Source organism: Pleurodeles waltl, chromosome 1_1 (genome assembly GCF_031143425.1).
Source record: "Pleurodeles waltl isolate 20211129_DDA chromosome 1_1, aPleWal1.hap1.20221129, whole genome shotgun sequence".
NCBI classification, from domain to species: Eukaryota; Metazoa; Chordata; class Amphibia; order Caudata; family Salamandridae; genus Pleurodeles; species Pleurodeles waltl.
The window spans coordinates 263,082,994-263,155,082 of NC_090436.1; positions in this window are offsets into that span (position 1 = coordinate 263,082,994).

Here is a 72,089-nt window from a genome sequence, read left to right on the forward strand (position 1 = left end):
AGTCTACTATGTTTTTAGACGAGTACAGGCTCCTAAGGAGGGGCGACCAGACTGAATGGGGGTGCAACTACCCCAAAGAGCAGTGGCCAAAAATCAACAGCAAAGAACAGAGGAAAACCAAGAGGTTGGGGAGGAGCTGGCAGAGGAGACAGTAAATCCACCAGAGGAAGCAGAAGAAGTGGAACGAAATTGCAGGGGTGCATGGGAAACAACACAGGAAGACCTGCTGTGGAAGTATGATGGATATGAAACTGGTAAACAAGACTATCATAAATCTATCTGATAAAACTCTGACTGACACTGGTAAACAAGAATATCATAGATCTATCTGATAGAACTCTGACTGACACTGTGCAGCAGTGGTTGGATCAATGTATAGCAATTAAAATTACTTTACATAAAAAAAAACATAGAAATTCACTGAAAAACAAACAATAGTTACAGGGGTGTTATAGTTAGGAAATAGAACTAAAAAAACATAGAAATTCACTTAAAAAAACAAAGGTTACAGGGACGTTATAGTTAGGCTCACATTTTAAATGTAAAATAAAACATAGAAATTCACCTGTTATTGTTAGAGTTATCTCACGTAACTATAACTCGTGCCCTAAGGTAACCATGCACAGTTTTTACTTCAAAAATGTTACTGCAAATATTACATTGATATTATCAATGTTATTATCAAAGATGTCGAGAGTCCCGTAGTTGGGGGATAATTAGCAGTGCATGGCAAGGGATTGAGTTATAGTTTGCGGCTAGGCCCTGCGGCCAAACCCTATAACCACCCAACCCCCCGCTACATACGGTGACATGGGTTGGTCACAGGGCCTGTCTCTCTGGGTGTGAGAATAGATGTCAGAGGGTGTCTCTGGGTGTGAGAGTGGGTGTGAGAGTGTCTCTGTGAGTGGGTGTGTGAGTGTCTGTGTGCGTCTGTGAGTGGGTGAGTGAGAGTCTTAGAGCGTCTGTGAGTGAGTGTATGAGTCTATGAGTAGGTCTGTGAGTGGGAGGATGAGTGTCTAAGTGGGTCTGTGAATGGGTATGTGAGGGTCTGAGTAGGTCTGTGAGTCAGTGCGTGAGTGTCTGAGTGGGTCTGTGAGTGTCTGAGTGGTCTGTGAGTGAGTGGGTGTCTGTGTAGGTCTGTCAGTAGATGCTGCAGTGTTTGAGTGTGTCTGTGAGTGGATGCATCAGTGTCTAAGTGGGTCTGTGAGTGAGTGAGTAAATGTCTGAGTGGGTTTGTGAGTGGTTGCGTGAGGGTCTGAGTGGGTCTGTCAGTGAGTGTGTGAAGGTCTGAGTGATTCTGTGAGTGGGTCTGTAACTGTCTGAGTGTGACTGTGAGTGGGTGTGTGAGGATCTGAATGGGCCTGTCAGTGGGTGTGCAAGGTTCTGAATTGGACTGTGCATGGGTGTGCAAGTGTCTGAGTGGGTCTGTGACTGGGTGTATGAGTTTCTGAGAGGGTCTGAAAATGGGTGTATGACTCACTGAGTGGGTCTGGGAGTGGGTGAATGAGTGTCTGAGTGCTTCTATGAGTGAATGAATTACTGTTTGAATTAATCTGAGATTTTTTTTTTAGAAAGTTTCACCGATATTTGAAAATTTGTCACAATGTTACACGGGGATTGCCCTGAGCGCCGCAATGTATTTGTGAATATCATACAGCGTGGGGTAAGGGTACCTCCACCCTGATCCCTCATTCCTCTTTTAGTTTTATTTTTTAGCCCCAAGGGACCTTGCCCCGTTACCTAAAATAGCGACTGCTACTTTCTGGTCAGATTGCAGCCAGCCAATCACAGTATTCCTGTTGGTGCATGCATTTGCAAATTCGCCGTGATCACCAAGAAATCGTCTCATGGACCTGCAGCTCTAGGTACACACATTTATTTCCCCTTTAATACCTGAAACACTACTGAACAGATTTACACCAACTATGCAAAAGCATAATTTGCATACTGAAACCTAACTTTCTGACAAATTTGGTGTAATTCCATTCAGCTGTTCGGGCTGTGGTCGTGTTCAAGACTCCTACTGCAATTAGTATGGGAAATGCTGCCATTCAGTAGTTTCAGAGATATTAAAGGGAAAATAAATGTAGATGTCTCAAGGCCGCAGAGCATTCGCGATTATTTGGGGAAATATCTTGTGAAAATTCCCACATTTTTATGAATGCACACTCAAAAAGAAGAGCTGTAATTTGCTGACCTCAACCTGACTAGAAAGTTGCAGCCACCATTTTATTTCAAGGGACACAGTCCCTGGGGGTGAAAATCCTAATTGGAAGTGGCACAAGAGGTCAGGGTGAAGGTACCCTGAGCCAAGTGGTGTGATATAGGTGTGTTTTGGGGGCAAATGAAGAATTTAAAATAATTTTGCATCACCATGCAAGATATTCATGAAAATTCACGCATTTTCACGAATTTAGCAAATTATTCGCAAAAAATTCATAATTATGGGAAAATATTAAAGAAAAAACACAGACTCATTCATACTTTAATTCATGCACTCATACATGCACTCAGAGACTCAAGTTCCCACTTACACACCCATGCAGACACTCATGCACCCACTCAGACCCACTCATAGACACACACACACCCGCTTTCAGACCCACGCAGGCACCCACTCACAGATCCACTGACAAAGACAGGCCCTGTGACCAACCTGTGCTGCGCACAGCCAAAGGCCATGTATGGCACAGGCTTAAGTGGTTATAAGGGCTTGGCTGCAAGGCCTGGCTGCAGGCCAGGCCTTGCGACCAACCCCTACCATGCACGGCCAAATGCCGTGCACGGCAGGGGTCGGAATAGCATATAATAATTCAAATTACTTTACGTTAAAAAAATAATAGAAATTCACTGAAAAAATCAAAGGTTACAAGGACGTTATAGTTAGGTTCTGAATTTACTTGTACAAAACAATAGAAATTCAGCAGTTATAGTAAGAGTTCTTTCAAGTAACTCTAACTCGAGCACTAAGGTAACTATAACTCGCTCCTTCACCATGCACAGCTAATTACTACACATATTATGTCACTGATAAGATCTTGTAAGGCATCTTTGATATTATCACTGCAAAATTCAGAACCTAACTATAACATCCCTGTAATCTTTGTTTTTTTCAGTGAATATATATATATATATATATATATATATATATATATATATATATATATATATATATATAAAAAATTGAAATGCACATTTAAATAATTTTGTAAAATTGTAATGCACATTTAAATAATTTTGTGCTTGGCCATGAAGAAACCGCTGCTTGAGACCTCAAGAGAGTTTGGGACGGAGATTTGCTCCCTACTTTCTCCCTGGATGTGGATTTTCTCTTGCACCATTGGGGTAAGACATCCCCCGCTGCCCCTGCGGTACGTTGGGGCCCCGAGGGCGCTCCTGCGTGAGTCCAGATAGAGGGACCCTCCATGGACTGTGCAAGGGGCCCCTCAAGTTTCGTTACGCCATTGTCTTGCACATGCCAGAAATAAATCATTGACTGTATACCAGCACTTTGCACGCATTCATGAGAGAGTGATCATCTATTTCTGTGGATTAAACCGTGCATATATATTTTGTGGACTTTATTATAAACAGCTATTGGTAATGTACTGGCATTTATAGTTGGCATTTATTTATCGGGTGTTATGAGACAAGACATTGAACACGAAGTTGGGTTTTTACATATTGTAAATACATATTTTTACATTTCATACATTTCCATGTTTAGGCACAAGATGATTGAACGAATTGTTGAGAATCACACAATGTATTGTCAAGTAGTGATGTCAGGATTGGAACCAGGTCTCCAAGATCAAAAATCATAATTGGAACTAAAGCACAAATCCTGATTCTCTAGTTCTTTAGGTAGTGTTTAAGTGTAATTCTCATATTTGCTATGGTGGAGAGGCATCTCTGGTATACGGTTCATTTGTGGGCATGCATAATGATCTTGCAATGTTAGAATGAACTGCCTCTCTTATTTGGAAAAAGGATTAAGATTTTCCCTTCGATCATTATTGTTTTTCTGGTTCATATTTCAAATATTTGTGAGTGGTTTGGCTCCAGCAATTTGACTTTGCTGCTGTAGTACTTGTTTTTCTTTTTGGTTGTGCGGTTTCTAATTATATGTTGATAATTGTTTTGTAAATGGCCAGACTCTGGTTTTCAGGGGCTTGCTGCTTGGAGTTGTCGATTTTTGATAATAAATCCAATTCCATTTCGGATTTTTTTGCACTCGGTCTGACTGGTACTTCATGGGCATGTCTCCCGGTTTGCAGACTGTTTTGCATTTCTTTCAGGCGTGCAGCCATTCTGGCATTGTGCAATTTGTTTTAGTCAAACGATTCTTTGACATGCACATGTAAATCCTCCACCTCTCATTCAAACATTTGTTTTTCCCTGGTGTTCAGCTTTTGCTGCATCTGTGTTTATTTTATGATCAGAGCTTCGGGGCATGTTTTTCCTAGGTTGAAGCCGATTGTGTCTACGCTGATGCCTGCCATGTGTTACTCTAGACCCGTGGAGTTGATTCCTGGAGCGGCCAGTACACTTGACATCACAATGTTATTTAGAGACGGTCCCTGAACTATTCAAGAATTGGAAGAGCGTATCCATAGTAACTGACTGGGCCTTTCGAAAATGTCCGAATGAAAATATTTCAGTACATTGTATCTAAATGATTTCTATGCAAGCACGTGACACACGACACAGGACTTTTACACCAAGGGCTTCCAAGTAATTTAGGAGCATACAGACAAATCGATTTCTTGGCAATTCTGTAAATTTAACTACTCAAACAGGTCCCCATTCTAGGCCTGAGAGCGCGAGCCTAATACGCAGAGTACTACTGTAGAACCACAATCCAAAATGCGGCGGTTTAAAACAGTCTCCACTAATCACCCCGAAGTGCCATGCTCACTGTGATTATTATCAGCTAATTTCCTTGTGCAAGATGGTACAATACTTTCACAATCCAGAATCCAAAAGTGAACTCTCAGCATCAGTGTTCTTATCATTCTAAACACACCCAGGCACAGATCACAGATGTTTAGGCCCATATTTATACTTTTTGACGCTAAACTGCGCTAACGCAGTTTAGCGTCAAAAAATTTAGCGCCGTCTAACGCCATTCTGAAGCGCCATGCGGGCGCCGTATTTATGGAATGGCGTTAGCCGGCGCAAGCAGACCGGCGCTGCCTGGTTTGCGTGGAAAAAAACCACGTAGACCAGGCAGCGCCGGCGTTGGTAAAAAATGACGTTAGGGCGTCTTAAAATGGGGCAAGTCAGGTTGAGGCAAAAAAATCGCCTCAACCCGATTTGCGCCATTTTTTTACGACGCCCAGACGCCATTTCATGACTCCTGTCTTAGTAAAGACAGGAGTCATGCCCCCTTGCCCAATGGCCATGCCCAGGGGACTTGTGTCCCCTGGGCATGGCCATTGGGCATAGTGGCATGTAGGGGGGCACAAATAAGGCCCCCCTATGCCACCCAAAAAAAAGTAAAAAAATATAAAAAATAATACTTACCTGAACTTACCTGAATGTCCCTGGGGTGGGTCCCTCCATCCTTGGGTGTCCTCCTGGGGTGGGCAGGGGTGGCAGGGGGGGTCCCTGGGGGCAGGGGAGGGCACCTGTGGGCTCATTTTGAGCCCACAGGCCCCTTAACGCCTACCCTGACCCAGGCGTTAAATAGTGGCGCAAATGCGGGGTTTTTTGACCCGCCAACTCCCGGGCGTGATTTTTGCCCGGGAGTATAAATACGACGCATTTGCGTCGCCGTCATTTTTTTAGACGGGAACGCCTTCCTTGCATCTCATTAACGCAAGGAAGGCGTTCACGCAAAAAAATGACGCTATTTGCCAATACTTTGGCGCTAGACGCGTCTAACGCCAAAGTATAAATATGGCGTTAGATTTGCGCCGAATTTGCGTCGAAAAAAACGACGCAAATTCGGCGCAAACGGAGTATAAATACGGGCCTTAGTGTATACATAGTATAGTGGTCTGACGTGGCCGCAAGTTTTATTTACACACTGCGAAAGAAAGCGCCACAAACAAACAAATTAATTCACAATATGTTTATGGTAATATTGACGTCTTTCTTAAAAAAGGAGATGGATTGAATTAGTAAATTGGCACTAAGGACCTGATTTAGATCTCGACGGACCGGTTACTCCGTCACAACGGTGACGGATATTGCCTCCACCGAAATATAAATTACGTAGGATACAATAGGATTTAGATTTAGGCGGACGGGCTATCCATTGCTGGTGTGACGGAGTACATTGTCTGTCAAAATCTAAATCAAGGCCTAACTCCTTGATCACAAGTGGGCCATGAAAACTGATACCCTTCTTGCACAAAATTCAGAATTCTTTTCAATGCATGTAATTACTGAGTGCCATAAACTCTGCAACCCTGCATTTTCCCCATGTTACTTTCGGTAGGTCAATCCAGTAGTCAGTATTTACCTCAGCAAGAGGGTTTTGGTGTGGTAAACACAGAGGCCCAGATTTAAGAGGACCTAGCACCATCTAGCAACACATTAGCATCTAAGAGATTTCTTTGTGTCATTTTCCCCAGCGTTTTTAACGCCTGCTCATAGAGGAACAGTACATCAATTGCGTCCACAATTCTGATGCTATTGTCCCCTACCCTGCGCCATGGTGTGTCGTACTTTACATACAGTGGACACATGATGGCAGTAGGGGGGCACTAAGGGGCGCAAGTCAAGTGGCACTGCACTGGGTGCAGCAGCAGTTTTCTTAAATCTGTCCCAGAGTTTTGCATGTTATGCCCATTTTCTGAGTTTGAACTTGAAACAAGAGATATTTACCAGTCCTGATGTTAGACCTGGCATCTTTGGTATGATTTCCCCTGTCTGTTTGCCTCTGCCTCCTGTATTTGTGACTATGTGATGGATTTCAGTTCTGCTGGTTTTAGTCTGGGCACTTTATAAGTGCTAAAGTGCAAGTGTTCCCTGTGTAAATTGTGATTATGATTGGTTATCCATGATTGGCATATTTGATTTACTAGTAAGTCCCTAGTATAATGCACCATATGTGTCCAGGGCCTGTAACTCAAATGCTACTAGTGGGCCTGTAGCACTGGTTGTGCCACCACCATGAGTAGCCCTGTAAACATGTCTCAGACCTCTCATTGCAGTGTCTGTGTGTGCAGTTTTAAACTGCCTATCGACCTGACAATTGCACCCAATTGCCAGGCCCAAACCTTCCCTTTTAGTACACGTAAGGCACCTGTAAGGTAGGCCTAAGGTAGCCCCGTGGGCAAGGTGCAGTTTACTTAAAAAGTAGGACATGTACTGGCATGTTTACATGTCCTGAAAGTGAAATACTGCTAAATTTGGTTTTCACTATGGCAAGGCCTATCTCTCCCATAGGTTAACATGGAGATTGTCGTGAAATATCTTTTAAGCGTAATTTTCCATAGGGAGCAGAAAGAGGTATGGAGTTTTGGGGTCTCTGAACTCACCATTTAAAAATATATCTTTTAGTGAAGGTGGTTTTTAACTTGTGTGTTTGAAAATGACTTTTAGAAAGTGTGCATTGTCTTGCTTAACCATTCTGTGCCTCTGCCTGGCTGTGGAATACACGTCTGGGTCAGGATGACAGTTGGACTGTTTGTGAATTTACTCTAGAGAGTAACACAAAGGGAGCTGAGGTGTGCCCTGCATATTCTGATGGGTCTTCCTGGGATAGATTGGTGGGAAGAGCTGACACTTGCACTTGAATAGGGCTGTACCTGTCCTTGCACAATGCAGTGTCCAACCCTCTAGAGTGTGTCTGGGACCAGGGAAGGAAAGGCAAGGTCTTGCACAGTACAGAGTATTTTGCCTACTTCAAGCGCAGAAATAAGTATAAGTATTGGACCCAAAACTCCAGACTTTTAGAACACTTCTGGATCAAGAGGAGACTCTGCGCAGAAGGAGAGCTTAAGAACTGCAGGAAGGAGTACTGCCCCTTTGCTGTGTGTGCTTTGCTGGATTGGCCTGTAGCTGCTGCTTCTGCTTTGGAGAGGACAAAGACCGGACTTTGCTGTGTATCCTTCTTGTGAAGTTTCTCCAAGGGCTTGGACTGAGCTTGCCTCCTGTTAAGAAGTCTCAGGAACATCTAAGACTTCACCTGCTAGCCCCTGGGTTCTTTTGCTGAGGACCACGACTTGCTAAGAGGTGCCAACTCCAGTTGCTGGTCCATTGGGAGTGAAATCTGGCATAAAACAAGAAGAGCCAGGCAGACCGACTCTGGACGACTCCAGAACTGGCACCGCTTCACAACTCCATGCTGCTGCCTGCACCCAAAGCCATGGTCCCCGCTGAATTGTGACATTTGTGACTGACACCACAAGCCCGATGGCAACGCAGCATATATGTAGTCCCACAACCTCGTGAGTCCCAAGTGCTGTGCATTGACATATGTGACACCCGACTCCGCTGAGATGCCTGTGGCCCCGTGGTGTGACTGCAACCCTGAGAAGTCACCTTATCGCGTCTTTACCTGCTGAACTCATCAACCCCACTGGATCATAAGGTACTGATACCTCATCACTGACGCTGCCTCACCTCCATTCCCTCCATAAGGAACCAACTCCTCACCTCCCCTAGAAAGCAGTAAGGAACCAACGCCTCACCTCCTGAGTAGCAGCATAGAACCGATGCCACACCAGAGCCAGCGACACCACACCTCCCTGACTCCTGGCCACGTCTTTGACTCTGCCTAATTTCTGAAGTACTGTGCCTGGGGTCGGAGCAACTCTGTGACTGGAGCCACTTTCCCTCATGAGCGGCGCTGAATGGTTGGGAATGACTCCATCATGATGCTGTAATAGCACCAGTTGGAATTTAGTGTGTTTCTAAGCACTTGATTAGGATTTGATCTTTTAAAGCTACTATCTTTGCTTGTATATGTTGAATTTTTGATGTTTTGGTCTTGTTTTACTTAGATAAATATTGGCTATTTATTTCAAACTGGTGTGGTGTCCATTTGTAGTATTTTTACTGTGTTACTGTGTGTGGGTACAAATACTTACCACATTATCTCTGAGATAAGCCTGACTGCTCGTGGCAAGATAGCAAGGAGGGTGGGCAGGGGTTATCTTAGGTGTGTGGCTCCCTTAACCTGACTAGAGTGAGTGTCCCTACTTGGATAGGGTGTAAACTGACAAACAGAGAACCCATTTCTAAAACCTGATAAATGCCTAACTCTGAGGTGTCAGTATTTATGGGATGTGCTAATAGCCCTACCACACCACTTGTAATTTGGTATTAAGACACATAAAGATATACTAGATTGACAAAAGCAAAGAGAATGGTTCATTTAGTGTAAGGGGACTTAATTCCAGAGGGGCTGAACTGAGAGTAGTTGTTTTTTAGCAGAACATGTGACCAATACCAAGTAATAGCTTGTACGAGGAGAAGGAGTGATGGTCCATTGTCTTGTCATATAAGATCTTGCATAGAAGGATGCCAAAGACAGCAAGGATGCAAAATAAAGATATATTTTAAGCGTTTAGAAAATTATTGCCACATTTTCACTTGACAATATGGTAAACTATAGTAATCTATTCTTTTTTTCAAAAAAGGAGAAGGAAATTTTGCCATGTATGTTAAAAAATAATTACTTAGCAAGTAAATAATATAGGGAAATAAATTCATACTTACACATGAATTCAAAGCTATGTATTTTCTATTGTGTAATTTTCATGCACAGATAAAGATTGGAAGATTGACATGTTACAATTGTACGTGAATAAGCGCCAACAGATTATGATGCACGTCCTGGCACCACAGGCCATATTTACTACTTTTGCACTCAACTACAGGGCAGCAAGCAACGTTACTGTGCTGCACTGTGTGAAACCAGTGCAAAAGTGAGAGTCTACTGAGATATAGCACACTTCTGCTCCCTCAAAGGTCTGGTGCACTGTGTGCTGCCTAGCACCAATGCAGGCACCATTTTGACATGCTGCAAGAGTGCCTGTGTTACAGGCAGTATTGATTTTGTGCAAGTTGTCCCACTTGCTGCACAAAAACAGTCCAAAGAAGCATTTTTCTCTTGCTATGCATAATGCATTCTGCATCACGCACAGACGAAAAACTGATTTTTATCCTTGCCATGTCATTGTCTGGCAGTTAAAACAATTGGATGCAATCCCAGGTTTATAAAACTTAGCAAATCTGGAATTGGTTAAATCCAAGGGTGATTGCACAGGAATGTTAATGCTCCAACCATGGCACGTCTACCAGCTTAAAATGTAATGTAACACGGTGCAAGCCAAAAGAGGCTGGGTTGTGTTAATTTCTTCACAGAGCCGCAAAAAGCTGTCTTTGTAAATCTTACCGCAAGGACAGTTCAAGGTCTTATTGAACCTGCGAACGTAGGTGACGAGGGAGAAATGCTTTAACCCACAAAGGTGTGACAGTGCAACGTTGTGCACTTGGGAGGTTTATTATGCCTGGCTCTGTGTAACTTGAGCCACTACCTTTTATCAAATGCATAGATAGTTATTATAATGGCCAGTACCCAGAAGCCCTTCACTAGTGACTGTGCGACCAGTGCATGTGAAGCACATTATATGAGGGCAGAGCTTTCTCTTTCATCTGGTGACACCGAAGTTGGTTAGAAGTGTCTAGTGAGCTATTTAAGCAGCATGTTTGGTACAGGTAAGTGGTTTGTACCTTTACCTTCTTTTTCTGGTGGTACAGTGCTGGATAATACATAACATTTGAAGATAGGCAATCAATACAGAAAGAGGTAGTATACATACATCCTCTTTCAGTGATTGCTTTAGATCTCCTTCGCTCAAAAGGTCCAGCCTTGCTGGAGGGAAGGTAGTGGAAGAGAGAATTTGAAGATTTGTTATAGAAACTCTGGCTTCCTGGCAACAGAAGTATTAGGATATATCCCCAGAATTAATTGAGGAGGATGCTGTCTCTAGGTAGTCTGACTCAAGTGGTTCTGATGATGGTATGCTTCCTGGTCAACAAGTGAAAAAATACATTGTCAAGTGTTAATACATGACACCTTGCCCCATATAAGAGAAAATATGGGTTTTCTTGTGTTGACGTTCCTGGTACTTCTGAAAAGATATTGCTTTGCCAGTTCCAAAGAGCACCTAGGTTGAGCCCCTATTTATTATTGGGTGGCTAATGCCATGAGGGACTGGGAAGATCAGGCAAGATTAATAGTTCATTTTCATCCATTGGAAGAAATTGAGTCAAAGCTTTCGTACTCAGTTTCAGTTAAGTCTTTTGTGGTGAGCCTACTGGGAAAAAGAGTTATGGCAGATGAAAGCAATCTCAGAGACTTAGGACCATATTTATACTCTGTTTGCGCTCAATGAGCGTAATTTGTTTACGTGAATTCAGCGCAAACTTAACTCCATATTTATACTTTGGAGCTAAACACGTCTAGTGCCAAAGTTATGCAGTTAACATGATTTTCCGAATGTGAAAACCTACCTTGCGTCAATGAGATGCAAGGTAGGCATTCCCATCCAGAAAATGACAGTATGGCCTCACAGCCATATTTATTTCCCCGTGCTAAAATCTAGCACAGAGTGATGGGGGCCTTAAACAATGGCGCTAAGCCCGCTTAGCGCCATTGTTTAACGCCTGGGTCAGGGCAGGTGTTAGGGGACCTGTAGGCCTTTTTCCATGGTCAGAAACCATGGAAAGAGCCTACAGGTGCCCTTCCCTGACCCAAGGGACACCCTCACCCACCCCCCCCCCCACACCAGGAAGACACCTAAGGATGGGGGGACCCCATCCCAGGTAGGTAGAGGTGAGTATTTTTTTTTTTAAGTGCCATGGGGGGCCCCCCTACATGGCACTGTGCCCAATGGCCATTCCCAGACATAAGTCCCCTGCATGGCCACAGGGCTAGGGGGCATGACTCCTGTCTTAACTGAGACAGGAGTCATGTCCATCAGTTTATAACGTAAAAAATGATGCTAGTATGGGCAGAGGTATTTTTTTTGCCTCTGCCCGTACTAGCATCATCCTCTGAGGCTAAACCCCCTGCTCCCTCTACGCCTCCCACACCCGACTAGCGTCCTTTTCTATGACGCTAGCCGGGCCTTACCGCCGGCTAGCGCCATACCATAAATATGATGCCCGGTGTCTTGGTATGGCGCTAGCCGGTTGTAAACTTTTTGACGCTGAACTGCCTTTGTGCAGTTCAGCGTCAAAAAGTATAAATATTGGCCTTAGTTGACAGAAACGTTCACTCACCTCTGAAAAAGATCTGTTTACACTCTCACCTAACTGTAAGAGCTGATTTTCTTGTAGGGCATTCCTTTCTATCACTCATTTTAGCTTTTAAGATACAATTCAAGCCGATGGAAAGAGAAAAGGAATGATAAGCTTTAGTGGAAGGGCTGAAATATCAGCTCGAGGTTCTAGATGTTTCTTTTGATTCAGTAAGCGCCTCAGCCCTAGGTAGTGAATTTTGTGCTGCTGCTCAGAATAATAACGATTTTGGATGACTGGAAGATTCTACTGCAACACAAAGTGACGTGTGTAGCACAGCTTCTCTTCTTTAGTGTGTTTTTCGTATTTGCATGCAATATAGGCGGGATTGCAAGTAATGTGCTAACTGAACACTGCCTTTCCATTTAGATGCTGTGTGTGAGATGTGAAAGTGAAAGGTCCAAGAAGCAGGCAGCAAGCCAACCTCTTGTTTTCCTTTTGCAGCTAATAAAAGTGAGCTTGGATTGGTATATTTTTGCTAAGATAAGAAGGAAATTCCTATTCTCTGGTGCACATATTATTTGCAGACTAACGAGATAGGTATGAAAGAGATGACACTGAGTGTTCCTTTGTATAGGTAGAAGGAAATACATTAGAAGTAAACTACTGCATACACGTTTGAGTAACTTGTATTGTTCAAATATCTCACAGGAGCTAAGTATGGATTAACCCTTTCTCACTTCATTGATCACCATGCCTATGAAAGGTATATAACATATTGTTACAGCCACAGGGAGAGAAATGATGGCTGGCTGCTGGAGAGGGTGCTGAACCATGGAGTTCTGACTTTAAAACTGAACGTACTATAAGGTATGCAGGGAAGTATAGCTCAACTGGACATATTAGCATAGTGATGTATAACTAAAAGTTAGTCAACCGTTACATTAAAAGTCTGGTTATAACAAATTTAGGTAAAACTAATAGTATAGTGATGTTTGAAGAACAATGACTGTGGAATATTTGACCTTTGCCCAAATTTGCATATCTTTTGCTCTGCTGCTTATGATATTTACAGTCATTCTAATATACATGTTCTGAAGACAAATAGTGTATACTACTCAAATAGTGAAATAAACTATTGTGTTTTTTCTGATTTCAAGGGCAAAGTGCGGGCCTTTAGAAAAAATGAACAAGAGATTCTTTGGGGTGTTTGTTTGACTCTAAACATTACCCTCTACTCAAACACACGTCAGTGGGGATGCCTGAAAATGATTCATTCAACTCTTCCTTAGAGAGAGAGGTAGTCTCCTTTGGATGCCTGGGTGTGGAAGATAGTATGACGAAGCTACAAGTTTGAGTTTCTTATTCTTCCTTCAGATTAGGAAACAATATCTACTCACCTCAAGAAATAGGCAACAAAGCAGTTTATCTGCTCCACTGGAATATCAAGCAATGATTCGACTACTGTTGTCACATTTTCGTGGCCATTAGCAGTCAATTTCATGGACCTTGAAGTCAGTAGTCTCATTGACACTAGAATATGATCCGATCAACCATGTAGTGCTGACTTTATCCAGCATTTCTCTCCAAAGGCCTTACAATGCATCTGTGCCCCCTGCTGGAGTTAACAACAGATGTCAACTCTAAGGACTGGGGAGCTATTCTTCTGTCTCAGACACGTCTCACTCTGTGGTCTCTTTTGAAGAGTCACAAATCATCCAATTAGAGGGAATTGTCAGAAGTGCATTGCACACTTCAACATTTTCAATCTCAAGGCAACAATACCCTGGGGAGGTCAGACAATACAGTGATTGTGGCTTATAAAATTAATCTAGGAGGGACTTGTTCCAGGTCCTTGTATTGCTGAGGCAATCTAATCTGGAACATGATATGAAAGGCATCAGTCACTGTCATCCTCACATATCAAGGGGTAGAACAATGCTCAGGTAGAACAAATAAACAGACTGCTTCACATCATTCTTTGGCTCCAGCAAATTTCAGAAGATTTGCAGGAGTTCTGGCACCCCATTTATGGATCTCTTTGAGTCAAAAGAGGAAGTGGCTAGGAAGGTAGCTGCTCTAAAAGCATTTTCCCTCCTTTGCTTTGATTCCAAAAGTCCTTTCCAAGATTCAAGAGAATGAGTATGTCCTTATGATGGTGTCTTTTCGGCCTCAGAGAATGTCATTTCCTCTTCTGCAATCTCTGGAGCTTCATCATCATCCTCAGGTACTTCCTCAGACACATCCCAGCTTAATTCTTCACACTTTCCTTTTCCAAACAGGCTATCTCTATTGGGGTAGTGATTAAGACAAAATGTTTGCAGTATAAAGACATCCCTCTTGATTTAGCATAGGAAGTTCAGAATGCTTAGAGGCCTTCTACAATGAAAGCATATGACAGGCACTGGGCTTTTAAAAAATAATGTTCATCCCAATCTATCTCTCCAATTGATTGTCTTCCCTGTTCTATTTCACCATTCTTTCAGAATATGTTTGAACTTCATCTTTCTCTTAATAACATAACTATCTAGTAGCTGTTCTCAAAGTGTTTTGTCAACAGTAGGGAGGTTTAAAGGGGAGTTGTTAGTAAGCAGACTGCTTAAGTATTGTTCTTTTCCCATGCCTTTAGCTTAGGGACGTTACGAGTTTTTCAAATTCGTATGTGTTTAAACCATTGCCTTAGGTGGATTTCACGTTCTTGACCCTAACAGTAGTTTGGTTGCTATTACATCAGCTCAAAGAATTGGAGAGTTGTTTGACTTTGTATGCCATCCTCGTTTGAGAATTATTGATGGTGGAGTTTTTTAAGACCAAATCCAGCCTTCTTACATTTCATAGGCCTCAAGAAGAACCATTGCCAGCCTTCTCCTTCTTCTGAGGAGGAAAAAATGCTTCCTTTTTGGATGGCGAAAAAGCTTCGGTAATCCAACTTGACATGTCCAGGTCCTTTAGGAAATCAAATTATGTGTCCATCACATTTGGGTTCCCTGGTCAAGGTAAATTAGTTTCTACTATGAACGTAAGCAAATAGATTAATTCTGCTATTTCATTGGCTTACTTGTTACAAGATGTTCCATTCCCTGAAAGCATTCATGGCCATCCAAGGAGAAGCATGGTCTGTCTCTTGGGCAGAGATTCAAGGCTCTTCTCATAAAGAGATATGAAGAGCTGGTACTTGGGCTCTCATCATACTCTTATTAATCATTATTGCCTGCAAGTTTTACTGTCCTATGGTAAAATGTTGGTTCAGGCATGGGAAGTTCTCTCAAACCTTGATGTGATTTTTCAATTTTATTATTGTGAATGTGAAAGTAATGTTTATGAATGTATTTTCAGTTGTTTGATTGTTTATTAGTCACCAATTCATGCATCAAATCATGGTGCTGCATTCATGGCTCCTGCTTTATTCTATTTTACTGTTAAAGATCTCCTAGTCTGGACATATCTCATTAATAAATAACTGGGATGAGAGACATTGAGGTAATGTCCTGAATACTTAGTGTAATCTTCCTTAATTATAGCTGTACTCATCCTTTTACCTTGTACACTTTCACCATCTACTCCATCAACAGTTGTTTGTTAGTGGCAGGAGGGTGCTTGGAATGCCAACCCTGTTGTGGCACCCTGAAAAGGTGGATGAGCCTTTCCTTGGCCACATTGTATAGAGTTTTCCTGTATCTAGAGGTGAAATTCATCTAATTAAGTTGTATCTTCTATGAGTTTGAGTAGGACTAAGAATAAAGTAGATTACTGGTAATTAATCATATACATTAAATCTGCACAGCTGTGGTCCTAATTTGTGGATTTGTTTTCTTTTACATTAATAAACTGGTATTATTCAGCCTGTGTTCAAATACCGTTTCAGGAGGTAAAACGTCATAGCAGGAGACTTCAGGACCATGCTTCAATGCGTTATCCTTAGCTGACCACCCATCTGTCTCTTGTAAAAAGAAAGTAAATATTATGAAATACTAACGCATTCTAAACCACTAAATATTAAAACAAGTGGACAACCAAACATCCCTAAAATTAATGTAACTATTGTTCTAACCTCTTAGGTGCAAGCGTCAGCCACTGGCAGACGCCATCACTACCTTACTGGTGCGGGTCATGACCAGTGGCTGACACCAGGGAGGGGGTTAAAAAATCCTCCAATGCGTCGGCTGGAGGATTTTTTTTCATTAAAAGAACCCCAGGAGACACAGAAGATCTTCCGTGTCTCCCCCTGCACCCGCCCCTTACAGCCGCTCCCTGCTCCGGTGGGGAAAACAGGCCCAAACGGGCCTTCCCGACATTCGGGAAGGCCTCGTTTAAAAGGAGAGATTCTCCCCTTTCAAACAAGGCTTTTCTGAACGGGTTTCCTGGCCCACGATCAGGCCGCCCCTCCCCCCTACACCACCCTGGCAATTTTTGTTTTGAAAGGTAGGTTTACCCCTGAGGGGGGGTGCGATTGTGCCCTGTCAGGGGTTTAAAAAATGAAGAAAAAAAAAAAAAAACGAAATGAAATTTACACAGGGGGCAATATTTTTTTTTAACAGCTGTATGGTTTCCCTGGGGGACACTATGGCCCCCAAGGAAACCATACAGCTGTTAAAAAAAAAATATATTTATATATATATATATACATATATATATATATATGGATAGATCTATATATAGCTATATCTATCTATGTAGATAGATATATCTATATATAAATATATATCAACACTGAACTTGCGGTTGCCGGTGTGCTGCCTAATCGCTGGTGGTGCAAGGTAAAGTGCTACCGCCATTGCGCTTTAAACATAAACACTTCATTTCTCTCTCTCCAGAGAAACGCCTGCACTCGAACTGGGATGAAATGTGATTTATTCAATCATGCAGCAATATGCCATAGTGATACCCATCAAATCTTTTCACAAAATTATCTTCAATTCAGAACGCGTTTCGGCTGCTTGCACAGCCTTTGTCAACTGAAAAACGCCGTGCTTAATATATATTATTTGCACGTGAGTTAATTACAACCAAAATGGTAAAAATACTGCTCCAAGCCATTGCTTCCAGTTTCACTTCGTTTTTTTGTTCATCATTAGCAATTCTTTTTATATCAATTACTTATCTCTGAAGCTGGCCCAAATATACTCTCCGTGCTGCGATAATATTTAAAATAAATCAGCTGGCTTTAAAACTTTATATATAGTCTTGCGAACATCAATTCAATTCAATTCTATGGCACTCAATCAATTCCGGTTTAAATGCCTTTTCTTGCTGCTTGAACAAAATGTTTTGTCCCTCGTTCCAGTATTTTTACCATTTTGGTTGTAATTAACTCACGTGCAAATAATATATATTAAGCACGGCGTTTTTCAGTTGACAAAGGCTGTGCAAGCAGCCGAAACGCGTTCTGAATTGAAGATAATTTTGTGAAAAGATTTGATGGGTATCACTATGGCATATTGCTGCATGATTGAATAAATCACATTTCATCCCAGTTCGAGTGCAGGCATTTCTCTGGAGAGAGAGAAATGAAGTGTTTATATAAATATACATGTATATATATATAGATATGTCTATAGATAGCTCTCTTTCTCTCTCTCTCTCTACATATATATATATATGTAAATATTTATATATAACAATCACTTTTGTCAACGTGTGTGTGGTTTCCCTGGGGGCTGCGATCGGCCCCCAGGAAAACCACACCCACATTTAAAAGTGATCTCTTTACACACACACACACACACATACACACATATATATTTGTATATATATATATATATATATATATATATATTCTCGCCACCAGTTCTCTTGCAGTTGCAGCTTGCGTCTTCAGCTTTGAAGACGCAAGCTGCAACTGCAAGAGCACATACTTCAACTGATGCGTTTCAACTTTAGGCAGTAATAAAAAAGTCAAGTAACTCTTGGGATTATGTTTCTGCTGGAAAAGGATCTGACTTTTGTCTAGTCGAAGTTTTGATGCCATAAAGTAGCGCAGAAGGTTTATATGCCTACTGCAAGGATCAAAACAGTTTTATATGTGAATAGCTGAGTGGATTAGTAAAGCCAGCCATTACCAGCGATATAATACAAATGAAATGTATGTGCGAAGGGGGCTATGGAGAGATGAAATGCACTTCTGCTGGGTGGTAGTGAGGGAATCGGAGGAGGAGGTAATGGGAGTGGAAGAACCAATAATGATTGTTGGACTGTGCGTTAGAGGCGCTAAAGACTGTGACGATTGGTATGTGACAAGGTGAAGTAATAGTGTCTTTTTTGTTTTTTGAGTGTCTTGAGAGAACATGCTGATTGAGGGAAGAAGCGAAGGTAAGGTGACCTCTACTGTTGCAGGAATCACACACACACCAGTAATTTTGTGACTGTCTACGTAGGCTTGTGTAAGAGCGACAGTTTAGTCAGTAGCAGAGATGGCATCTCTTTGGATGACTGCTGCTCAAGCCCTAACTCAGGTTATAGAGGACAGCTCTGATGTAGGATCAGAGACTAAGGCCCATATTTATACTTTTTGACGCAAAACTGCGGCAACGCAGTTTTGCGTCAAAAAAATTAGCGCCGGCTAACGCCATTCTGAAGCACCATGCGGGCGCCGTATTTATTGAATGACGTTAGCCGGCGTTAGCCGCCGGCGCTGTCTGGTGTGCGTTAAAAAAAAACACGTACACCAGGCAGCGCCGGCGTAGGGGGAAAATGGCGTATGGGCGTCCACAAATGGTGCAAGTCAGGCTGAGGCAAAAAAATCGCCTCAACCTGATTTGCGCCATTTTTTTTTCACTCCCAACCCCCATTGAAATGACTCCTGTCTTAGCAAAGACAGGAGTCATGCCCCCTTGCCCAATGGCCATGCCCAGGGGACTTCTGTCCCCTGGGCATGGTCATTGGGCATAGTGGCATTAAGGGGGGCACAAATCAGGCCCCCCTATGCCACAAAAAAATGTAAAAAAATACTTACCTGAACTTACCTTAATGTCCCTGGGATGAGTCCCTCCTGCCTTGGGTGTCCTCCTGGGGTGGGCATGGGTGACAGGGGGTGTCCCTGGGGGCATGGGGGGGCACCTCTGGGCTCATTCTGAGCCCACAGGTCCCTTAACGCCTGCCCTGACCCAGGCGTTAAAATCCGGCGCTAATGCAGGTTTTTTAGACCCGCCCACTCCCGGGCGTGATTTTTGCCCGGGAGTATAAATCCCACGCATATGCATCGGAGTCATTTTTTAAGACGGGAATGCCTACCTTGCATATCATTAACGCAAGGAAGGTGTTCACGCAAAAAAATGACGCTAATTCCATGAACTTTGGCGCTAGACGCGTCTAACGCCAAAGTATAAATATGGAGTTCGTTTTGCGTCGAATTTGCGTCGAAAAAAACGACGCAAATTCGGCGCAAACGGAGTATAAATATGCCCCTAAGACAGCAGATACTGAGACAACATCTGAGAGATATGACAATGGCACAGACTCTGGGAGTGATTTTTCTGTCGGAGGAGTCCCATTCGATAAATCCTCTTCCAGTGATTATGAGGGAGTTGATGAGGACAGTCCTACTGTCCCATTGCAAGTAGAGTCTGTGCAGCGGGAAAATAGCAGGTTAGCCCAACCCATGGAGCAGGTGCATGCCACGGCAAGCACAGAGAGAGTGCTCTCTTGGGAGCTCCCCAATTTAGTTCAGCCCCAAATTCCACCGCCCAAATCGTATTGTGGCGACATCAAAATTAACTATCACAAAACAACCTGTTTTTTTAAGGCAGGAACCCGCGTTTTTGGTTCTGGACTCAGTGGCTGTTAGAAATGGGGTCTTTGGTTGGTAGTCAGGTTACCCCCTGTCCAAGCTAGGACCCTAACTCTAGTCAGGGTAAAAGAGAATCACCCTCAGTTAACCCCAACTGACCCCCTTGGTAGCTTCAAACGAGCAGTAGGCTTAACTTCAGAGTGCTAGGTGTAAAGTATTTGTACCAACACACACACTAACTCAATGAAAACACTACAAAATGATACAAAACATGTTTAGAAAAATAGGATATATTTATCTAAACAAAACAAGAGCAAAATGACAAAAATCCACATTACACAAGTCAAGTTATTAATAAGCATGCTAATAGAGTCTTCATGTAATTTTAAACACAACGCTAACGCTGTTAGAGTGAAAATGTACCTTGGGTACATCAAAAATAACCCTGCACGGGTGAGTTTGTGTCAAAAAGGGCTTGCGATGAGTTGATTTCACTCACGAGCGAGATCTTGCGACGTTTCTCCTTTAGTCAGGTTGCGGTGCATTGTTTCTTCTCTCCGCAGGAGAGCGATGCATCAATCCGCTCAGCACTCTCGGGGCAGGGCAGGCCTTGCATCATTGTTACACGCTCAGCGGTGTTTGTGTCAGAAATTCAGCTGCACGATGGTCCGAAAACCACGCAGTGCGGGTTGCGATCTCAGCAGCCTCCATCAGCGATGCTGTACGTTGTTTCTTCAGCCACGGGTGTCGATGTTTCGGTCACGTTGCAGGTGAGCGCCGATTTTCATCAGCGAAACCAGCAGTGCGTCGATTTTTCAGCCGCAGATCGGAGTCGCATCGTTTTTTTCCCCCCACGGCAGTCTGTGCATGGATTTCTCACTCTTGGGCTGCCACCTTCTCTTCTCAGGGCCCCAGGAACTGGATGGGCACCACTTGGCAGAGTAGGAGTCTCTCCAGAGACTCCAGATGCTGGCAGGGAGAAGTCTTTGCTGTCCCTGAGACCTCAAACAACAGGAGGCAAGCGCTTCAAGAAGGAAGGCAACACAAAGTCCAGTCTTTGTCCTCTAGCACAGGCAGAAGCAGCAACTGCAGGATAGCTCCACAAAGCATAGTCACAGGCAGGGCAGCTCTTCTTCCTCAGCTCTTCACCAGGCAGAGGTTCCTCTTGGTTTCCAGAAGTGTTCTAAAGTCTGTGGTTTTGGGTGCCCTTCTTATACCCATTTTGCCCTTTGAAGTAGGTTTGCTTCAAGGGAAAGTCTCTCTTGATTGTGAAATCCTGCCATGCCCAGGCCAGGCCCCAGACACACACCAGGGGGTTGGAGACTGCATTATGTGAGGGCTGGCACAGCTTTTTCAGGTGAGAGTGACCTCTCCTCCCCTCCCTCCTAGCACAGATGGCTCATCAGGAAATGCAGACTACACCCCTGCTCCCTTTGTGTCACTGTCTAGTGAAAGGTGCAACCAGCCCAACTGTCAAACTGACCCAGACAGGGAATCCACAAACAGGCAGAGTCACAGAAATGGTTTAAGCAAGAAAATGCTCACTTTCTAAAAGTGGCATTTTCAAACACACAATCTTAAAATCAACTTTACTAAAAGATGTATTTTTAAATTGTGAGCTCAGAGACCCCACACTCCACATATCTATCCGCTCCCAAAGGGAATCTGCACTTTAATCAGATTTAAAGCTAGCCCCCATGTTAACCTAAGAGAGGGACAGGCCTTGCAACAGTGAAAAACGATTTTAGCAGTATTTCACTGTCAGGACATATAAAACACATGACTATGGGGGTCATTCCGACCCTGGCGGGCGGCGGGTGCCGCCCGCCGGGCGGAGACCGCCAAAAGACCGCACCGCGGTCAAATGACCGCGGCGGTCATTCTGACTTTCCCACTGGGCCGGCGGGCGACCGCCAAAAGGCCGCCCGCCGGCCCAGCGGGAAAGACTCAGCAACGATGAAGCCGGCTCCGAATGGAGCTGGCGGAGTTGCTGGGGTGCGACGGGTGCAGTGGCACCCGTCGCGATTTTCAGTGTCTGCAAAGCAGACACTGAAAATCATTATGGGGCCCTGTTAGGGGGCCCCTGCACTGCCCATGCCAGTGGCATGGGCAGAGCAGGGGCCCCCAGGGGCCCCACGACACCCGTTCCCGCCATCCTGTTCCTGGCGGTAACAACCGCCAGGAACAGGGTGGCGGGAAGGGGGTCGGAATCCCCATGGCGGCGCTGCAAGCAGCGCCTCCATGGAGGATTCCCTGGGCCAGGGGAAAACCGGCGGGAAACAGCCGGTTCCCCTTCTCTGACCGCGGCTTCAGAATGGCCCAGGAAGCACCGCCAGCCTGTTGGCGGTGCTTCCGCGGTCGTTGGCGCCAGGGTCAGAATGACCCCCTATATGTCCTACCTTAACCATACGCTGCACCCTGCCCTTGGGGCTACCTAGGGCCTACCTTAGCCTTAGGGGTGCCTTACATGTAAGAAAAGGGAAGGTTTAGGCTTGGCAAGTGGGTACGCTTGCCAAGTCGAATTTACAGTTTAAAACTGCACATACAGACACTGCAATGGTAAGTCTGAGACATGATTACAGAGCTACTTAGGTGGGTGGCACAACCAGTGCTGCAGGCCCACTAGTAGCATTTGATTTACAGGCCCTGGGCACTTCTAGTGCACTGCACTAGGGACTTACTAGTAAATCAAATATGCCAATCATGTATGAACCAATTACATACACATTTTGCATAGGAGCACTTGCACTTTAGCACTGGTTAGCAGTGCTAAAGTGCACAGAGTAACAAAAACAGCAAAATCAGAGTCCAGCACACGTCAACAACCTGGGAAACAGGCAAAAAGTTAAGGGAGACCACACCAAGGATGAAAAGTCTAACAGCGGCCATATAGGGAAACCTAGCAAACCCAGAAATTTCTGGAAACTAGACATCCAGGGAAGTCCACAGAGGTGTGACTTGTGTGGATTCCCCAAACTTTTCTTACCCAGAATACCCTGCAAAGCTGAAATGTTAAATAAAAACTCAATTTTTTCTTGCATTTCTGTCACAAACTACAGGAATATGCTGGGATCCACAAACTTCCTACCACCCAGTGTTTCTCTACCTGTCCTGATAAAAACGCTACCCCACTTAAGTGCCTGTACCTAGAGCCTGCGTCAGGAATAGATCACCCCAGGGTCAACAGTTGCCCTCATGTAAGGACCAACATTGACCATTGTGTGATCTATTCCTGACAAAGGCATTAGGCCTACCCACACAACTGAGGTACCATTTTTATCGGGAGACTTGGGGGAATGCTGGGTGGAAGGAAATTTGTGGCTCCTCTCAGATTCCAGATCTTTGCAGCACCGAAATATGAGGGAAAAGTGTTTTGTTTGCCAAATTTTGAGCTTTGCAAAGGATTCTGTGTAACAGAACTTGGTGAGAGCACCACAAGTTACCCCATACTGGGTTCCCCTAGGTGTCTAGTTTTAAAAAATGCACAAGTTTGGTGGGTTTTCCTAGGTACCAGCTGAGCTACAGACCAAAATCCACAGCTAGGCACTTTCCAAAAAACACATCAGATTTCAATATAAAAATTTGATGTGTCCATGTTGCGTTTTAGGGCATTTCCTGTCGCGGGCTCTAGGCCTACCAACACAAGTGAGGTCCTATATTTATTAGGAGACTTGGGGATGCTGAGTGGAAGGAAGTTTGTTGCTCCTCTCAGATTCCAGATCTTTGCAGCACCGAAATGTGAGGGAAAAGTGTTTTGTTTGCCAAAGTTTGAGGTTTGCAAATAATTCTGGGTAACAGAACCTGGTGAGAGCCCCACAAGTCACGCCATCCTGGATTCCCCTAGGTGTCAAGTTTTTAAAAATGCACACGTTTGGTTGGTTTCCCTAGGTGTCGGCTGAGCTAGAGGCCAAAGACCACAGCTAGACACTTTCCAAAAAACGTGTCAGATTTCTATGTAAACGTTTGATGTGTCCATGTTGCGTTCTTGCAGTGGGCAGTAGGCCTACCCACACAAGTGAGGTACCATTTGTATCCGGAGACTTGGGGAAACAAAGAATAGCAGAACAAGTGTTATTGCCCCTTGTCTTTCTCTATATTTTTTCCTTCCAAATGTAAGGCAGTGTGTAAAAAAGAAGTCTATTTTTGAAATGCCCTGTAATTCACATACTAGTATGGGGATCCTGGAATTCAGAGATGTACAAATAACCACTGCTTCTCCACACCTTATCTAGTGCCCATTTAGGAAATACAAAGGTTTCCTTGATACCTATTTTTCAGTCTTTATATTTCACCTAATGAATTGCTGTATACCCGGTATACAATGAAAACCCATTGCAAGGTGCAGCTCATTTATTGGCTCTGGGTACCTAAGGTTCTTGATGAACCTACAAGCCCTATATATCCCCGCAACCAGAGTCCAGCAGACGTAATGGTATATTGCTTTAAAAAATCTTTCATAGATGGAAAAAGTTATAGAAGAAAACGTGTCCGGAAATGATTGTTTTTTTATCTCAATTTCAATACATGTTTATTTTAGCTGTTACTTTCTGTAGGAAAACTTAGAAGGATCTACACAAATGATCCCTTTCTGAATTTAGAATTGTGTCTACTTTTCAGAAATCTTTAGCTGTCCAGGATCCAGCATTGGTTTCACATCCATTTCTGTCACTAACTGGAAGGCGGCTGAAAGCACAAAAAATAGTAAAAATGCGGTATATCCCAGTAAAATGCCAAAATTGTGTTGAAAAATGTGGTTTTCTGATTCAAGTCTGCCTGCTCCTGAAAGATGGTGATTTTAGCACCACAAACCCTTTGTTGGAGCCATTTTCAGGGAAAAAAACACATGCTTTTTTCAGGGGCCCTTTTTCAAATTTTTCTGAAAAAAATGAAATTTGAGCTGCATTTTGGCTAATTTTTGTCTTCCTACAGGGGAAACCCCGTACCTTTAAAATCTCAAGGATGTTGGGAAACAAGGATGCAAATTTGGTGTGGATAGCTTATGTGGACAAAAAGTTATGAAGGCCTAAGCACAAACTACCCCAAATAGCCAGAAAAGGGCTCAGCACGGGGGGTGAATGGCTTAGGCCCAGCCGCTAAGGGGTTAAATGTAGGATTTAGAAAACGTTCTCTAGCCATCAGAAAAAGCACCGCTTAATCCACTTGTTAACTGAACTTAACAGAATAAAAATATAAGCAACATGTTAAAAGGACTAAAAATGTACACAAAATGTCATACTCTACATTAAAACATATTAAATGAAATAAATGTATACATCCAACTTTTGCAGATGGAATGTTAGAAATAGCTACATACATCAAAAAATTATCATTGCACATGGGCTTTGTCAGAAGAGCACATGCACTGAGAAGACATATTGGAAATGTACTAAATACTATGCTAATGCTTAATGCTTGTTATGGGAAGCTATAACTCGAAATTATGTTGAAATTAAAGGAGGAGAGCATGACCACCACCCAAATATAAAAGACATAGAAGTAAAGCATGTTATAAGACTTGAGAGAAACAAACACTAAGGCCCTCATTCCGACCCTGGCGGTTTCAAACCGCCAGGGTGGAGGGCAGAGGAAGCACCGCCAATAGGCTGGCGGTGCTTCCCGGGCCATTCTGACTGCGGCGGTAAAGCCGCGGTCAGAAAAGGGGAACCGGCGGTTTCCCGCAGGTTTTCCCCTGGCCCAGGGAATCCTCCATGGCGGCGCTGCTGGCAGCGCCGCCATGGGGATTCCGACCCCCTTCCCGCCAGCCTGTTCCTGGCGGTTTACACCGCCAGGAAGAGGCTGGCGGGAACGGGTGTCGTGAGGCCCCTGGGGGCCCCTGCACTGCCCATGCCACTGGCATGGGCAGTGCAGGGGCCCCCTAACAGGGCCCCACAAAGATTTTCACTGTCTGCTTAGCAGACAGTGAAAATCGCAACGGGTGCCACTGCACCCGTCGCACCCCTGCAAATCCGCCGGCTCCATTCGGAGCCGGCTTCCTCTTTGCAGGGGCTTTCCCTCTGGGCCGGCGGGCGATCTTTTGGAGATCGCCCGCCGGCCCAGCGGGAAAGTTGAAATGACCCCCTAAGTCTCAGGAACCCAAAGCAGAACTCTTAAAAAATATATTCCTATAAGTTCCTGAGCACACTACAGGGCAAATGCCAGAATCCCCAATTTAAAAAGATTAATAGCAAGAACCCATAAAGGCCACATGAGAAACTGCTGCTGCCCTCAGAAAATTCCTAGTCATAGACATTCCTGAAAATTAAACAACTACACATTCAGTAGAACGCTTCCTCTTCTTTAACAATAAATATAATGACAGGAGAATAATATTTTATGCAAGCATAAGCTCCTCAGACGAAGCACTTTAAAGTTCTGCCCTCCACCATGCATGTAGAATAACATAACAGTAAAATATGCCTGATCTACATTGCAGTTCCTAATAAACAGTGTTACCTATTACGAAGCCGATACTACAGGTCCTGCCGCTGCTCGTGCTGCTCGATGGCACACAAAATCGACATTGTCATGGACCCAACCAAAGGTAAGCCAAATACCTACTCATTTCTTCCATTTCTACAGCAAATAGACGGGCCACCATTGACCACCATTGACCTGGAATGTTGGCTGTGCTCTGTGGCCCAAATATATGTCATGTTTCCCGGTTCAGAGTTGAACACAATGTATGACCCAATCACAGCCCCAGCCCCAGGAAGCTCCCTTTGGCCAGGGCACTGACACTGCACTGACACCACACTTTGCAAAACCTGATATGTATGCACATCCCAATATCAGGGATAGTGATGTGTTCATAACAGTCTGTCACACAACAGCAAATCCTCATCAATATCACACCTACAATTTGAAGTGACACCCTCACATTTTTCACATGCGATGGCCAGTCATGACAGGCCATATGCATCTGCATGGATGTGTCCTTGAACCCAAACATATCTTTGATGCAAAATCCTTGTAATAGACTCACACATATCACCCACATTGCAAGGGAAAGTAAGGTAAATGGGATGCAGATTAATTTATGTGACAAACATCCAAAGCACAGAAAGGAAACAATCCCTGCAGAATAGGTATGGCGGCATCAGGGGGACCCCAGGAAGGCTGCAGCCCTGGGATACAATTCACGTTGTACATGTCTCAAAAACACAATTTCCACAGGTTCTGTGTCATGATGAATACCAGTGACAACCAGTAGTAAAACCAAGTGTCATGCTTATGTCACAAATGTGTAAGTGTAAGACTAGAAATCAAATATCTTAGTAACAGCATGGTTCACACATTTAGATTAAGTAGATGTGAGGTACACACATTAAATAGACAAATGTCCATTCAAATGTATAGGATGATAGCTCAAATGAACACCCTCGATGTGTAGACAAACAAGCCTCTAGCTTGCACACATTACACAAATGTCCAATCTACATCAGGCGGAGAAATGTAACCCATATCTGTTGAGATTGGCCAAGTGAATAAGAAACACTTACCATATGAAACAACACCCAATGCAATGCCAACTGCCAGCCCAATTAGATTACATCCCAAGCATCCATTCATCTAACATTTCCCCTTGCTCTGGGTGACCGCAGCACTGGTTCCAAAAACAGATCTCACCTACCACATCAAATGGCTCATCAATCGTTGTGAAACAGACACAACTGTAGTCATACATCACAAATTGTTCCTGAAAACTTAATAGGTAGAAGAGTAATGACAGGAACAATGTTTAGCAATGTAAACAACTGAACTTTATTTACAACAATCCAAAAAATGGAGTAAAGGTCCTTGGGAAACAGTCTGCTGAGCATACTGCTGTGCCCCACAACTTGCCTCAAAAATCACTGCCACATGAACCTCCATTGGAAGAGGCATCTAGTGGCCATTCTGGGCCCCTCAATGATCACCCTTGAGTGGGGTGGGGTCGGATTTTGGATGGGTGGGTTTGGTCTTGAGAGGGGTGCACAGCCTGCCAGAATTGACGCACAGCCTGCATTGCGGTGAGAAAATCACTGCACGCCAAACCGGAACGATGTAGCCCGGCTCCCCGAGTGGAGATCAATGCAGCGCCAGCGTTGTGACCGGAACTTCGATGCACGGCCCACTGGATCAATGCATAGCCGAGCCGGAATTATGCAGCCCGACTACGTATCAACGCAGCGCCTGCCTTGCAACAGAAATTTCCCTGCATTGTCCACTGGATCGACGCAACTCCTGTGACTTCGTCCTGCATGCCCAGGATTTCTCTGCATTGTCCCCGGGGTATCCAAATACCCCGCAACCCGAAGAAGATCCATTTCCGCACGCCATAAATCGAAGCAAGGCCCTTGCTGCGTAGAGAATATAGATGCATTGTCTGTGTGTGCCTGGAGAAACTGACACACACCTCCCAGTTTTCTACTCAACTCCTCTGCGGTCCCTTGCGGATAAGTTATGCGCAAACCAGGTACTTTGTGCTTGCAAGAGACACTTATTGCGTTTAAGAACTTAAGACTGTTTTATAATAACCAAAGTGATATTTCACATTGTACTTATCAAATCTTGATCGTTTTGACCTTATTTTACCCAGATAAATCTCCTATATTTTTCTAAGCCTGTGTGGTGTATTTTTGCGGTGTTTATACTGTGTTATTGCATGATTTATTGCACAAATGCTTTACACGTTGCCTTCTAAGTTAAGCCTGACTGCTCAGTACCAAGCTACCAAGGGTGGGCACAGGAAAATTTGGACTGTGTGTAACTTACCCTGAGTAGAGAGAGGGACCTTGCTTAGACAGGGGGTAACCTGACTGCCAACCAAAGACCCCATTTCTAACAGTGGGATATGGCTGGGTTGTGGGGCAAGTGTCACAATGGAGGACGTGACATGGAAAAGATGGGTTGCGGTGTGGGCAGGGCCATTTTTTGCTTTGAGATGGGGGTTCACAGGGGTAAGGGCAAGGCCAAACAGAAAACTTTACTTGGGAAAATTGGGGTGGGGTTGTTTACAGGAAGGACAAGTGGTTGGGAGGTTGAGGAAGGGCTTGTGTCAGTTGTGGATTTGGGTGTTGTTAGTGCTGGTGTGTGTGTGTCTAAAGTATGTTTGTGGTTTTTTGGTGTCTGTTGTATGTGTGAGTGTGGGTGTTTGCATCTCTTTGTGGGCTGTGACATGGATGTGATTGGTAAGGTGGGGGTGGGGGATGTGTCTGTGTGGGTGGTGTCTGGAGGTATGGCATGAGTGATCACTGTGTCTGGGGGTCTTGGGGCATGTCTGGCGTATGGTGGATGATGTGGCTGTGTGGCTGAGGGTGTTGGGGTGGTGTCTAGGGGTATGATGGATGTGGTGGTAGTTGTGAGTGGGGTGAGTGACTGTTGAGGGCCTGCATGCTTGTGTGTCTTGTGCTGTTTGTGTTTATGTGTGTGGCTTGTGGCTGTTGAGGTGTGTGCATGCATATGTATGAGTGTGTTTGAGACAGGTATGGGAATAGCGAAATTGGATGGGGAAGAGGAAGGTGGTGAGGGTAGGGTTGTGGGGGTGGAAGGCTGCCATGGGTGAGGCGGCCAGAGCCTGAAAAGTTCTATGTAGGCCAGTCATAGCACTGTGAATGCCTTCCAGGTACGCAAATATCTGTTGGACTTGGGTGCCCTGCACCAGATGGCATTCAGAATAGAAGTCTGGCCCACAGAGATGCTCCTCAGGAGATCAATAGCCTTCTCACTCAGGGCAGCAGTGGTAACAGGAGAAGGGGGTGAGGAGCCTGGTGCGAGGGATACGGATACTCTCTTGGGGGAGTGGGTCAAAAGACCTGGGTGGGGAGCAACAGGAAGGGAGGAGATGGAACTGGGGCTGGCAAACAAGAATGGAGCAGGTGTAGGTCCTGAGTGTTCCACCACCACTAGGGAGTGTCCACTGGAGGTCGACTCCAAAGAAGATGATATGGAGTTGGTCTTCTCTGTGGCACTCCCCTCACCCTCTGGGCCTCTTGGTCCCTCCATTTCTAATGTTTTGTGACCAGAAACACCGTGACCAGCTGCTTCCCCACTGATGTTGGACCTGTCTCCTCTGCTTGCCTGTGATGATGCTGAAATGAAAAGTACAAATAGGGTCAATCCATTGGCCTGAACACACTTGAACAACAGCTTTGATTATAAAACATTACCATAATGTACAGTAACCTCCAGCCACAAGGTCCTCCAAACTGCCTCCAACATTTGCAACACCACGTGCATGCCTGCTACATGAACTGTAAACATTTGCACACAGGAAAATCAGAATCACAGACACCTCCAATTGCCTAAGTGAAGTTGCCAATCACAATACCCATGGATCAAGTAGGAGACCTTGTCACCTTGAATTGTTTGCTCTTGTAGCACCCCTAACTTACCTGTTGACATCAAATACAATGGCAATGCTAAAGGCATTCTTACAGATTCCACAGAAGGTCCTGCAATCAGCAAATATCCATATACACAATACCACATCATCCACCTATGTTTCAGTAAGAAGTACAGTAGCCCAAAGAAAGTGACATGGAAACACCCATGTCACTCTGTAAAAACTCACCAATGATAACTTCACAATATGTGCTCTGTCTAAACAGTGTAGTTGAAGTTGTACTACTATTTCTTTGCTAGATAACATATCTTGCTCAGAAAAGTACCGTGGGGACAATCTGGTCAAAATGTCTGGGAGATTTGTCTACAAATATCCATAGCACAATGAACCAGCTAGGCCTATGGAAATCACCTGTTTTGATTGGTAATACTAAGAACCCCCTGCTAACATTGTATAGATAAAAGGCAATAGTCCATTGAATGTTGTTGTGGCTCAGGGAATCTCCACTATCGGAAGAGGGCCATTAACTTGTTCCTTAATGGGTACGCACATCTGTGTACCTTTTTCTCATGAAAACACAGATTCCATTGGATTACTGAGCAACTTCAACATTTGACACGTGCAAAGCACTTAGCCAAATGATTCAACATGAATGGCATGGAAATGCACACTGTGAGTAAGTAATGTAGGTCTACCTATCATGTTCTTCATTGCTTCTGCAATTGTTCATAATAAATGACATGGAGTAACTGGTTAGGGTATGTGTGACCTAACAAACAATGTTGACACACTCCTGTCAGTTGTACCACATGAACTGAATATCCATCCTATATAACTATTTTCTAAAACATTTTGGTATGTACACATATGTGATGGAAACAGACATCATCTCATGGAGACAGGTAGATCATGCATGAAACAGTAGTGGAAATGATACTACAAACGTGCAAGGTACACATGCAAACACGTAGGCACAAATACTGATGCCAACATTTTACTGTACATTCCCTTCTTACCAGGGAAAAGTATTGCTCAGTGACTGCACACAAAGGGCAATGTATGTTATGTCACATATATGATGGCCACCACCACATGAGGGACAGTAGTGAGGCACCAGCACTCTTGACACACTGAAAACAAGTGGCCTGTCGGGTACAGATGCCAATATCCTCTCTTGAGCAGACACATGGCTGAGTACAGAAATCCATTATCTCATGTTGTTTGATGTTGGGGCTGACAAACTGAAGACAAGTGGACTGTTGGGTACAAATGACACCCACAACAAGAAACAACATGAGATGATTGACCACTGCACTGAGCCTATGTGTCTGCCCAAGAGAGTATATTGGTAGTGGACTGTACTCTCTTGAAACTGGTCAATAGGACAAGGAGTAGGGTACATCACCATGCACTAACTACCATACCTACACAAACAATAACACATCTTGTGTATCGCAAATTTGCCATCTCCAATATTCATGGGGTGATTGCTGCCTCTAACACATCATCCTGGCAATGTAACAAGTATGAATCTGCCCAGGACTCACCCCCTTGTAGCTGCGGTGTTCCTCTCAAATGCCCATCAAGCTTGCGGTAGGCCACTGCCAGTATGTGGGCCATCAGGGGGGGGTCGGGTCCAGTATGCACCCTGCACACGCTGGGATGACAGCCCCAGCTAGACCTCTGCGATCTTCCTGGACCACCGTCTCAAGTACTCCCACCTTTTTCAAGCGATAGATACCCAGCGTCCACACCTTCTGGGCGTAGGCTCTCCAAATTCCTTGCTTCTGATGGGTGTTGACCAATATGGATGCAATAGACAAATGAAGAGGTCAGAACTGCACATTTTTGGGGGAACTGTTTTTTTAGGACACATTTAGGAAACATCTAGCACAAGCATTTTGTAATTGTCAACACACAACATGTGTAAAGCACACATAGTGATAAGCACAGGGACATAAATGCACACTTTTGGAGGCATCTGTTGAGTATCCACAAACCTGGTCATGGACTGACTAAGCAAGCCTACTGACATCATGCAGTCCGTGGCCAAGCAACATGTACTATGATGTGAGCCACTCGGAAAAACAACACTGCATTGTGACCTTCTAATGGGCAAACTATTTGTGCATGACTGTACAGACAACTTTACAACTAGGCACATGCTACATACAGTCCATACAGGCAACTAACATGGTTCAGACTACACTATAAGACTCAGGTGACAATGAAAAGACTGGTGACTGGTGTGGGTGTTACTGAAAGCTTCTTCTCCCTGGATGTATGGAAGTGTCGTCTACATAATGGAATCCCATACCATGTCTGAGTGGGATTGTGTTATATATACTGGTGTCACGGGAAACACATCTTACCAAATGTGGCACTCCTATATGATTGGCAAAAGTATTACAGTTCTAAGGATAAAACAAACTTGTGGGAAAAAGTAACATAAATAAAATGTGAAGTGGTCAGTCATGGTGAACGAAATCATTGGAGCAGTTGGCACATCATCGGAAGTCTAAAGTCCAGAGTACTCCTCCCATCAGAAATGGAATGGGGTTCAGGATCAGTCCACAGAGTGAACACAGAAAGGAGGACATGAAGGATGAGTTTTTTTTGCTTGCAGTGGTGGGTATCTTCCCATCTGCACCTTCTGGACTTTTACATCAGCGTCCCCGCTTGCGAGGGTGGGGATGTTCAGCTGCTGCAGAGGAACGGTTGTCTGAGGGCGGATTGTCCTCTGGCAGGGCCTCCCTTCCTTTGTCTGCCACAGATGTACTTAGGCTTGATATAGTTGGCGCACAGGGAGGGGTAGATGTTGAGAGCAAAGCCCTGCTTAGATTGCATGGATGTCCCACAGCACCCGTGTTAGGATGGCCATGTTGAATGTATGGTCCTTCATATGTTGGTTCATGTTCCACTGCAGCTGCCTGATTTCCTGGAGTTCGGTCAGCACAGGGCCCATCAAGCCTTAGGACTCCTTACAGACCCCCAAGACTTGGCTGATGGTATCCTGATGGTGATTGGCCTAAGTGACTTCACTCTGCTGGCCCACACCATCCCTCCCACAGACCCTACCCCCATGAGCATATGCCCTTGGCACAGGATGCCCTCTCCAACTGGGTCCCAGACCCTCACTGTCAGGATTGCTTATTTAGACCTCAGGATTCAAGACTGGGGAGCACAAGATGTTACCACCTGTGCTAAGTACACATGTTGGGGGGACAAGTTGCTATCTGTGATGTTAAAGCAACTGGGGTGGGAAGTGTTGTTGTGGGCACAATGAGACTCACTGTTGCCGACTGGCCATCATCCATATCCACATGTCCAGGAGTGTTGTCAACACTGAAGGCTTCATCTAGAGGTGGTTTGGGAGTCTGGTCAGTGGACAATGTCTGGCCAGGTGCTGTGCTGGCTCCACCTGTTGAGAAATAGATCACATTGATATTGGTTAAAGTGTGTGATCTACATCCAAAGATTTTTTGTCACTGTAAGTAGAGACTTTGAACAATCTTGAGCAGTATGTTTGCTGTTTGTACTTTGTTACCATTATATTGGAGTTGTTGACATGACATGTGTGAAGCTTGCAGAAAATATTAGACTCAAGCAGCTCATTAGATGTGCTGATCGGTTGCACTTTAGTTACAGGAATGTATATGACATCTTAGAAACAGTTAATCCAACACAGTGGACAGGAGACGTGTATTTGACCATTCCAAGGCCTAGTTGTGTGAGATAAAAGCAAGCACACAACTTTGTTATATATGTAGCTGTAGCCTTCATATGAACAGTGTTGAGTCAATGTGTTAACTGCCACTACCAATCTGATGAAGCAGCTTAACACCTTGGGAATACTTGATGTACAAACTTGGTAAGGTGTCATTCCTGTCCTCAATAGTTTCATTTTAGGATACCAGGAGAAGAGCAAGCAAGGTAGACAGACAAGTCTCTGAGTCAACATCATTAGAGAGATGGCGCACAGGTGTATTTGGACAAGGGCAGAATGGCCTCTTGGTTTGAGGTACAGAAACAAGTCCCCCTGGTAGTTGTAGTCATGTTACTCTCTGTACTTCTCAACACTTGACAGATGTCTAATCTTATATATCTGTGGTCACACTGCACTTAGTTTGTGTCAACACCAGAGCAGTACATGCTCTATTGGCGACAAAAATGCAAAAACCCAGCACTCTCAAAACAAAGTAATTTATGCATTGTGCTGATATGTTGTGGTTTAACCTTTTGCATTGCAGAGTTCAATCCTGAAAACGTATTTTTAATATGCTTACAAATACTGTTCCTTTGCAATGTATTGCTGCAGGTTTTCAGAGTGTGTTAGGGTGTGGCCCCTTTCCAGGGCCTTCCAGAGACTTTCCCTGCAACATGCCTGGGCGTGGTTCTGGGCTGGGCCAATACTCTATAAAAGAGAGCCAGCCTAACTCCCAGTGCTCACTATTCAGAGGTCCCGGTGCAGAGCAGCAGCTTCTTCCTGAGCTCCTGTCCCAGCGGCCTCTATGGATCTTCCAGTCTTCTGCCCTAATCCTTCATTGGTGATCATTGTTCCAGGCGGTAAGACGGTGGTTGGACTGTCCCGACACCGTTATTTAGAATTTTCATATTCTTGGTTTAAATTCTTAAATGAGTAACAGATTACTTGCGCGCTACCATTTCTTGACATTTATATGGTAGTTTACAAATAGGCAAGACGCGTGATTTATTTCATAAAGGTTTGCCTTTGTTATTCATTGCGCGCTACCATTTCTTGACATTCACATGGTTGCTTACGTTTCGTCAAGACGTGCGATTCGTTTTATGGTGTTTAAACATTGTTGTCCATTGCGCGCTACTATTTCTTGAAATTTACATGATGTTTTACGAATTGGCAAGACGCACAACTCGTTTCATGAGCATTTAACTTTGTTGTTCATTGCGCGCTACCATTTCTTGACATTTTACATGGTGGCTTAAGAATCTGCAAAAGAAGCGCGATTCGTTTTATTGTACTTTGATCTTGTTATTTATTGTGAGCTGTTATTCCTTGACATTTACATCGTGTTTTACAAATCGGCAAGACGCTCGATTCGATTAATGATGATTTGACTTTGATATTCATTGTGTGCTACCATTTTTTGGTATTTTACATGGTAACACTCGAATTGGCAAGACGCACGATTCTCTCCTCGAGTTTAATTCATGTTGTTTATTGTATGCTACTATTCTGAGATATTTATTATGTAATATTCGAGTTGACAAGTTATGTGATTTGTTTCCTGAATCCATATTGTGTTATTCATGGTGCACAATCCTTTTATGGTGTTTACTATATATATATATATCTATATATATCTGCAATATGCGCAATTTGTGTTGAAACATTTTAAGAGTACACAGAAGGCCAGAGTTTCCATATGCAATATTGTATGGTCCTAGTATACATTCTCAAAACAGGATTTATATGACTGGTTTAAAATTTAGTCAGAATGTTTTTTCTGATTCCCATGTAAAGGAAAGTACTTGAATAAGAAAGTTTTCATTTAATTCATCTTGATTCCCCTACAGGTATCCGGCCATCTTGAAACTTAGTCATTTTAAACTTAACTCTTAGATTGTTCATGTTTTCAGAGTGACTAGGCTTAGAATCATAGTCTAGTATTGATTTCAGGAGAAATAATTTTCATATTGTGTGTTCTAACCTTTTTCTTACTACAGGTCTCCTTCCCAGCTGTTCCCTTCCTAATCCCCTCTTCCCCTCTTGAACTCTCTCAGTCTCTGTGATTTATCTATCAGAGTCTTGGAGCTGTTCAGTGGTGGACGTGTTGGGAACGTGCACAGACCCCGAGGATCTGGTGACTCTGACAGTTTGGACCATACATTTACATGTTGACACATACCATGGGTCCTAGGATGATCTTTTGAAATGAAAACCCTTATTACGGCATGTAATGGAGATTGATACATGTGATGTCCTGTACAACAATGAACATTGACAAGCTTACATGTTGAAAAAGTAGATGAACAACACACTGGCAAAAAGTTAGATGTTAGCATACCTGACATTGAAGATTTGTGACAGTTTTTGTGTTGTAACTTACCAGACTCCACTCTCCCAGCTATTCCTGCCAAGCCCTTAGGATGCAGGATGGCCAAGACCTTCTCCTTCCAGGGAAAGAGTTGTGATGGGGCACTGAGAGGACCACGACCAGTCTTCAAGGACTTCGGGCATATTTATACTCTGTTTGCGCCGGAATTGCGTCGTTTTTTTTTACGCAATTCCGACGCAAAACTAACTCCATATTTATACTTTGGCGTTAGACTCTCAACTCATCTTCAGAAAAACAGGGATTTTTGGGACGTGGCATGGATGTGAATTAAAGTTGGTGGCAGGGACTTACTTAACAAAAAAAGTGATAAAAGGAGTAAATGGACAAAAGTGAGTAAAAGGTGTTAAATGGGATGGTGAAAAAAGGGTTGCCTTATCTATCAATGTTGTGAAAATCAGTGGGCTCTCATCTCTTTCTAGCCGTAGAGAGGCAAATGATCATGGTCTGGGAAGGGGTGTGTTTTATAGTGTGATTTGCAGGTGTGTCCACTGGCCAAATGGGCTTGGCGGTTCCAAGCAGCCATGATGGCGAAGGAGTGAACATTGCCAAGATTTAAGGCCTCCGCACAGCTGGTGAGCAGCCATTTGTTTTGGCTGTTGGCAGGTCAGGCTGTTCAAGCTGCATACATTGTAATACGGTCTAGAGACCACCGACGCAGCAGTCTTTTTGGGACTGCCACCTTGATGATCTGGCGGACCAACCGCCAAACTTGTAACCAAACCCTATGTTGCCCAATGAACTATTTTGAAGATGCTTGGGTTAGCGGAGTGCACGGTTCTGGCCACAGGCGACTACCTAAGTTTCCAATATCATGGTGGAATGACAGCTACATGGCCCAGCAAGCCAAAATAAATAACACAGCAGAAAAAATGTGACAAACCCCTCAGAGCCACATTAGGCCAAAATCACTTTACTCTATCATCTTACCCTATGCCGATTCCTAGAAATCCTAATAAAAGACCAATGCAACAAAGAACTTAGAATACAGCAATCTTTCACCAAAATTAATCCTAAAATGTCCAAATTAACCAAATAAATGTACGAAATGCTACAATGCAGAGTCAAATTCTTCATTAATAACAAAGTCCACCACTACCTAGAAAGAAGAGCAAGAACAATACTATAAACCACCTACTAATCCAACTGAAATGCACATCCAACAAAAACAATACAATATATGTATTTAGAAAGAGTACTTAAATTATATTTATTAACCAGTCTAACTTAAAGTTTAAAAGTAAACAATGCCCAATAACAATGATAAATAAAAATAATTTAATATAAATAACAATCAATAAATAAACACATAAAATAAAATAATAGCACACAATTTAAGGAATCCAATGCAGGAAACATAATATAGAAAATATATACATTTTAATAAAAACAACAGAATACGACAAAAGTACAAACATGGCAAACATTCCCACCCAATTAATAAAAACTGAAAATCAACTTATTGTTGGTTCCGTAGCTCTTGTTCATGATACTTGTCTAATCTACCAAAAACAGATCCAACAAAATGCATAAATTAAATAACCAATACATAAATCCACAAAATTATTCCACAGTCATAGGAAACAATTGACAAAAAAACAAATAACTAATTTAAAAACCAATCCTGAATAAATAAAAAAATAAAAAAATACAGTGCTTGTTAAAATATAACCGAAATAATTTCCTTTTAAAAAATGCATCCAAAAATAAGGGAAAGCTACCACTCTGGCCACAAAACCTGTAAAACACACAATGTACCCACCCTCACATAATATACATCCCAAAAACATAACAAACAATAAAAAACTAATTCGCAAACTATACTCACATCATAAAAATAACTAATTTAAGTAATTACACTCCTTGTACTATACTAAGGTCTATCTCACTTTACTACCTAACTACAAAACACAAAACTACTGTACTGCAACAAACAAAAGTGCTACTCCACACTAATTAACCCTACTGACATCCCCTGTACCTCCAAATCCCCAAATAATAACTTGAAAGTGGTCCTACCTTGTCTGTAGGCCTGCAGCAGGTAACTGCAACCAACAGGAACAAAAATAGCCTAACAATGATTTTAATAAATTAAAAAATATAAAGTCTGTAAGATAACATGTAACAATGTGAACAATCTATGTATGTGACATAACAAATTACATTAAAAATGTATTAACATAAAAAATAAATATGTAAAAGTTATACAACAAAAGTATGTGAAACAACATTTTTCCCTATTACTTGTAAATAGCATTATATGTATAGAATAAACTACACAAATTTATGTATGGTAAATATCTTAAAAATGCATAAATAGAATATATGTTAAACTACACAAGTGTATTATTAATATGTTAATATGACACGGAAAAACTACAAACTGACTAACATTACAAAACATACAATAACTCAATCAAACCTAGCAATGTATCTAATCCCTCTCTACAATACCTTTTCAATTAAATTACATATTGGATTCTTAAACAATATCACACCCACTTAATCAAAAATCTTTTTGGGAACACATTGAACATGAAAAGAAAAATATATTTGTATTCACACACCAAAATATACTATACTATATAAAGGGGGTGATTCTGACCCCGGCAGTCATTGACCGCCGGGGCCAGGGTCGGCGGGAGCACCTCCAACAGGCTGGCGGTGCCCCGCAGGGCATTCTGACCGTGGCGGTTTGGCCGCGGTCAGAAGAGGAAAACCGGCGGTCTTCCGCCGGTTTTCCGCTGCCCTTCTGAATCCTCCATGGCGGATTCAGACACCCCATACCGCCATCCTGTTCCTGGCGGTTCGCCCGCCAGGAACAGGATGGCGGTATGGGGTGTCGTGGGGCCCCTGGGGGCCCCTGCAGTGCCCATGCCAATGCCTCCGCCGCCCACCAGAGTTAGAATCACCTCCAAAGTGTTAAACATTAAAGGGGTCACTTTTAGTATTTCAAATCCAATCTAAACCATTTAGGACAAGTTCAGGACACTGAAAGGGTCTTGTGCAGGCTATAAAAGCTGCACCCACATTGACATTGTGCTTGGCTTTTTAATTTTGTTCCTGTGACTGGAGGGATCACAGTTATATGCCATGTTGGCTCCTTTGATCTGGGCACTTCCTGGCTTCCAGTCCTAACCCTCAGCCTCCACCCAGCAACCAGGAGGCTTCTTGGACTATGTAGGGACTCAGACTTCAAAGACAACAGTCAGCTAAGTGTGTGCGTATCGCTTGTGTATTTCTGGCCTGTTTATCAGGGTGTTTGACTGTGCCTACTGGGATCCTGCTAATCAGGACCCAGCAGTTATGCTCTCTCCCTTTAAATTTGGTTGTTAGATACTGCTAACACAGTATTCCACTCATAATTGGCATACTGGTGCCCCCTTATAAGTCCCTACTATATGGTACCTAGCTACCCAGGGCATTGGGGTTCAAGGGGATCCCTATGGGCTGCAGCATTTCTTTTGCCACCCATAGGGAGCTCATGCAAAGGCTTCTACAGGACTGCCATTGCAGCCTGTGTGAAATGGTGCATGTACCCTTTCACTTCCATTTACCCTGCACCAGGTCACTTATACGTCACCCTATTGCAGGCCTTCCAGCCCTGAAGGAGAGGTGCAGAGTACCTGTGTGTGAGGGCACCCCTGCACTAGCAGAGATGCCCCCACGACATCCAGGACCAATTTCCCCGACCTCGTGCGAGGACGCCATTTTACGCGTGTACTGGACGCAGGTCACTACCTATGCCCAGCTCCACAATGGTAACTCTATTGGCCATGTTTGGGATCAAACATGTTGGAATCATACCCCAAGGCTTTTGCAAGCATTGGTTGTATGATTCCATGCACTCTGGGGGCTCCTCAGAGGAACCGCCGTACTGCCAGTACACCCTTCGGAGGGTTTCCAGGCAGCCCAAGCTGCTGCCACTCCACAGACAGGTTTCTACCCTCCTGTTGCTCAAGCAGCTCGAGCCCAGGAAGGCAGAACAAAGCATTTCCTTTCCGAGAGGGGTGTTACACCCCTTCCCTTTTGAAATAGGTGTTATGGTCATGGGAGGGGTAGCCTCCCAGAGCCTCTGGAAATGCTTTGAAGGGCACAGATGGTGTCCTCCTTACATAAACCAGTCAACATGGGTTCAGGGACCCCTAGTCCCTGCTCTGGTGTGAAACTGGACAAAGGAAAGGAGAGTGAGCCCTCCCCTGTCCACCCCCACCCTAGGGGTGGTGCTCAGAGCTCCTCCAGAGTGTCCCAGGGTTTTGCCATCTTGGATTCCAAGTTGGCAGGGTACTCTGGGAGCATCTGAGTGGCCAGTGCCAGCAGGTGACGTCAGAGCCCTACCCTGATAGGTGCTTACCTGTGTAGCTGACCAATCTCCCTTTCAGGGCTATTTAGGTTCTCTCTCTTGGGTGGTTCTTCAGATTTGGATTGCAAGACTCCAGCAGGAATCTTCTGCATCCTTTACTTCACCTTCTTACTGACGAAACTGCATCTGTACCCTCCATGAACTTTACAAACTGCAACAAAGAAGCAAAGACAACTTCTGCAACATTGTAACTTCAGCTCCTGCCAGCAACTGCAACTGTTTCCAGGTCGTGCATCCTCCGAGGACTGCCTGTCTTCAGCCTGCACCAGAATCTCTCTTTAAGTGAAGGAGTCTCTTCCCTGCTTCAGCAGGCACACCTCTGCAGCAACGACCAGTGGCTTGGGTCTGCTCTCCTGAAGACATGCGTAGATCCAGCGACATGAGTGGTGGGTTGAAGTGGTCCCAATGGTCCAACTGTCCAACTTTGGCGGAGGCAAGAGTTTGCCCCCTACGCAAAACAGTACCCCTGTGCACCGCGTGTTTTGCAGTTGCCAAGGCTTGTTGGCATCCTTCCACAAAGTTCTTCATGCACTGTGCAGCTTCAGCCCCCAGTACTCTATCCTGCGATGCACAGCTTCCTGCGTGGTTCGCCGGCAGCGTGGGATCCCCTTGTGTAGTCCTGCATGGGCCTCCTTTTGTACCTTCTTTGTCCCCGTGCTGTGGGACTCCTGTGCACATTGCCTGGTCTTCTGAGGGTTCTCTGAGTTTCTGTGAGCCTCCTATATCTCCCCCTCCTGGGTAGAGGCCACCAGGTCCCTCCTGGTCCCGGGCAGCATCATTTTTCCTAATCACAAGATTTGCATGTGCCAAGGCTTGTTGGCAGATTCTAGTGACACAAACCAGACTGCACTCATCCATCCAGCGACGGACATCATCTGCACCAACCAGAAACCCGCAATCATCTTCTTGGTTGCAGTACTGACTGTTGTTCTTAACCGGTGGTTCTTCTTTTGTACCTTCATCCGGGTTAGCAGGGGCTCCTGTTCTCAATGGATACTTCAGTGCTTCTTGGACTTGGTCCTTTTCTTCCACAGGTCTTTAGGACTAGGAATCCAGCATTGGTGTCTTGCAGTCTCTTTTGATCCTTGCATAATCTTCTTTCTCGTGTTCTTGTGTGTTCTAGGAAAGTTACTGTGATTTACTCCTGCTTTCCTGGGCTCTGGGGTGGGTTCTATTATTTACTTTTGGTGTTTTCTAATACTCCCAGCACCCCTCTACACACTACACCTGCTTAGGTGGGAAACCAACTTTCACATTCACCTTTCTTAGTATATGGTTTGTGTTCCCCCAGAACCATTTCTAACTATTGTGATTTTCACAATTTGCCCTGTTTTCTAACTGTTTTTACAGCTATTTCAGCATTGTAGTGTATATGCTGTGTATATTACGTACCTCCTAGGAGAGTATAGTCTCTAAGGTATTTTTGTCATTTGTGTCACCAAAATAAAGTACCTTTATTTTTGTAACACTGAGTATTTTCTTTCATGTGTGTGAGTACTTTGTGACTACAGTGGTATTGCATGAGCTTTGCATGTCTCTTAGTTAGGCCTTGGATGCTCATCCACACTACCCCTGGTTTGTAGACACTGACTACATTTCACTAATAAGGGATAACTGGACCTGGTATAAGGTGTAAGTACCTTTGGTACCCACTACAAAACAGACCAGCCTCCTACACCTATCACTTCATGTATTCTGAGTCCTTGAGTGCTAATGAGACCTTAGAACTTTTCTTGTTGTTGGGCACTACGTTGGATGAGAGTGAATCATCCAAGCAACACTTCTCATAACCCATGAAGAGGAGACCTTGGAAAGATGGTACCTAACATTTTATAAGGTGATTAATGTACCCATGTGGTCCTAGTTCTAAGTACGTCATTCTTACCCTGTGTGTGTGTTATTAATACATATGTGCCCTTTAGTTCCCTGATAGAACACTCCATGTGGGGAACAGACATCTTTCTCTCCCGCTAAAACAGGACAGAGAGAACACTGACCCCATTGCACTCCTGAACAACGGGGTGGCCGGCTGGACCAAATGGCAAGGTGTAGAAGTGTCTTTTGTGTCTCCCTTCCATTTCCCCTTCCCTTTTGGAACACCTACAAAGACTCCTGTGACAATACCGGTAGCGTTGAGAGGTGTTTTGGGAGGTGGAGGGATCAGGCATCACCCTTGCTGACAACCTGGTTTCCAGGTGAGTGGTCCAGACACAGATTTACTATTCCCATTCGAATCTAACCAACTTTGGAGAATGTGTTAGAAACTGCATGGGACAAAATAACAATTCGCACTCCATTCTTCATTCAAAAAAATCATTATGTGGAAGGTGTTACTCATCGAAAGGATCTAATTTACTATCTTCACTACACTCCATTTTATAGGAGGTTTGACCTGTGCTTTTGCGGGAGGCACTAGCGAGCCCGGCTCCTACATGATCACACACTAGTGAGGCTCCTTGCACCAGGGAAATGATATCGGCATCAATTGAGAACACAATGGCACAATTCATGCTCCCAGCACCAGGAACTGCAAATAGTCTGTAAGAAAGTGAACAGAGACTGTGATTGCGTTTATTGGGCATGCAGATCCTGGAGATTGGTGTATTGTGGCCCAGCCCACGCCACACAAGAGAGATTGGTGTATTGTGGTCTAGCCTACGCCACACAAGAGTGCGATGCTGGACTGTGAGAACTGTGTGCTGCTGGAGACTGCTAGGCGAGTGTGGTGGCGGCCTGATCCACCCGGAAAGGGAGCAGGACGAATCATCTTCTGCACATATCACTGAGGACAGCAGCAAACATTCTGGCCCCAACATGAGTGGCAATGCTGGGGGGGTAGTGGGTGCTGGAGCAGCCTGGAGAGGCCAGAGCCTCATTCCTTGCCGATGCAGTGCTGTGCCTGGTTCCCCCATTCCAGAGGTGACACAGGAACAGAGGCCCGTATTTATACTTTTTTAGCGCCGCATTTGCATCGTTTTTTGACGCAAAAACGGCGCAAACTTGCAAAATGCCATTGTATTTTGTAGGTTTGCGCCGTTTTGCGTCAAAAAGCGGAGCAAATGCGGCGCTAAAAAAAGTATAAATACGGGCCAGAGTGCCTTCCTGCTGCAGCACAGTTGGGCGGTGGCCTACTTGCAGTCCCCAGTGAGTGCAGATGACTTAGGTGGTGGGGTACCCCTGGACAGTCAGTCTCCTAGGCACAATGGGCCCTGCTGCCAGAATTTTACTGGACCTGGTGCAGTGTGGCTGCAGACTGGATGAGCTACAGGATGCAGTGGTGAATGGCAGTGGCCGATGAGATGGGTAACCTGGCTGTAGCTGCTTACTTGGTTGGCTCCCTGATTACCTCATGGCCCTAACAGGATGCATGGTGAGGATGTATTTGGTCATAGCTATTCTGGACTTGGGGCTGTGGAATCTTGAGAAGCACCCTTATAAAGTATGCACACATTTTTGCATACAGCAGCTTTGGACTTGCCAGGCCCTGGTGTCAGACTCTGAGGCCAAGTGATTTGAATGCCACCATAATCCCGACACATCACACTACTGCCAAGTGAGCAAGCACATCACCATGGGACGGGGGACCCCAAACACATCAAACTGGCATTTGACACTAGAAGTTCTGCAACAACACCACCAGAAGACGTGGCGACAGCTCAGAAATCACCAGCGACACTCCTGATGTAAATACTCTACTTTTACAAATGCAAAAAAGCATGATATCAATAGACCAGAAGACTGAATCCCTGACTGCACGGATGGATCACGTCTGCAACAATCAGTAAACAAGACAAGTTCGTCTCCGCATCATAACAAGCATATCCGCTTTGGAGAACGACTCAACCAGTCCTGGTAAAGAGCTGCTCGATATGGCCAAAGTACTAAACCTCATCATGGCCTATTTTTATGGGCTTTTGACGCAGGGAAGGGATGTTCTGTATCCATGCAATATGCACCATTCCTGTCCTTTCCAACAGCACTGGTGCCGTTTTTGCTGCCTAGCGCCAATGCAGACACCCTTGCACCACGGTGCCTGATGGAACAGAACATCACAGGGAAGCAATGAAGTTGAGATCGCTCATGTGCAGGTCCTGCGGCTGGATCGGTCCTTGACTGGGATAACTGTCCACTTTTTGCCCCAGAGGAGGTTCCGCTTGAACACAAGCTGGACTACCACTGATACTATGCTGATTTAGAGGCAAACTGAAAATAGAGAGTGGAGAAACAAGTCTTGCCGCCTGTGTAAGGGTTGAAATTAACTGTATGGGCGGGAGGGGTTGCTATTTGAACCTGGTACATTGTATTTAGCTTTCCTGTCACATATGTTTCTGTTCTGTTGGAAATAATTGATAAATAAATATATAAAAGAAGAAAAAAGGTTTAACCTATTGAAGGCATAATATTTACTATACTAACCCTAAAATGAATGAAATGCATATAATTATAAAACAATAAAAATATAGCATGTACCATTCACACAAAAAGTACTCAACACATTCACTTTATATTTGGGAAGCCATTTTCTGCTTTGCACATTTTAGTCTGGTTATGCTGCCGCATTGTCATTACAACAGGATTATATCAGGCAATTATGCTGGCTATTTCATGCTATATACAGCAGGTCCACTGTAGTTTTAGCCAGATTATTATATGTGTAAATACTTTTAATCTGTGTTCTGCTACTTTCATAGCAGGGATGGCGTTCCATGGGTAGACAGTCTATATCAGGCAATTATGCTGGCTATTTCATGCTATATACAACAGGTCCACTGTAGTTTTAGCCAGATTATTATATGTGTAAATACTTTTAATCTGTGTTCTGCTACTTTCATAGCAGGGAAGGCGTTCCATGTGTAGACAGTGGGTGTTATCATGCATCCACTCATATTTTTTGGTGCAGTCCCAGATTTACTTACACTAGTAAACCTGGGAATGCTTCAAAATGCTATTCCTCAATATTTTGTCCAAACACTCAGACCAGTGATGTTGAGGGTCTTTTCAATGAGAAGTGCACAGTGGTGTGGGTGGCCCACCAGATAGAAAAAGCACATGGCACATGACATTCAGTGTCATGCAACCTGATCTGTTGCCTGCAATTATTTGTGCCCCACATGCACAGCAATGTTTCAGAGGAAGCTGAGAGTGAGTGTGTGACCTGCAGTATGTGTGCAACAGAAGCAGAGAGGTTTGGTAGCAAATAATGAGAGAGGCATCATTGAAATACTACCTTTCTGTGGGGCTCCATTTATCTTACATGCTTAGAAGCAGTCATAATCTGTAAAACGTGTATAGGTAGGTGGAAATAAACAGCACTGCAATTGGCCTTTAAACAGGGCTGGAATAGGGAGCAGTCCCTCTACATTTAAAACATTTAATTTAAACACAGTGGGACTGCTCCATTTTTCATCCCAGTTTAAACCACTGAACTGTAGTGCATACCCCTTATATAAATATGTAAGTGCACCGAGGGATATGCACTGAAGTATGTAAGGGCATTTAGGGATATGCCCTTACATATGGAGTGGGTACCCCTCGGTGCCCTTTCATACTTATATAAGGCCACCAAGGATTATGCACTGCAATGCATACTCCTCAGTGAGTGCCCTTTCATACTTATGTAAGGCAGTGAGAGATATGTGGTGCACTGGCTGCAGTGCTGCACATAACTCTCATTGCCCACATATCCCGTTAGATAAAGAAATATTAGAAACCTTGGAAACCCTGGTGCCCCTGGACCTGCCGGCTACCCTGGAAATCCCTGAAGTGTTAAAAGCTGTCGAGAATCAGGAAATCTGTGTGGGCCTGATGGTTCCAGCTAGTACAAAGAAGATAACTGGCTTTTTCAAGCCTCTGAAAGAAGAGACTAGGTCAAATGACATCCGGCCATCGTTGCCACTGGGAACGTGCGATGATGCAAATCGTGGGGTCTCAGCTGACACTAGTATTGAAAACTCAACTCTAAGTTGAAAGATCAGCCACTTTCTGTTGTCATTAAGTATAATCATCTTCAAGAGCCAATGCCCCCCGTTCTGGTCACCCATGGAAATAGAAAATCCATTTGGCATCACAAAGGGAGAGGATAATATCATGGCCCAGTCAACTACTCAGGCATGTGGCGATCTTGACACACAATCACAGTATGAGGACCACACTTCAGGTATTACGACCTGCCCTAAACCTTCATACTGCTCCTTCCCAGCATTTAGAAGCATCAAACCTGTGTAGCCCGAACACCCAACTCAACTTAAATTGCCAGAGGGGCAAGATAAGGCCTCACCTATAGGGAAGAAGAACCGCCCTATCTATCCAGTGAAGGCAGTGGGAAAAGTTGAGATTGCATTACCGGTCATGTCTCCATCCCATTAAAAAAAGTCTACAACAGGACAGGAGACTAACAGCAGCACTTTTCTATGGATGTCAGATACCAATAAACTATAGACTGCTACACTGAGTTCTATGCAAGCAACGGTAGCAGCCTTTAACCATCATGCAAACAAGATGGATATACAGGTTGATCTATTTAACACTCTAGTGGTCTTCGTGTCGGGCATAGGCCACGAGCTTGAAAGGCTTAATGCCCTGTTCACTCGAGTGCAGGCTGATAAAGACATTGATTTCACCATATGCTCATGCAAAGAGGTCATTAATCAGCTGGTGCAGCTTTCGGGTGTGTTTGAGGGCATGTTTGAGGGTATCCTGAAAAAAAGAGTCATCTCTGCATCCAAGGTGCCCAACTCGTCTGCAGCTGTACACCCTACTCAGGATACACCAGATAACCTCACATTAAGTGGATCCATGTCTGCCAGAGGGCCCTTAGCTGAGTGGGGGAGAAAAGAGGATCTGCAAATCAGAATCAGACCGGATTTGTCAGTCAGCAAGGCACATCAACAAATCTTATGGCATCAGGGTTAATCATTATTAGGGCAAAAGCCATCTGTACACTGCTTTATATGTGTTTGGTTGATTTTAAGGTGGCAATTGACAGTGTTCCGCATGACAAACTATGGGCTAAGCTCAAGCAGTGGGGAATTCCACCCAATTCATTAGAAGCCATCAGGATGCTTTATACAGGTACCTGTGTTAAGGTTAAGATGGGTAGTGACACCCACCTTTCAAGAGCGATTAAAACCACATCAGGGCTAAGGTAGGGGTGCGTTCTAACACCCCTCCTTTTTATTCTTTATATCTCGGACTACTCCACAGAACTGGATGCAGTGTTATAACATGCCCCAAGCCTTGGTGGCGTCCCCTTGTCTAATATCTTGTATGCAGATGACTTGTTCCAACTCAGAAACACTAAGGTGGGCTTGCAGAGACTAATGAACAGTTTGGCAACATACGCCACAAAAAAACCCACAGTGATTAACCTTAATAAAACAAAAGTCATTTCATTAAATCGTCGTATTCTGAATCAGTGAAAATGGTTCATCAACTGAGGGACTGTAGAGGAGACGCCGACTTATACGTACTTAGGCGTTAAAATTGATTCTAGGAACACCTTTGCACTCCAAAAATAAACAACTGGGGCAAAGCGTTAGCTCCGCACTTTGCATTTACAACATTGGCAAAAACCCTGTGGGGCTGCAATCTCCAACCGCTTGTGGCAGTAATGAAGGCTAAGTTGCTACCAACACTTACATATGGGGGAGAACTAATGGCAGGTGCTGACGCTATTGTAATAGACAGAAACATTTTAAAAGGCATAAATCGGTTTTTCGGCTGCCAAGATTGGAGTCACCCGCCCAAGATCTAGACAAGATCTAGCCAGGGCAGGAGCTTTTGTGAAATGTTGTTATAAGCTGTTGGTATAAGCTGAGAAGATTGTCTAAAGCTACATTAGCCATATCAGTATGGTCTGAAATCAACCTCTCAAGAGGAAATTATATATTTTTTAAACTATCTCATTGGATTCATAAAAAAGCTAGCGTTGGGTGATCTATGGTCGCTGGCTACAACTGCCCAGAACTTCAAAAGGCTTGTCCACAATACAGTAAAATGGCAAAGTTGGGTTGAGGATAAAGAAGTCATCGCCGAACTTTCACACCGGTGGTTGGTACTAAAATCTTATAGCAGCCTAGGAGCTTCTGCCACCATTGAGGCTGCATATTCTATGAAACCTAGGCAGAAGTTTCAGTGGCTAAGGCTAGGCTCAATCACTACACTGGACTTTCTACCACAATGGGAAGGAAATGATGACACAGGGAATATGGAGTGTCGTTTGTGCCACCAAACAAAGGAGTCTCCGCTTCATATCCTGTGTGTCTGCCCCCGTTTGGATCAACCAGGGAGAATCCTTCTTAAGAGAGAGTTTAAAACGCTGGGGATTAGAACATGTAGGGCAGCTGCAATAGAGTCACTGAACCCAGCGAATACAACTCTTAACATCTGATCTGTTCAGTTTTTCTATATTTTTAAAGACCTTGTCAAACAGCTGCCCCCGTTTCAGCCCCAGGGAAACTATGCTGGTTGATCCTGAGACACAAAATGGGCTATGGAGCGCATGAGATCCACTGCTTTCCCTATGGTTCCAAGTAACTTACCAAGGCGAAGTGGATGGGTGACTTTTGCATTATTAGTAGTCCATTTTAGCAAATTAGCACTTTATGCGCCCATATGCCTTGTTATCTGGTATAAAGGGAAGAGTTATCGGGCACCATATGAAGGTTTTTTAAGGCAATAGTATCAGTTTTTTATGAAGGTTAAATATGTGCTTTTTAGATGGATTTTCTTGATGACTTGCTTGGGTATTTATTGTTTATGGTTTTAATTAACTAATAAACTATTTTTTAATTGAATACTGTAGGAAAGTACCATCTTGCCTGGCATGTTACCCCCATTTTTCACTGTATATATGTTGTTTTAGTTGTATGTGTCACTGGGACCCTGGTAACCCAGGGCCCCAGTGCTCATAAGTGTGCCTGAATGTGTTACCTGTGTAGTGACTAACTGTCTCACTGAGGCTCTGCTAATCAGAACCTCAGTGGTTATGCTCTCTCATTTCTTTCCAAATTGTCACTGACAGGCTAGTGACCATTTTTACCAATTTACATTGGCTTACTGGAACACCCTTATAATTCCCTAGTATATGGTACTGAGGTACCCAGGGTATTGGGGTTCCAGGAGATCCCTATGGGCTGCAGCATTTCTTTTGCCACCCATAGGGAGCTCTGACAATTCTTACACAGGCCTGCCACTGCAGCCTGAGTGAAATAACGTCCACTTTATTTCACAGACATTTTACACTGCACTTAAGTAACTTATAAGTCACCTATATGTCTAACCTTTACCTGGTAAAGGTTAGGTGCAAAGTTACTTAGTGTGAGGGCACCCTGGCACTAGCCAAGGTGCCCCCACATTGTTCAGAGCCAATTCACTGAACGTTGTGAGTGCGGGGACACCATTACACGCGTGCACTACATATAGGTCACTACCTATATGTAGCTTCACCATGGTAACTCCGAATATGGCCATGTAACATGTCTATGATCATGGAATTGCCCCCTCTATGCCATCCTGGCATTGTTGGTACAATTCCATGATCCCAGTGGTCTGTAGCACAGACCCTGGTACTGCCAGACTGCCCTTCCTGGTGTTTCTCTGCAGCTGCTGCTGCTGCCAACCCCTCAGACAGGCAGCTGCCCTCCTGGGGTCCAGCCAGGCCTGGCCCAGGATGGCAGAACAAAGAACTTCCTCTGAGAGAGGGTGTAACACCCTCTCCCTTTGGAAAATGGTGTGAAGGCAGGGGAGGAGTAGCCTCCCCCAGCCTCTGGAAATGCTTTGTTGGGCACAGATGTGCCCAATTCTGCATAAGCCAGTCTACACCGGTTCAGGGACCCCTTAGCCCCTGCTCTGGCGCGAAACTGGACAAAGGAAAGGGGAGTGACCACTCCCCTGACCTGCACCTCCCCTGGGAGGTGTCCAGAGCTCCTCCAGTGTGCTCCAGACCTCTGCCATCTTGGAAACAGAGGTGCTGCTGGCACACTGGACTGCTCTGAGTGGCCAGTGCCACCAGGTGATGTCAGAGACTCCTTGTGATAGGCTCCTTCAGGTGTTAGTAGCCTTTCCTCTCTCCTAGGTAGCCAAACCCTCTTTTCTGGCTATTTAGGGTCTCTGTCTCTGGGGAAACTTCAGATAACGAATGCATGAGCTCAGCCGAGTTCCTCTGCATCTCCCTCTTCACCTTCTGATAAGGAATCAACCGCTGACCGCGCTGGAAGCCTGCAAACCTGCAACATAGTAGCAAAGACGACTACTGCAACTCTGTAACGCTGATCCTGCCGCCTTCTCGACTGTTTTCCTGCTTGTGCATGCTGTGGGGGTAGTCTGCCTCCTCTCTGCACCAGAAGCTCCGAAGAAATCTCCCGTGGGTCGACGGAATCTTCCCCCTGCAACCGCAGGCACCAAAAAGCTGCATTACCGGTCCCTTGGGTCTCCTCTCAGCACGACGAGCGAGGTCCCTCAAATCCAGCGACACCGTCCAAGTGACCCCCACAGTCCAGTGACTCTTCAGCCCAAGTTTGGTGGAGGTAAGTCCTTGCCTCACCTCGCTGGGCTGCATTGCTGGGAACCGCGACTTTGCAAGCTACTCCGGCCCCTGTGCACTTCCGGCGGAAATCCTTCGTGCACAACCAAGCCTGGGTCCACGGCACTCTAACCTGCATTGCACGACTTTCTAAGTTGGTCTCCGGCGACGTGGGACTCCTTTGTGCAACTTCGGCGAGCACCGTTTCACGCATCCTCGTAGTGCCTGTTTCTGGCACTTCTCTGGGTGCTACCTGCTTCAGTGAGGGCTCTTTGTCTTGCTCGACGTCCCCTCTCTCTGCAGGTCCAATTTGCGACCTCCTGGTCCCTCCTGGGCCCCAGCAGCGTCCAAAAACGCCAAACGCATGATTTGCGTGTAGCAAGGCTTGTTGGCGTCCATCCGGCGGGAAAACACGTCTGCACGACTTTCCAAGGCGTGGGGGATCCATCCTCCAAAGGGGAAGTCTCTAGCCCTTGTCGTTCCTGCAGTATTCACAGTTCTTCAGCCTAGTAAGAGCTTCTTTGCACCAACCGCTGGCATTTCTTGGGCATCTGCCCATCTCCGAGCTGCTTGTGACTTTTGGACTTGGTCCCCTTGTTCCACAGGTACCCTCAGTCAGGAATCCATCGTTGTTGCATTGCTGATTTGTGTTTTCCTTGCATTTTCCCTCTAACACGACTATTTTGTCCTTAGGGGAACTTTAGTGCACTTTGCACTCACTTTTCAGGGTCTTGGGGAGGGTTATTTTGCTAACTCTCACTATTTTCTAATAGTCCCAGCGACCCTCTACAAGGTCACATAGGTTTGGGGTCCATTCGTGGTTCGCATTCCACTTTTGGAGTATATGGTTTGTGTTGCCCCTATCCCTATGTTTCCCCATTGCATCCTATTGTAACTATACATTGTTTGCACTGTTTTCTAAGACTATACTGCATATTTTTGCTATTGTGTATATATATCTTGTGTATATTCCCTATCCTCTCACTGAGGGTACACTCTAAGATACTTTGGCATATTGTCATAAAAATAAAGTACCTTTATTTTTAGTATAACTGTGTATTGTGTTTTCTTATGATATTGTGCATATGACACTGAGTGGTACTGTAGTAGCTTCACACGTCTCCTAGTTCAGCCTAAGCTGCTCTGCTAAGCTACCATTATCTATCAGCCTAAGCTGCTAGACACCCTATACACTAATAAGGGATAACTGGGCCTGGTGCAAGGTGCAAGTACCCCTTGGTACTCACTACAAGCCAGTCCAGCCTCGTACATTGGTGGCAGCGGTGGGATAAGTGCTTTGAGACTACTTACCACTCTTGTCATTGTACTTTTCATAAGAGAAAAATATACAAAACAAGGTCAGTGTGTATATACACATAGCCAAAAAGTTTAGCATTTCCTCTTTTCACTCTTTTCTAAGTGCTGAAAAGTACTTCTAAACTTTCAAAAAGTTCTTAAAAGTTTAAAAAGTTTTTTTCTGTCTTTCCAAAAAGTTCTGAAAACTTTTTTCTCTTTGTCTATCACTTTAACTCTCTCTAAAAATGTCTGGCACAGGCCAAAAAGTTGAACTGTCCAAACTTGCATATGATCACCTTAGCTGGAAAGGAGCAAGGAGTCTCTGCATAGAGAGAGGTTTGAGTGTAGGGAAGAATCCTTCCTTAGAACTGTTAATTAATATGCTTAGAGTACAGGATAAGGCCATAAGTGCCCAATCTGTAGAAAAAGTAGCTAATGGTTCTCAATCTGATCCAGGGACTCCCCCAGGAAAAGGTTCAGGAAAGAAACTTCTCAGCCTGCCCATTACTAGACAGTCTAGCATAGTTGGTACAGAGGTTGAATCACATCATACTGATGATGTGCTCTCACATTATACTGGTAGCCAAGCTGTTAGGGTGCCCTCTGTAAGGAACAGGTCTCCTTCTGTAAAAGAAAATGATGCTAACAATTTCCAAGTTCTTAAGAATGCACTCCTGGATGGTTATGGCTTAACCACTGAACAGTACAGGATAAAGTTCAGAGATACCAAAAAGGAGTCTTCACAAGACTGGGTTGATTTCATTGACCAGGCAGTGAAGGCCTTGGAGGGGTGGTTACATGGCAGTAAAGTTACTGATTATGACAGCCTGTATAACTTGATCCTGAGAGAGCATATTCTTAATAATTGTGTGTCTGATTTGTTGCACCAGTACTTGGTGGACTCTGATCTGACCTCTCCCCAAGAATTGGGAAAGAAGGCAGACAAATGGGTCAGAACAAGAGTGAACAGAAAAGTTCATACAGGGGGTGACAAAGATGGCAACAAAAAGAAGGATGGTAAGTCTTCTGACAAGGGTGGGGACAAATCTAAAAATGAGTCTTCATCAGGCCCACAAAAACACTCTGGTGGGGGTGGTGGGTCCAAATCCTCCTTTAATCAGAACAAGGAAAAGAAACCATGGTGCTATTTATGTAAGATAAAAGGCCATTGGACAACAGATCCCAGTTGTCCAAAGAAAGGCACCACAGCTCCTACCACTACAACCCCTACTGCTACACCTAGTGTCCCTACTAATAGCAGTGGTGGTGGGAGCAAACCTACTAATAGCCAATCCAAGGGAGTAGCTGGGCTCACTTTTGGTAATTTAGTTGGGGTTGGTCTGATTAGGGAGACCACAGAGGCTACTTTAGTCTCTGAAGGGGCTATTGATTTAGCTACTTTGGTTGCTTGCCCCCATAACTTGGAGAAGTACAAGCAACTAACCCTAATAAATGGTGTTGAGGTCCAGGCCTACAGGGACACAGGTGCCAGTGTCACAATGGTGATTGAGAAACTGGTGCACCCTGAACAACACATACTTGGACACCAGTACCAAGTAACCGATGCTCACAACATAACACAAAGCCACCCCATGGCTGTTGTAAATCTCAACTGGGGGGGGGTATCTGGTCCAAAGAAAGTTGTGGTAGCTTCAGATTTACCTGTAGACTGTCTATTAGGGAATGATTTGGAGACATCTGCTTGGTCAGATGTGGAGTTGGAGGCCCATGCAGCAATGCTGGGCATCCCAGGGCATATTTTTGCTTTGACAAGGGCTCAGGCCAAAAAGCAAAAAGGACAGGGAAGCTTGGATCCTGGAACAATGGACCAAGTGCTCCCTAAAGCTAGGGCTAGTAGAAGCAAACCACTTCCTACTATCCCTCCCTCTACAGTGGATTCAACTTCTGAGGAAGAAGAATTCCCTCCCTGTGCAGAACCTACACCAGAGGAGCTGGAAGCAGACACTGCTGAGCTTTTGGGTGAAGGGGGGCCTGCCAGAGAGGAGCTGAGTGTGGCACAGCAAACCTGTCCCACATTAGAGGGTCTCAGACAGCAAGCTGTCAAACAGGCTAATGGGGATGTCAGTGACTCACACAGAGTTTACTGGGAGGACAACCTCTTGTACACTGAGCATAGGGATCCTAAACCTGGAGCTGCCAGGAGATTAGTGATTCCTCAGGAGTACAGAAAGTTCCTCCTAACACTGGCACATGACATTCCCCTAGCTGGGCACCTGGGTCAAATGAAAACTTGGGACAGATTGGTACCATTGTTTCATTGGCCTAGGATGTCTGAGGACACAAAGGAATTTTGCAAGTCCTGTGAAACCTGTCAAGCCAGTGGCAAGACAGGTGGCACTCCAAAGGCACCCCTTATCCCACTGCCTGTGGTTGGGGTTCCCTTTGAAAGGGTAGGGGTTGACATAGTTGGCCCCCTTGACCCTCCTACTGCTTCAGGCAATAGGTTTATCTTGGTGGTAGTGGACCATGCCACAAGATATCCTGAAGCTATTCCTTTAAGGACCACTACAGCTCCTGCAGTGGCAAAGGCCCTCCTGGGAATATTTTCCAGGGTGGGCTTCCCAAAGGAAGTAGTATCAGACAGAGGAAGCAATTTTATGTCTGCATACTTAAAGGCCATGTGGAAGGAGTGTGGTGTAACTTACAAGTTCACAACACCCTATCACCCACAAACAAATGGACTGGTGGAGAGATTTAATAAAACTCTCAAAGGCATGATTATGGGACTCCCTGAAAAACTCCGCAGGAGATGGGATATCCTTCTACCATGCCTCCTTTTTGCCTACAGGGAGGTACCCCAGAAAGGAGTGTGCTTCAGCCCCTTTGAACTTCTTTTTGGACACCCTGTTAGGGGTCCACTCACACTTGTAAAGGAGGGTTGGGAACAACCTTTAAAAGCTCCTAAGCAGGATATTGTGGATTATGTACTTGGCCTCAGATCAAGGATGGCTGAGTACATGAAAAAGGCCAGTAAAAACCTTCAGGCCAGCCAAGAGCTCCAGAAGCAATGGCATGATCAGAAGGCTGTTTTGGTTCAGTACCAACCAGGGCAGAAAGTGTGGGTCTTGGAGCCTGTGGCCCCAAGAGCACTCCAAGACAAATGGAGTGGACCCCACACAATTGTTGAAAAGAAGGGTGAAGTCACCTACTTGGTTGACTTAGGCACTGCCAGGAGTCCCCTTAGGGTGCTCCATGTCAACCGCCTGAAACCCTACTATGACAGGGCTGATCTCACCCTGCTCATGGCAACAGATGAGGGACAGGAAGAAGACAGTGATCCTCTACCTGATCTCTTCTCTTCCACAGAACAAGATGCTCTGGTGGAAGGTGTAGTTTTGGCTGATTGTCTTACTGCTGAGCAGAAAGATAATTGCATAAATCTCCTAGGACAATTTTCAGAACTCTTCTCTACTGTGCCAGGCACCACTTCTTGGTGTGAGCACACTATAGATACTGGAGACAGTTTACCTGTCAAAAGTAAGATCTATAGGCAGCCTGACCATGTCAGGGACTGCATAAAGCAAGAAGTTCAGAAAATGTTGGAACTAGGAGTGGTTGAGCACTCTGACAGTCCATGGGCTTCTCCTGTGGTACTGGTACCAAAACCCAATTCTAAAGATGGAAAGAAGGAAATGAGGTTTTGTGTAGACTATAGAGGTCTCAACTTAGTAACCAAAACTGATGCTCACCCTATACCCAGGGCAGATGAGCTTATAGATACACTGGCATCTGCCAAGTATCTAAGCACTTTTGATTTGACTGCAGGGTATTGGCAGATCAAATTGTCAGAAGATGCTAAACCTAAGACTGCATTTTCTACCATTGGAGGACATTACCAGTTTACTGTAATGCCTTTTGGTTTGAAAAATGCACCTGCCACTTTTCAGAGGTTGGTGAACACAGTCCTGCAAGGGCTGGAAGCTTTCAGTGCAGCATATTTGGATGATATAGCTGTCTTTAGCTCCAGCTGGGATGATCACCTGGTCCACCTATGGAAAGTTTTGGAGGCCCTGCAAAAGGCAGGCCTCACTATCAAGGCTTCAAAGTGTCAAATAGGGCAGGGTAAGGTGGTTTATCTGGGACACCTTGTTGGTGGGGAACAGATTGCACCACTTCAGGGGAAAATCCAAACTATTATTGATTGGGTTCCCCCTACCACTCAGACTCAGGTGAGAGCCTTCCTAGGCCTCACTGGGTATTACAGGAGGTTCATTAAGAACTATGGCTCCATTGCAGCCCCTCTTAATGACCTCACATCCAAGAAAATGCCTAAAAAGGTATTATGGACAGCAAACTGTCAGAAAGCTTTTGAGGAGCTGAAGCAGGCCATGTGCTCTGCACCTGTCCTGAAAAGCCCTTGTTACTCTAAAAAATTCTATGTCCAAACTGATGCATCTGAATTAGGAGTAGGGGCAGTCCTATCACAACTTAATTCTGAGGGCCAGGATCAACCTGTTGCTTTTATTAGTAGGAGGTTGACCCCTAGAGAAAAGCGTTGGTCTGCCATTGAGAGGGAGGCCTTTGCTGTGGTCTGGGCTCTGAAGAAGTTGAGGCCATACTTGTTTGGCACTCACTTCATTGTTCAGACAGACCACAAACCTCTACTTTGGCTAAAACAAATGAAAGGTGAAAATCCTAAATTGTTGAGGTGGTCCATATCCCTACAGGGAATGGACTATACAGTGGAACATAGACCTGGGAGTAGCCACTCCAATGCAGATGGACTCTCCAGATATTTCCACTTAGACAATGAAGACTCATCAGGTAATGGCTAGTCTTATTGTCCTTCGTTTGGGGGGGGGTTGTGTAGGAAAGTACCATCTTGCCTGGCATGTTACCCCCATTGTTCACTGTATATATGTTGTTTTAGTTGTATGTGTCACTGGGACCCTGGTAACCCAGGGCCCCAGTGCTCATAAGTGTGCCTGAATGTGTTACCTGTGTAGTGACTAACTGTCTCACTGAGGCTCTGCTAATCAGAACCTCAGTGGTTATGCTCTCTCATTTCTTTCCAAATTGTCACTGACAGGCTAGTGACCATTTTTACCAATTTACATTGGCTTACTGGAACACCCTTATAATTCCCTAGTATATGGTACTGAGGTACCCAGGGTATTGGGGTTCCAGGAGATCCCTATGGGCTGCAGCATTTCTTTTGCCACCCATAGGGAGCTCTGACAATTCTTACACAGGCCTGCCACTGCAGCCTGAGTGAAATAACGTCCACGTTATTTCACAGCCATTTTACACTGCACTTAAGTAACTTATAAGTCACCTATATGTCTAACCTTTACCTGGTAAAGGTTAGGTGCAAAGTTACTTAGTGTGAGGGCACCCTGGCACTAGCCAAGGTGCCCCCACATTGTTCAGAGCCAATTCACTGAACTTTGTGAGTGCAGGGACACCATTACACGCGTGCACTACATATAGGTCACTACCTATATGTAGCTTCACCATGGTAACTCCGAATAAGGCCATGTAACATGTCTATGATCATGGAATTGCCCCCTCTATGCCATCCTGGCATTGTTGGTACAATTCCATGATCCCAGTGGTCTGTAGCACAGACCCTGGTACTGCCAGACTGCCCTTCCTGGGGTTTCTCTGCAGCTGCTGCTGCTGCCAACCCCTCAGACAGGCAGCTGCCCTCCTGGGGTCCAGCCAGGCCTGGCGCAGGATGGCAGAACAAAGAACTTCCTCTGAGAGAGGGTGTAACACCCTCTCCCTTTGGAAAATGGTGTGAAGGCAGGGGAGGAGTAGCCTCCCCCAGCCTCTGGAAATGCTTTGTTGGGCACAGATGTGCCCAATTCTGCATAAGCCAGTCTACACCGGTTCAGGGACCCCTTAGCCCCTGCTCTGGCGCGAAACTGGACAAAGGAAAGGGGAGTGACCACTCCCCTGACCTGCACCTCCCCTGGGAGGTGTCCAGAGCTCCTCCAGTGTGCTCCAGACCTCTGCCATCTTGGAAACAGAGGTGCTGCTGGCACACTGGACTGCTCTGAGTGGCCAGTGCCACCAGGTGACGTCAGAGACTCCTTGTGATAGGCTCCTTCAGGTGTTAGTAGCCTTTCCTCTCTCCTAGGTAGCCAAACCCTCTTTTCTGGCTATTTAGGGTCTCTGTCTCTGGGGAAACTTCAGATAACGAATGCATGAGCTCAGCCGAGTTCCTCTGCATCTCCCTCTTCACCTTCTGATATGGAATCGACCGCTGACCGCGCTGGAAGCCTGCAAACCTGCAACATAGTAGCAAAGACGACTACTGCAACTCTGTAACGCTGATCCTGCCGCCTTCTCAACTGTTTTCCTGCTTGTGCATGCTGTGGGGGTAGTCTGCCTCCTCTCTGCACCAGAAGCTCCGAAGAAATCTCCCGTGGGTCGACGGAATCTTCCCCCTGCAACCGCAGGCACCAAAAAGCTGCATTACCAGTCCCTTGGGTCTCCTCTCAGCACGACGAGCGAGGTCCCTCGAATCCAGCGACACCGTCCAAGTGACCCCCACAGTCCAGTGACTCTTCAGCCCAAGTTTGGTGGAGGTAAGTCCTTGCCTCACCTCGCTGGGCTGCATTGCTGGGAACCGTGACTTTGCAAGCTACTCCGGCCCCTGTGCACTTCCGGCGGAAATCCTTCGTGCACAGCCAAGCCTGGGTCCACGGCACTCTAACCTGCATTGCACGACTTTCTAAGTTGGTCTCCGGCGACGTGGGACTCCTTTGTGCAACTTCGGCGAGCACCGTTTCACGCATCCTCGTAGTGCCTGTTTCTGGCACTTCTCCGGGTGCTACCTGCTTCAGTGAGGGCTCTTTGTCTTGCTCGACGTCCCCTCTCTCTGCAGGTCCAATTTGCGACCTCCTGGTCCCTCCTGGGCCCCAGCAGAGTCCAAAAACGCCAAACGCACGATTTGCGTGTAGCAAGGCTTGTTGGCGTCCATCCGGCAGGAAAACACTTCTGTACGACTCTCCAAGGCGTGGGGGATCCATCCTCCAAAGGGGAAGTCTCTAGCCCTTGTCGTTCCTGCAGTATTCACAGTTCTTCAGCCTAGTAAGAGCTTCTTTGCACCAACCGCTGGCATTTCTTGGGCATCTGCCCATCTCCGAGCTGCTTGTGACTTTTGGACTTGGTCCCCTGGTTCCACAGGTACCCTCAGTCAGGAATCCATCGTTGTTGCATTGCTGATTTGTGTTTTCCTTGCATTTTCCCTCTAACACGACTATTTTGTCCTTAGGGGAACTTTAGTGCACTTTGCACTCACTTTTCAGGGTCTTGGGGAGGGTTATTTTGCTAACTCTCACTATTTTCTAATAGTCCCAGCGACCCTCTACAAGGTCACATAGGTTTGGGGTCCATTCGTGGTTCGCATTCCACTTTTGGAGTATATGGTTTGTGTTGCCCCTATCCCTATGTTTCCCCATTGCATCCTATTGTAACTATACATTGTTTGCACTGTTTTCTAAGACTATACTGCATATTTTTGCTATTGTGTATATATATCTTGTGTATATTCCCTATCCTCTCACTGAGGGTACACTCTAAGATACTTTGGCATATTGTCATAAAAATAAAGTACCTTTATTTTTAGTATAACTGTGTATTGTGTTTTCTTATGATATTGTGCATATGACACTGAGTGGTACTGTAGTAGCTTCACACGTCTCCTAGTTCAGCCTAAGCTGCTCTGCTAAGCTACCATTATCTATCAGCCTAAGCTGCTAGACACCCTATACACTAATAAGGGATAACTGGGCCTGGTGCAAGGTGCAAGTACCCCTTGGTACTCACTACAAGCCAGTCCAGCCTCCTACAAATACTCCCTTTGTATTCAAAACATATTGCTAGCAAAACTGGTGGCTATATTTTCAAACCTAACACGTATTTAACAGTACCGCAGTTAGCACAACTGTTAGTACAGAATAATATGGACATGGACGAAGAGCCAGATGCTGCATATGTATGGTCACTGAAGTCTCTGGAGGAGAATTAGCTGCGATGTGTAAGTTCTGCAATCTGCATGGGGTGACCACTTCACTCCAGGAGCTGCCTGAAGTCATAATGTTTTCAAATGCAGATCACTGATTACAGGAAGATTAGGCTAATTATTTCAAAGGAAGCAAAGCATGACTAGCGCATGCAACATGCATTAAGCTATCACAGAAAATTCCAGCATGGGAAAACGTGTTCATAATGACGTAGAGGCCCTAGATATTATTAATGGGAAGCCAATGTTGGATAAGGTAGCTAGTATAGCAAAGTAAAATGATAAACTGTGCAAATATCTTCAAGAAATACATTTTCACAATGATACGAAAGAGCAGATGAGAGGCAAGGAGTGTCAGCTGTGAATGTAGAAACAACGTTAAGCGGTTTCAATGAAAAATGTAAAAATGATGTGAACTCAAAGAATGTGGGAGAGTTAGGGCCTGTTTACGACACTGACGATCCGAGCCACATTACGAGGTTGGCAGGCAGATCTGCCAACCTACCACAGTCCCCGCCAGGATCTTTTATCTGGAATGGCTGATGGCAGATGCAGGTTGTAATCAGCCAAAGCGGCTTTGAAGTCAGCAACGCCCTGCTGATTACAACCGTGTTCTCTGCCAGCATTTTCATAGCGGTACCACCGCAATGAAAAGGCTGGCAGAGAACAGGTGTAGGGCCCCTGCACTGCCCCTGGCCTGTGGATGGGCAGTGCAGGAGTCCCCCTGCACCCTTGAAATGCATACTGTCTGTCATGCAGACAGTGCAAGTTTCGAGGTTGCTAATGCCCCCTGTGTGCGGCAGCATTGCCGCCGGCTCAATTATGAGCCAGCGACAATGCCTTCAGAGCTTTCCCCTTGGGCTGACCATTCAAGTCGTAATGGGGCTGGCGGGGAGGTCGTTAGCAGGGCGGCGACCACCCCTTCTGGAGTTTCGCAGACAGGTGCTTGCTTTCGTCTGCCAAACTCTTAATCGGCCCCTTAGACTTTTGGCAGCATCTGCAAATTGCTGTTGTGTCAAAGTGAGGCTCTGTAAGTGTAATAAAGTGGGTCATTTTATCTACACATGAATTTGGAATAACAAGAACAAAGTAAACTCTGTACATGGATATGAGGGTGAATGTGAAGAAGATGGTGAAGTATTGATGGTGAATGAAATAGGTGGAGAAGTGGTAACAGCAGCCAAAAGTGTGATAAAAGCATAGATGCCAAAACATTGTGTCATGGACATAGATCATGTGGAGGCAAGCATTACATATTTTTAAATGTAGAGTAGATTAGGTCATGTGCTTACCAGAAGGATATTCTTAAAAGAAATTGCAGATGGTGTGTTATGTTTGAGCTCATTTGGAACTAAAATTAAGAATTTGGGGAAATAGTAGTTAGTAAGTAAAGTTAGATTAGTGGTGTTTTAAAGGTAACCAAAGGAACTGGGGATAACTTTGGATCCAAATCCTCCTAATCAAGTCATGGTAACAGATGGGAGTAGGCTAGACAGGTGGAGAAGTGAGCATTGAAGGGTATTTAAAAAAGTCCTCGAATACTTGAAGATTTTTTTTTTTTTTGCATCACATAGTGTTGAATTAGGAAGGATGTGTTGCCAAAGGCATACAAGGTTATGAATACACAATTGGCTCTGAAAGGACCTTTCAAAGGTGATTAGAAGTAATTGCTTAAGGGTCAGTTAATTCAGTCTAGAGAAATTTTGAAGTGGTTAATTCCTGAAATTCTTATCCAGAAACCCAACTGCTCGACCACACTACCCCAAAATAGAGCATTAGTATTATCTCTTTTTGCCACTATCTTACCTCTAAGGGGAACCCTTGGGCCCATATTTATACTTTTTGACGCTAAACTGCGCTAACGCAGTTTAGCGTCAAAAAGTTTTGCGCCGGCTAACGCCATTCTGAAGCGCCATGCGGGCGCCGTATTTATTGAATGGCGTTAGCCGGCGCAAGCAGACCGGCGCTGCCTGGTGTGCGCGAGAAAAACCACGTACACCAGGCAGCGCCGGCGTAGGGGGAAAATGGCGCATGGGCGTCTTAAAATGGGGCAAGTCAGGTTACGTCGAAAAAATCGTCGTAACCCGACTTGCGCCATTTATTTTCGACGCCCATCCCCCATCAACATGACTCCTATCATTGTAAAGATAGGAGTCATGCCCCCTTGCCCAATGGCCATGCCCAGGGGACTTCTGTCCCCTGGGCATGGTCATTGGGCATAGTGGCATGTAGGGGGGCACAAATCAGGCCCCCCTATGCCAAAAAAAATTATTAAAAAAAAAAAAAAAATACTTACCTGAACTTACCTGAATGTCCCTGGGGTGGGTCCCTCCAGCCTTGGGTGTCCTCCTGGGGTGGCCAAGGGTGGCAGGGGGGGTCCCTGGGGGCAGGGGAGGGCACTCTGGGCTCATTTTGAGCCCACTTGTCCCTTAACGCCATGCCTGACCCAGGCGTTAAAAAGCGGCGCAAATGCGCCGTTTTTAGCCACGCCCACTCCCGGGCGTCTCTTTTGCCCGGGAGTATAAATACCACGTAAAGGCCTGGGAGTCATTTTTTAGACGGGAACGCCTCCCTTGCATATCATTAACGCAAGGAAGGGGTTCACGCTAAAAAATGACGCACATTCCGGGAACTTTGGCGCTAGACGCCTCTAACGCCATAGTATAAATATGGCGTTAGTTGGCGTTAGTTTAGCGTCGAATTTGCGTCGAAAAAAACGACGCTAATTCGGCGCAAACGGAGTATAAATACGGCCCTTGGACTCTGTGCATACTATTCCTTACTGTGAAATAGTGCATACAGAGCCAACGTCCTACAGTGTCCCTCTACGTCCCACAATGTACAACAACGCTGCCCCAATCCGTCATCGAATTCCCACTCCCGATCAAACCCTAACATTCTACATGCTGTTCCCGTGCACACCATGAGCCAGGTGCAGCACGAGAACACCAAGTAAGATACAACAAAAATCAGTACAGATGTTGCATGAAAGGCATGGTGAAGTGCTGTCTACAAAAGTAAAGCTAGATCAAACTTTTTGGTATTCCGGAATGGAACTAAAAGTTGACAGGTATGTTTCACGTTGTGCAGCTTGTGCTGCAGCGATACATTTCTAGTGACAGAGACACCCATAATGCTTTGGAAACATAACCAGTAGGCTTGGCAGTGAGTATATGTTGTGGTGAATTACAACTGTGTGGCTGTAAATTACACTATAGTTTCTGTAGACTATTCTCAGAATGGCCAGAGATTAAATTGTGTTTCTGCTTTAAGGACAGAGGACATGACATAAAAGAGAGTTTCCCCTAAATTATAACTATGTGCAATAACCCCTATTTACTATCAGTAGCAATGTGAGTCTATTTAGGTTGTACAGAATCCAGCACCACAGGGTAGCACTTTATCATTCTAGAGAAAATGGGTTATCTAACAGCTTCAATTGCATTTAACTTATAGTACACAACTTGTAATGGAGAATAAATTGTTGTGGAAGTGCGCTCTAAATGGTTTGGCAAGAGACAGAGGAAAGAGTATGTCAGAATTGTATTTGCCAGGTACTGACATTGTATGGTGGACCCCCAGTTTTAAGATTGCATGTAAGATTAAAAGTTTGAATGATAATTCATGGGTATTGCCTGGGTGTCAAAACTGGTGCAAGACCAAGGAGAACAGTCAGAAAGTGAGGATTTGCTTTAAAAGAGTAGAAGATCGGTCTATAGTGGGTGGGGCACCATAGGTAAAGATAGAACTTCCACAGCATGTACAAGCAGAGTCCCCGGGAGTTGATCCAGAGACCATCCAACCAGAAGAATTAAGCATATCTGGGAGAGGGTATGCAGAGGCAGTGGGAAGAAACAGATGTCATGCAACTATCATTGGTTGTACGATTTCCTCTCCTGCTAGTACTTGGTCATAATTTAGCATTCCTTGCACTTTGTTGTTTTTGCTTCTTTCCCATTGGCTTTTAATTCCTGGATGCTACCTGTCCTGATTCCATCCTTCTTCCTTACAAGCTGAATCCCCTTCTAGCTTGTGAGGTATGCTGTGTTACTTTGATAATTCCTGGTCCCAGAGTGGGATTACCGGTACAATCCGAGACTTTTTAACCATGATAGATATGGGTATCGGTATACATTCTATGAATGACATCCTGTACTCCTCCTGTTCATGCCTCTGAGGCAGCTGCCACAAAACCATCACACTTGACATCTAAAGGTTGATTAAGGACATATCCCTCTCAAGACCTAAGGGTATTCACAGCAAGTAGCCATTACTGATTCCTAATGGGTACAGCTGGGATTCCAGTGTTTTGTCTCTCTCACTTTCCGATGCATTTATCCCCATTTTCCCCTGGAGGGATTATATAGGCTAGTGGAATCATTCCTTTTTTGTGTTAATCCTACAGTATGGAGAATTGGTGTATTATTGTCTGGATTCCTGTGTCATATCCTAAATTTCCTGAGCACTCTGATGCTGGAAAACAAGTGACTAAATTAGTGATGCAGTATCTGCCATCACAGACTGCCCGTACAGTTACTGAGAGTGTGTTTTTCTGAATTTGTATACAATGCCAGCAGGCTGGAACCATGTGACATGCATGCTTTCAAGAACAAGTGGGGACAGTTGGCTATGGAATATAAGTCTAGACATTGTGTTAAATAGGGTCTTGTTTGGGGAACCTCAGGTGCTTTGGTGTGATGGAGCCTATTGCCTCCAACACATATGGCATGAACGCAGATTGGGGGCTTTGTGAGACCCCAGGGACCTTTTATTATTATTATTATTATTATTATTAGGCATAATAGAGTGCATGACTACCCAAGACAGGCTTCCCACCACTAACAGGACTAGTGAGAATGTGAGCTATATAAGAAAATAAATGGTTTTGAGTTATTTTCTGTAGCTTAACAGGTTTCCATTTGCCCTGAGGTGATTCGGTAGGGAGTTCCAGACTTTTGACACATGACTGTCAAACGAGCAAGCCCCACCTCTTGCTCTCTTGAATCTGAGGATGGTGAGGAGGGATAGATTGTTTGATCTCACTTCTCTATTAGTGCAGTAGGGGTGATGAGGTGACAAACAATGTGTGGGCCAGATGTGTGTTTTAGCCTCTGAGCGATGCATAGTGCTTTAAATTGAAATTCTTTTGTTTATTGGCAGCCAGTGCAGTTTGATGAGGGCCGAACGTCCTGACTGTGTTTTAGGTACAGATTTAGGGCCTCTGTGGCCATCAAGAGTGCTATCTCTGTACTGCAACCAGAACAAAACCAAGTTTGCGTAGGGTGCAGTATGTTATCAGAGCTTAAAAAAATCAATGAACTGACCATTTATCACTTATAACATATGTATTAATCAGATTCATGTATCACTTATTTATAATTGTTCACTTAAGTTCTGGAAGAAGCCTGATTCCAGTAAGTATTTTAATGTGATTTGGTACTGCATGCAACTTACCAGTAGATAAGTAAAGTTAGAGTGAGATTATATCAAGGAGAATGATTATTTTGTCAATTATTAGTCTAGGCCATTGTTAAGGTTGTTCAGTGTTACACCCATTTGGAAATGTTTTCCCCTATGCAGATTTCATCTGTCATCAATCCTGACCATTTTCACCATTTTGTGTTGTACAGGTTCTGTGCAAAACAACAGTAAATCAGGGCCTAATATTTTAAGGTATTTAATTGGTTATACATAGTTTTCCCTTGCATTGGTTTTCATAATTATAATATACATTAATTGGTTCATTTTTAGGCCTGTGTTGATGTGCTGTTAGACATATTGCTCATAATATGGATAGAGCAGTCTTTGAGTCGGCCCTCTCACTCCTTGCCTTAAATGGATCAAAATCTTCCAGCCTTGGTCTTAAGACATTGTAGGAAATGGGGTTACTGGTTAAGGGAGGTGATACCCTACTCAGGCAGCAACCACAATTCTTGTCAGGGCGAACCACAAGCAAACCCTAAATTCACCTGAGCTTAGCTCTTGGTACCTTGGCACAAAAGCAGTCAAGCTTAACTTAGAGGCAATTCACCACAAAGAGGAGGAGTAAGGCAAGACGTTTGGGGAAAAAAACACCTTAATGCTGTCAGGTATAACAACACCCTACATCACAACAGAGGAATTTTACTCTCTCCTCTCACCCCTTGATACTCTTTTTTTTGTGCACTATTCATCTTCCTCTGTAATGCTTGCGATGTAATTCACAAGGGCATATTCGACATCTAAATAGTAAGCTCATCATCAAACCACGGCATTGCTATTTACCCAATCACTCTAGAAAAATCCCTTTTTAGGTGGCAGTTTGTGCTGTATGCCAGGGACTTGCCGTCTCTCGCAGTGATTTTGTATCACCTTGTTTGACTGCCTTGCATTGGCTCCAGTTTACCTCAGAAAACTTTTCAGAGCCATGGTGATCACTCACAGAGCAATCTCCCCCAAGACTGCTGATTTATTGACTATAAAGCACAGCCAGCTTGCTTTCGTCCAAGCCCATGGACCCACACTATCACTTTTGATGATTATGTTTTTCAGTGGTGGCTGTAAACGCATGGAACACTCTTCGCCTAAATCCCCACCAGGAACATAATCTGATAATAATTTCATGAAGATTCCGAAGAAATGCCTGTTTAATCATTTTTTTTAATCTATCAGCCCTATCACCGCATAATGACACTTGGCTGTGGTCTCTCTTCCCCGAGAGTTTGCTTTTGGTCTCTCAGTAACTAATTTTAAGTCTGCAGTGTGTTTGCTACAGCACAAAGACACTTTAGAGATAAATATGAACATAACATAATAGAATTTTTGTAACAATTTTTGTCTTGCCATGCACACTATACAGAAAGCATTTTTACTGCAGCAATCATTTTTTAAATGATTTTATTATCATTCAAGTTTGATCCTCACACTAACATGACCTCATGATATCACTTCACAGGACCATCTTGAGGTCAGGATGCCCAGGCAGGATAAAAAACAATTAGGAGGTGCTTGCACAAGGTATGCACATGTTTCAATGTGGGCACTTGATCAGAACCACCAATACCACTCTACCACCTTTAGCACACCACAAGCAATACCAATCCCAATGTCAAAGCACCACATTACTACCACCTACAATACCAATGTCACCAATTCACCACCAAAACAGCAATCCTACACTAGCTCCCGAATAACATCATCAAATGCACTCTATGAATACCACTCACTACCAATACCACCACCACCAAACATACCACCAATATTATCACCAGTAAACCCACCAACACCACCACTAATACCACTACCATTACCATCACCAATACCCTCACCATCAATATAACACCAATGAAAATGTCATAAAACCCACAGTGGAACAAGGGTGCCTTTGTTGGCAGCAGATTGTGTGCCACCGCAGGCAGAGAGCTGAAATGTGCCCTATCTTGATTGCATTCCTGTCCTCTCCCTTTCATGCAGTGCAGGGCAGCAAGTTCTCTTCCTGCTCTGCGTTGCACGAAAGAATGATAAATCTGAGTCTGTAAGTCCGTTTCGCTACTTTGGAACGTAAAATTGAAGAATATGATAGCTTTCTAATGCTTAAAAGATTGTAAAATGTATAATTTTTCATTTTCCCACCCTACCTCTGTCAAGTTCTAGGTGATATTATGTGACCAATAAACGTATATGGATGAGTAATTCTCCCAATTGATACGATGATGGAGATAGGCGTGACCGTAAATATTATGAATATTTATAAGTCTGCATTAAAGTACATAGAAAATAAGTCTGCAAAAAAGTAAATTCCCAGATCGTTAGTACTGACTGCAAAACCTATGATCTTTTAGTCGATTTCCTGTGCAACTTTTGTTGGCAAAAGCGCAATTTGGACAGAGTTTGACAATGTTTTCTCGGAGGAGGATTTCCCCCTTAAGCCTGCCACAACATCGAAAAGGATCAGGTTCACTCTATACACTATGATTTATTAAAATAGTCAGAGGCCTTTTAAGGCATGGGCACAGTGGGATCTGGACCAGGAATCCGGCCTTTCAGGTTCCCCCCTCATAGAGCCAGCTCTGTCCTGCAGAGAGTATTGCCCTGATTTCCATAAATAATTCTTAGACAGATTGTTTTCAATACCTTTTTCATTTAATTTATGTTTAATGTGGGTAATGTGTAAGAGTCGTTTACAGACACTTTTGCAGATAAATGTTGTATTTATGTTGCATGCACCAGCCATTAAAAAAAGTTTCTTTTAGATCAAAACAGTATCTCACATATGAGAAATGGGAGGGTGTTACAGAGATTATTTGGAGTAATATTAGAGAGCTGCTGCTGTGTTACAATATTGAAAACACACGTCACTAACCCGGATTATATGAATTTGGTCGAGTATGCCAATGCACTGAGCAAAGGGCATGAAAGAGCTGGAATTGGATCATAATTTCAAAGCTGCTCCGAACAGGGGCACCCAAACTACGGTTCGTCCAGGGCCCCCCAAAATCCTTAAAATGCGCCTGAGAATAGTTCACTAATTTCTTTTTTAAACTACCAGCTAAATTATAAATGTCCTTAGGCTATTTCAATTCAATGCGTAATTTCACCCCATTTAAAAATAAATCCTCTTAATTTCTCTAACAGATAATAGGCTCACATGCTATCATGCTCCCTCCGAAAAAAATGTGACTTCTAAATACATTACACCATGTGAAAGAACATTCACCATTCACTATTAAAGGTGGTAAATTATTTTTCTGGTGCATCCTTTTGTCGCGACTTGCTTGAAGTCGGTCGGGCTTGCTTGCTCATTGGCATTCAGGGTGTCTCTTTGAAAGTTCACCAGCCTGCAATCACAACTCGTTTGGTCTTTTTGATTTCCCAAAATAGAAGAAGGTTCTTTATTCATACATTCAAACAACTTGTCAGTTCTTTGTTTATTGTTGTTTATAAGCCTCTTGTTCCGCTCACCTGCTAGTGCTTTAAATCATCGGATGAATATAATGAGCGCAGGTTCTGTAATTACTTTCAGAGGGTGGTGTTCAGTGAGCCCTTTAGTTGTACCGTGTCATGCTTTTTTCATTGCCCTCGACACAGTCCACTCGCTCAGCTTACACCTAGAAGTTTTTTAACTGTGTTTAATTTTCCGGTGCAGACGGGCAAGTACATTTTACTTCTTACACCCTAGAACTGTTACTCAGACCCTGTGACAAGGATGAGCGTTGCCAGATAAGGGAGAGTTTTAGACCTTTACGTTCCTTTCTCTGTACTTAATTAATTTTACTGTAAAAACCACAAGCTCCAGCTTTCTTCTATGACAGCAATGCCACCTTCTGGTTACTTTGGTGTATCGCACTTAAAATTTTGTTCACTCGAATATGTATATTTAAAAAATCAAAGTGCGTATTTTTACGAGCATTTTACGATCACTGCAACAAACTGTGGTTTTAGATGATCACTTTATTGATGTTAAATTAAATATAATTGTTTCGTTGCCAACTTGTGGTCATGAGTTACGTTTTACTAAAAAAAGTATGCCTATCCCTTTAATAACTTGTTTCACTCAACAAAGATATAGTAAATTCAAATCTATCATGCACATGTAATTACATGATTGATTTTTGGTGGTGTTATCAAAGAGAAGCAAAATGATGCCATTGTTTCAAGTATTTGAGCCCATCATTCTTCGATGCCTAAGTATGTCTCCTAAGGTTGCAGGGGTATGGCTGCTCATATGTTAGCTAACGGCATGCCGTCCCACTGAAGCAACTACTCGCATAAAAAGCGATGTGAAGCATAAGAAGGCGAAAATGCATCTTGGGGGTCGTCGTACTTCTTTTCAGAAAGGGCGTGGCTTAGGAGTTTTTCAAGTAAAACGAAGATCTTTCCATTTAATTGGACCTCTCTCGTAATGGCACTAAAAGACTACTAATAATAAATAAAGAAAACGTTTCCTTGGCACTTTGTACTATTTTTCTGCCACATAACTTGTTAAGTACCCAAATTAACGCCCGCAAAACAGTTGGCACTCCAGCAAACCATAATAATAAAACACAGTGCTCCTATGCATACGCCTAGACACAATATAATATAGTGCAATTATACAAAATAGAGACCTACCTGCTTTATCCGGGTGTCTCCACAATTTTAAAATAAAAAGAGACCATTTAAAGGCATTGTAAAGCACATTATAAACATCTCCTGATAATACTCTGTCTTTCCTGCGGCTTCATAAAGGCCGATACGCACCATTGTATTCCCGCCCCATGGCCTTTTGGTGCGAGCCTGCCCAGCTGTTCCAGCATATTTTGTTCTCATTGGTGTGCAAATTCCAATCCAGACAGGGGCCAGTCTAATTGCATTGGTGCTAAGGGGAAGGGGTCCCCGGGGCAGCAAAGCGTCTAGAGGAGGAGCTCTACATACACGTTAAAATTAACACTTATTGGCAATGCCAATAGGTCTAGCTTATGAACGAAAGTGCTTTTTAAGTCACCGGTGGGTTTAAGCACTCAATACGGCATCATACATGTACTCTATCACTGATTATTTGCACTCATGCATGCATCAATCAATCCACTGGCTCATTCTTGCATGCACCCTCTGACACAACTGCAATAAAACTCACACAAGCTCAACAACCTATGGAAGGTAAATTAAAAGAACACAAGAACCATGAAGGAAACATGCTGCCATCTAAACATGGTGCAAAAACAACAGATGATGGATGGAATGCAGAGCAAATCAAACATTCACCCCCCAGTCACAGATCTGGGTTTAATCCATCATTTTTTTTTGCTTGCCATGCCTTTCCAGTTTGGACCCATCCATTTGCAAATCAGTCTTGATCCTGTTCTTCATGGGAACAGTCCAGCCTGAACTGTCAGGCCAGGTCCTCCCTAAACCAGAAACAAGCATCCTAGGACCAGTTTCAGAGCAAATCAAACATTCACCCACAGTCACAGATTTGGGTTTAATCCATCAGTTTTTTTGCTTGCCATGCCTTTCCAGTTTAGACCCAGCCATATGCAAATCAGTCTTGACCCTGTTCCCCATGGGAACAGTCCAGCCCGAACTGCCAGGCCAGGTCCTCCCTGAACCAGAAACAAGCATCCTGGGACCGGTTTCAGGGTATCACCCTTCATCAGCCAAGCTAGCTTGAATCTGGTGGCATAGCAAGCACGGGACCCACGCCTGAGCATACCCTTCCCACTTGGGGAAACAAATGCAAAACCAACAGATGATGGACAGAATGCAGAGCAAATCAAACATTCACCCCCAGTCACGGATCTGGGATTAATCCATAAGTTTTTTGCTTGCCATGCCTTTCCAGTTTGGATCCAGCCATATGCAAATCAGTCTTGACCCTGTTCCCCATGGGAACAGTCCAGCCCGAACTGCCAGGCCAGGTCCCCCTTGTCCCAGAAACAAGCATCCTGGGACTGGTTTCAGGGTATCACCCTTCATCAGCCAGGCTAGCTTGAATCTGGGGGCATAGTAAGCACAGGACCCACGTTTGGGCATACCCTTCCCACTTGTTCTTTTTGCATCTAAACACGGAGAGGATATGTTTGCAAGAACAAAACTAAACACAGCAGCA